Source organism: Mus musculus, chromosome 1 (assembly GCF_000001635.26).
Source record: "Mus musculus strain C57BL/6J chromosome 1, GRCm38.p6 C57BL/6J".
NCBI classification, from domain to species: Eukaryota; Metazoa; Chordata; class Mammalia; order Rodentia; family Muridae; genus Mus; species Mus musculus.
In genome coordinates this window covers 185,064,077-185,136,165 of record NC_000067.6, presented here as the reverse complement: position 1 = coordinate 185,136,165, position 72,089 = coordinate 185,064,077, and the positions used below count along the sequence as shown (strand labels likewise).

The following is a 72,089-nucleotide window of genomic DNA, read 5'->3' as shown; positions in this document are numbered from 1 at the left end:
AAAGAGAAGAAACAGAAGTGGCAGGAATCTTAGAGAAGTGATTTTGTAACCAGAGGGAAATATGTGACGGGCCCTTGGCACAGAGAGCCAGGTCAGTGACTGGGTTTTGTTTTTGTTTGTTTTTGTTGTTAAATGTCAATGATTTCAACTCAACTAGCTCTCTTGTATCCATTACATCTCTTTAACAATACTACACATTTATGCTTTTTTTCTTTCAGGGTCTCGCTGTGCCACACATGCTATCCTGGAATTCTCTGCGTAACCCATACGCACCTTGAATGAGTAATTCTCCTGCCTCAGCCTTCTGAGTCCTTCCATTCTGGGCATGCACCACTATTCCTGGCTACAGGTATATGCCTTTAAAACAACCTAGCTTATAACATGTAAATATCAGGGCTGGGGAAATGGTGTGAGAGCCTGAGTTCAGATCCCTGGCTCCCCTATAAAAGCCAAAGTGTTGGTGTGTGTATGTAAGTCTAGTACTGGAGGGGAGGCAGGCCTAGAAACAGGTGATGAACCCTTGCAACTCACTGACCAGCCTAATCTGATGTATTGGTAACTCATCTCTCCTGATGCCAACCCCTGACCTTCAAACACATGTGCACACATGAACATGTGCACATCCCACACATGGACATATACATTTAAATATTATGAAGAAGTTAAATAAATTGCTGTATAGAAAAATAAACATAGAAATATCATATTTCTTTATTATTACTACTAATTCACCATCTTATCTAGAAGCTTAGTAGAGTTAGTTAAGGGTGGGTCCCAGACTAGAAGGACCTACAACAGACTGAACACCTCACTATGATTAACAAGTGGCCATGTGACCTAAGCTGTCCATCAAAGAGTGGTGTCATCCAATGGATGGCTTAGCTGGAGCAGTGCTGGGGGGCTTCCCCTGGTGCAGATAAGGGGGAGCTGGTGACTGACTAGCTCGGCTATCATGCAGGCCCAGACCCAGGAGTCTGAATTGACTCACCCCAAATCTATATCATCTTTGAATGGCTGAGATGTGTGAAAGGGCCAGTCCTGCTGTTCCAAAGCTGTAGGATCTCCATGAAACAGGGCAACAACAGATAACTGAGGATCCAATACTGATGGTGTCACAGAAGCCAGAGACCAGCTCAAACCAGACCAATGTCTCATTGCAATGAACATTTGCAAGAGAGCTGTGTGGACAGACATATATACTATGGGACACACTGTGACATACTACCACTTCCATGATGAGATGTTTTCTATGCTTTCGTTTTGGGGTTTTTGTTGTTGTTATTCATGTGGGGTGTGTGTGTGCGTGTGTGTGTGTGTGTGTGTGTGTGTGTGTGTGTGTGTGTGTGTGTGATGGTCCAGAGGAAGACTAATCTTATAGAGACTTGATGTCCCAGGGAAGGGGGATGCTGCTGGGAGGTGAAGTGGGGTGGGAGGGTGAGAGCACCTTCTCAGAGGCAAAGCAAAGGAGATTTGGGGTGAAGAACTCTGGGAGGGGGACTGGGAAGAGGGACAACATTTGGAATATAAATCAATAAAATAATTTAAAAGGTCACCCAAAAGAGAAAATAAACATGATGATGATGATGATCAATGAAAGGTTAAAAAAGGGAGGTGCCATCTGATTCACCAAACCATGTGTGTTGCAGTACAAATAATGATGCCTTCTCCCCGAGTGTTAGTGATCAAGTTGGAACCTGTGTGGAAGGCATGAGCAAGTTCCGTGATTAAACAGCCAGATCCTCCTAACTCCTCCTACAGACGGGGCTGCTCCGTGATGATCCAGCTTGAGTGGACTCTCACAGCATAGCTGCTCACTTCATGGCATCCCTGAGTGACAGCGAGGAAGGACACCTTCCCAGGAGGAAGGGATCTTGTGCTCAACAACATGTGTGTAACAAGGTTGACTCAGGTCCCTGTCACCACTAAGTGTCTAAGCGTTCAGTAGATAGCGATCCTGAGTCTGAACGTGATCACACTGTTAGGGGACATAGGGAGATTGCCAGCCCGTCATCGAACTCACCTGTGTCTACCTCCCCTAATACTCGTATTTTAAAGTCATATCCCTGTCAGAAAGTGACTGGTTTGGGAGGTGTGTCCTTAAGAGGTCTTTAGAGTTAAAGATCCACATTAGAGCAGATCTGAATCCTACATCACTGACGCCCTTGTGTCCATCAGAGAAGACCACACTTGGCAAGGAGCTCAAAGCAATGTCAACCCTGGGTGTTCGAGACCCCACTGCAGTCCAGAGCCTTTCTCAGGCTGAAATTTTAAGCACCAAAACCTACATCCTAGGTAAGCATGGTTCTAGAACAGTTGCCCAGAATTGAAACTACAGAATCCCAAATACAAGATTAGTGTATTTATGGACTTTCCCAGATTGTGGATGCCAATAGGTTTGGTCTTTGCTTTTGTCTTGGCAGGTGGTGCTATTTATGTGCTGGGTTCTGAAGCCCGAATGGTGCTTCCATCATAGCAACAGTTATGCTAAAGCCTAGAGGCCTATTACACTATTTTTAGATTACTTTAAATGTCCTGAATGGCTTTGTCCTCCTGTTCGACCTTGACCGACACAGGTCCTTTCAAGGCTGTGATAACCTGCATCCTGTTCACCTGCTCAGAATCACACCACAGCCTGGATCACTGTGCTCTACTTGCTTTTCACGTTTCTTTGTCTTCCATTTTCTTGGATGCATTAGTGTCCCTGCCAGCTCAGGACCTTTGCGAATGCTGTTAGTTAGGAAGTGTGAAAGTCCTCTCTTCTCCCCGTCAGCTGATTCCACTCAATCTTAAGATCTGTCTTCTGTAACAGTAACTTTTATTACCCTGATGTAATTGTTGTCTCTGTGGCTTACTGCCTCCATCTGCTAACCTAGGCCTCCACCTGGAAGCTTCCAGCCTTTGTACAATCTAATCTAGGCCTAGAATGTTTTCAGCCTCTGAGACTTACTGTTGAATAAGCTCACCCTTTCTAGCTCTCTCTGAGCTCTGGCTGGTTCAACTCAGCTGTTCTGGCTCAAAACTTCTCTGCATGATAACTGATTCAAACTGGCTTATTACAACTTCTCCTGAATTGCTCTGCTTGGCCTCAAACTAACTCTGGCAATCTGTTCTAATCTTCTGGCTTCTTATTCTCTGGCTCATTCTGTTTTCACCTGTGTCTAGCTTGTTCTCTCTTCAACCTGTTTCTGTAAGTAAAACTGTCTCCTCCCTCTCTCTATGCACTATCCCACTACCCCTGAAGTAGCTTCCCTTTCCTCTCTGTTCTCATGAGAGTTGGTCATATCCTATTCTGTCAAATCTTTCTCTGATTCGTCACTTTGTCTGCCACTCAACTAGACATCACTTTCAAACATGGTGCTTCTTTTTACAAATTAACTTTACCTTCATTGTTTGAGGTTAAAGGTACTAAGGGTATGTCTGTATTCCAGAGGAATTAATGGTATGTGCCAAGGGTTGAGCCACACCTCAACTAGAAACAGATTTTTCAGTAAATAACACAATCTTGGGGTTTGCAATGTGATCAAATATCCTGCAACAGTTTGCAAATGCCACTCTCTCCAGAAGATGTGCCTGACCTCTTCCCAAATGCCTTGCTGTATCTACTCACAGAACTATAGTCTGAGGCAAAACACTCGGCACGGTCACTGTGTAATGAATTGATTTCCTCGTGTTGAGTTGAACAGTTATGAAATCCAAGATCACATTTATTTTTTAGTGACCGTTTTATTTTCAGCATACACAGTGGATGCCTGATACATAGGAAAAGCTATACATTTGTTGAACGAATAAGGGAATCGTTGAATAAATGCTCCCGGTTCCCTCTCTTCCCCTGGAGCATAAGTTCTCAACCTTGGTTACACAGTCTAAGCAGTGAGGAATTTTAAAAAGAGCTGACAGTTGAGTCACAACCCAAAGCTTTTTAACTGGAGTGTGAACTGACTTTTGAAAGCTCTTGTGATAATTCTAACAAGGAGCAGGCTTGTAGACTAAATATCAGAGGAACCCAGCCCACGAAGTGTCTATGTGTGACATTTGTGTATCTACACACTGGGCTAGTATATGCTCAGCAAGTGGTTTTATTCCTCTAGCATTTAGAAGGCTTATTTTTTCAACCTCTTTTATTCAAATTCAGTCACTCTGAGAGATGTAAAAGGCTGCCTCTTGCTTGCTTAGGTGAAATCACTTCTGAGGTACTTTACAAGTTTGGTAGCTTAATTTTTTAATTAAATTTTTTTTCCTGTTGCAGCCACACTAACGGCACGAGGGTGCTAAGGTTTTATGCGTTAGGTGAGAGTAATATATTTAGTGTTGGAACCAATGGCCTGACTCTGATCCAACAACTCTCAACATTCCACCGTCCTTGTAGAGAAATCTCAGTGTCATAGAACTCTAAGCCCATGACCCTGCAGGCTCCCTCTCCATCAGGATGCTACCTCACGGGAGCTTCCCCAAGCCCCTCCAATGGCGTCTTCCCGATGGTTCCAGGCAGTGCATTGCCTGCCCCCAGCAATGACTCATTCGGTGCCTGAGGTAGATCTTTTGCTCTTATTATAAGTCTCCCAGAGAGCTCAGGCTTCAGTCAGTGAATCGCATTTAAGCAGTTGGGGCAAATGCCACCCGGCTGGTTAATGCAAACTGACCTTTCCTCCTGTGGGTCCAGTTGCTAGGATGTCAGCTTGATTATTATTATTATTATTATTATTATTATTATTATTATTTATTTATTTATTTCTAAACACTGAGGTACAAGACTGAGGACCTTGAAGCACCCCTGGCTTGCTCTGTCTGTCTCTAATGCCCCTGGCAAGGCCAAGCACAGGTCCTCAAGGGCCAGACCCAGACACAGGTTTTCAGGGACTTTTTTTAAGGCCCCAGTACCTCTGAGCAAAGTGTCTTGCTCACTGCATGGTCTGCAAGCACATACCAATAGGAGCATTCATTTTTGCTAATACGCAAGGGCACATTGATTATGCTTTTAAATGCCACAGTTCCTTTTGGAAGATTTTATTACAACCGTGTCCTTTGAAACCATCATTGGTTTATTGCAGTGCATGGGTGTGTGGGTGTGTGTGTGTATGTGTGTGTGTATGTGTGTGTGTCTGTGTGTGTCTGTGTGTGCACATACACACATGCATATATATGCATGTGACATTTTGTAGAGTGTATGTATGCGTGTACATAGTGTTTATGTGTGTGTATGTGCAAATGTGGGTGTGTAACACCCTATTATATGTTTATGCATGTGGATATGTGTATATACATGCAAATACATGTATCTATGTATATGTGTGTTTGTATATGTGACACCCATACTATGTATGTGAGTATATTTTGTGCATGCATATATGTTTATGTATGTGTGTGTATACATGTATGTGCATGTGGTACTCCTTAGGGTATGTAAGTGCACACACAAGTGTGTATGAGTGAATTCGACATCCTACAATATGTGCATTTGTGTGTGAAGGGTGATAAGTGACACCATGCCATTCAGGAATAGGCCCAGTGATTCTAGACCACTGTAGAAACAAATGATTCCAGTGGCCCTGCAAGGTCCTGCACTGTGGGCCCTGAATGAGTCAGACCCACACTTGTGGCTCCCACCCCTGATGGTCCAGGATGGGGTGAAGGAGACAGTTAAGAAGCATAAGTGCTTGCTCTGTGGTCCTTTACATCTTAAAGTCCATGTGGGGTTAGGAAGCCCTCTTCTGCTGATCTCTGCATGGCCACTGGCTCCCTTACATAAGTTAGCTTTCTTTGAAGGGCACTGAAACACCATTTTCCTGTCTAGAGTGACCCACCAGCACAGCCCTCTCTAATGGAGTGTGGTTTTAAATGCACTGCTGCAAAGAAGTTAACTTAGAGCATGGAACGGTCTTTCCTGCTTCCTCTATTGATTGGAGAGTCATAACTCGGCCTTTGGAGTTTAGCTCCTTTTACTTCTCTCTGTTTCTGAGACATTCATTTTCACTCAGCTGACTTCTCATGATCAACCGCTTCCTCTGCCTTTCTCAAAAGAGTGTTGAGACGGGCATTTGACTCTATCTCTATGCTCCTCTATACTCTTGTCTGGTTCTCTAAAGTTATGCAGTTACTTTGTGTAGGCTGAGGAAGAACCCAGGACCACTTGCACATGAGCCTGGAGAAGAGTTACACTGCGAACCAGCGTGAGCCGTTGTGGAGGAGAGTCGTCAGAACAGACACAGCGGGCTCAAAGTCACAGGCTGACAGCAAGTTTGGAGGTCAGGACAGAGGGAGAGGGGAACAGTCTGGAAGAAGGGGTTTGTGATTGTCTCCACAGGTAGCTTCACAGGATTTGGATGGGAGACGAATCCCAGCCCAGGTATTCATAAGTGTCAAGTCAGAACAGTACTTCTCCCTGTTTTCTGGCCTTGAAGGACCCCAGGTACTGATGGTCTTTTAATGAATTGGCTGACACTGGCCAGGGCACAATGACCTCTTTGCCAGTCTTGTGAGGTTGTATGTTCTCTGGGCATCTGCCCCGTGTGCAGAAGGCTGCAACCAATGCCTGTCTACCAGGGACATCTCACAGAGAAGCCCCCTAGCCACGTTGGCACCTGGCAGCAAGCCTGGATGGATATAAGTCTAGTTCTCACATTCTATGTCCCAGAATTGTCACATCTCTGGAGGAGGAGAAGGAGGAGGAGCAGGAGGAGGAGGAGCAGAAGGAGCAGGAGGAGCAGGAGGAGGAGGAGGAGGAAGAGGAAGAGGCTTGAGCCAAGCCACAGCTGGCCAGGTTTGCAGAAGTCTCTTGAATAGCTCCTAGAAGTTGAAAAATGGTATTGTCATTTGGAATTGCAGGTGGGCTCTGGGGATACTCAGCCAGAACACGGGTCTAGGGATCTGAGCTCTAGCCCTCATGCTTGCGGGCAAGCACTGTAACCTGAGCAATCTCCACAGTCATTGTCATGGTTCTTTCTAAAGCTTATAACCACCAGGGATATTTAATTCCGACCAGGGATACCTGTTGCTGGCTCAACCCACCTCTGTATCCTAGAATCATTTTGACACTATATAGCAGCGATTCTCAATTGGTCACAGTCATCAGAACACATATATTTCAGATGGTCTTAGAAGCTGAGATATCAGTAGCAAAATTACAGTTATGAAGCATCAATGAAAATAACTTCTTGGTTGGGTTGTCACTACAATGTGAGGTACTGTATTAAAGGGTCACAGTATTAAGAAGGTTGAGGACCACAGCTATATAGCATGATGCTGGTATACATTAAGAGCTCAATAAACAGGTTTTTTAAAAGCACATACAAGTGACTTAAACCATCACTGGAATTGAGGTCATGCTGTTAGCATGATCTCCACGTTACTCTGGGAACTCTCACCTTCAGTGCCTGACTTGTGTTTTCCATGCCTTGTTCTTTCCAGCATCTCCCCCTCCCCCACCCCCACCCCCTGCCCAGGCTCAAAGACTCTAAGATGCCGGAGTCTCTAGGCCCCCAAGGTATCATCCTGCATGTCAGCAACCTATTAACTGTGTTCGACTCCCATAGCCTGCTCAGGCAATCAACCTAAAGGAGATCTCTCTGATTCCCCAGACCGATGCCCATGTAATACAAACTGCCGGTTACTCTCAGGCCCAAAGACTCTGGCCCACACATCGAATGGGAACAAGGCTTGAGGCACTTTTTTTTTTTTTTTTTTTTTTTTTTCTGGAGCAAAGGAGCCAAATGTTGCACATGGAGTCAGTTTAGAAGGAGTGGGTGGCCAATGCTGGGAACTGCACTCTGCAGCACTGGCTGACTCCCTCTGTGGAGGTTATTTGTAGAGGTCTGCACACTTCCAATCGAAGGTCACATCACATGCACTCACTGAGAGCAGATGAGGGGGATCACATCCCCTGGAGGAGGCTGCAGAAGGCCATAGTCAGCAGTTGTGAAAAAGCCAAAAAGCTTTGAGCATACTTAACTACAGTTAGTGATGCCTGGTTCTCTCTCTCTCTCTCTCTCTCTCTCTCTCTCTCTTTCTGTCTCTCTCTCTCTCTCTCTCTCTCTCACACACACACACAAATTGTTCTCATCTTCAATTCTAATAATGTTAGGATAAAAACAATTTTAAGCGTTTATTTATTTATTGTGTGTGTGTGTGTGTGTGTGTGTGTGCACACGCATATGAGTGGAGGTGCTTGTAGAGACCAGAAGCATCAGATGTCCCTCAAGCTAGAGTCACAGGCAGTTGTGAGCTACCCCATGTGGATGCTGAGAACTGGCTTGGGTCTCCCGCAAAGGCAGTATGAGTTTTTAACCTCTAGCCATCTCTCCTGACCCAGGATGAAAATCATTAAACAAAGAACACTTGATTTTCAAGGTTCCTGGTCATTCTGCCAAGAGTGTCGAGGAGGCACACACTGGCACTGCCACCAGTAGCCTGAGGAGTCTCCCCTAGGGTCTTCTACTCAAGTAAAGCCAGACCTTTGTCAATGGTGCCACTAAAGAACAGATAATAAGCCCAAGTCCTGAATGAACTCTGAATTTAGAAAAACATTTAGCTTTATGTCTTGTATACACTAAGAATTCAAAACATTAAGGGACCTAAGGAGATGGCTCAGTAGGTAAAGCACTCGCCTCACAAGCACAAAGACATGAGTTCAAATCCCAGAGCCCACACATTGTATGCACCTGTAATCCCAATGATTCCACACTGAGATGAGAGATAGACCGGAGAGAAGACTGGGGAAGTTCAAGAGCCAGCTAGCCTTTGTGTATGCATAGAAAACAACAATGAGACCCTGACTCAAACAAAATGGAAGTCAAGGCTGACACAGGAAGTTGTCTCTGGTCTTTATAGGTGTACCCTGCCATGTCCCAGCAGTCCCACACAGACATGCATGCAAGAAGATTAAAAAAATAAAAAGAATTCAGTAAACATCATTCCCATATTAACAGTGACATCATCATTGGAATTGTTTGAGACTACATAATTAGGACTGGAGAGATGGCTCAGACATTAAAGGCTAGGCTCAAAACCAAAAAGACGTAAGACTGTATTATTAGCATGAAGTTTATTTACTTATTTGTTTTTAATATGCTTTTAATTGTAATAGAATTACATCACTTCCCCTCCCTTTACCTCCTCCAGCCCCTCCCAGAAACTCTTCCTCCCACCCCTCCCATGTTCTCCCACTCTCAACTTGATAGCTTCTTCTTCTTTGATTATTCTTGTTACATACATAATGTGTGTGTGTGTGCGTGTGTGTGTATATATGTATGTGTGTATATGCACAAATGACACACACACACACATATATATATATACACACACACACACACATATGCAGACACACACATATACACACAAACATATACACACATACATACACACATGCACATACACACACATGCACACACACACACACACACACACACAACCTTTTGAGTTCACTTTTGTTGGTGGTGTGTATATGGTTTCAAGGCTGACCACTCTGCATTGGACAATCAAGAAGGGGTTTCACCCCCAGGAGAAATCTTCTCCTTCTCCCAGCAGGTCATTAGTCACCTGTAGCCCTTGATCTAAGGGTGGGGCCCCGAGAAACTTCCTTTCCATGTTAACATGCTGGTTAATTTGCCATTGTTCCAGTCCTGTTTAGTTAGCACAATATTTAAATAGAAATAAGCTTAATGGAAATGTAAGCAGGGACATTACAGGAGAGGGATGCTTAGTCTTTAAAGACTCCCGTGTCTTTAAAAATGAGTTGTGTGTATGAGTGTGTGTATGTGTGTGAGTGAGTGTGTGTGTGTGTGTAAGTGTGAGTGTGTGCATGTGTGCGAGAGAGTCTGTGCTTTTCTAAGTTACACTGTTTAAAGAGTATAATTTTCAACAAGGTTTAAAGATTAATCAAAGTTTTAAACTTAAGCAAAGTTTATAAACAGAGTAAAAAGTCTATCAGTTGTTTGACTTATTTTTCTTCGAGGCTTTTCCTTCGCTCGCGAGGCCGTGATGCTAGCTTTGTGAGAAGTGTGGTTTAGATTTAGAGCACTAACAAGTTAAACTCAAGGCCATGGAAATGCTGGCCCTGAGTCAGCACCCTCTGCTTTTTAACATCCTTGCTGGAGATACTGGTAGAAAAGCGAGCACTCTCTCTGCAGGCGATCTTGGTTTTATCAGTTGTGTTGAAATTTCTTGACTCTAAGCCAGCCGAAAATACAAACGAAACGTCGTTGGGGTGAGGATGTTTTTGCTTTCCCATGCCCCCTTAATTCTCGCTGCCTCTCAGCCTTGCCTCAATTCCAAGTCCTAAGATGGAGAGTGGCTGACTTTCCCAGAACGATGTGGTGTAGGCAGAGATGGTACACAGACTACAGTGCCCCAGGAGTCAGAAACAGTACCCACACATGGAAATCGCTTCATGGAAACAAGATAAAACTTTGTCCCTTCTGTGGGGACAAGAGGGAGAAAGAGCCAGGCTGAATATATATATGGCTATACCACCTTGGCTAATGAGTGTGGCTGGCTGTGTGGCTGTGGTTTGTAGCACCCACAGGGAGTGTATTAGATACTCGTTGCTGTGGCAAGATTCCCAATGAAAACAGCACAGAGAGAAAAGATTTGCGCTCGCTCCTGTTCCAAGGGTCTTCAGTCTATCGCAGCAGGGAAATGCTGGTGGATCAGATCCACTCGTGGCAGTGGGCATGAATGAGGAGGCTGTTCTCTTAGAGTCTTGCACGCTAGGCAAGAGCTCTACCACTATGTGTGTCTCCAGCGCTAATTGTTCACCTTTTACACTCCTGTCCAGCACATCGGTGCCCTTCTGCCTTTGAGTGAACTGTTGAAAGATGCCTTAGGGTTCATCTGCTTCGGAAGAATAGAGACAAAGTTACCAGAGCAACCAGGAGTGTCTTCCATAGTTAATGTGACAAAAGAAGGAAGTTCCCAGGTCATAGTGGAATTTCTTTGTCCTAGGAATTACCACAGGACAGCAGTCTGGTCACCTGAGACTGAGGCTTTGTTTATATTTTTAAGAAGTTGGTGGGCAGGTTGGGGATGCAGTCAGCTGGTAGAGTGCTTGCCTAGCATGCATGAAGCCTGGGTTCAATCCCCAGTACTGACTAAAAACTGGGCAGGGTGGTGTCTGCCTGCAATCCCGGCACTTGGGAAGTGGAAGAAGGAATATTAGAAGTCCCAGGTCACCCTTGGCTGTGTAGTAAGCCTGGGTTGCGTGAGACCCACTCTCGAGAAAAAAACAAAACAAAGCCGAACAGGTTTGTAGAGGGTCACAGACTGAAAACTATGTAGTTTTGTGTTTGCTATTTGGCAAGTGGGATCCCCAGTGTGTGGGGAAACTAATAAAAGCCTGTGAAGCTTTGAATTCATAGTGTGTGTGTGTGTATGTGTACAAATGTCTGTGTGTATCTGTGCATGTGCATGTGTGAGTGCACATGCCTGTGTGTCTATGCATGTGTATATGTGTGTGTGCATATGTGTGTGTGTGTGCCTGTGTGTGTACATGTGTGTGTGTGCATACATATGCCAGCATCACGTTATTAGTGCCTTGAGATCCCCAGATAAAAGGCTTCTGTCAAGTCAAACCCCAGAGGAATGATAATGAGGATGGCTTTTTTTGGAGAGACTTTAGCTCTCCAAATGTTGCTGACTGAGGGTTTGCCATCTTTCCACTCCTTCAGCCGATAATGAACCAAACTACTCCAGTGAGAAATCATAGCAAGTGTTACAGAAAGCAAGGTGAATGTGAAATTCTATAACTTAAAAATTTCTATAATGTTCCCTTCCGGTACGTTAGTGTTCTTAGCTGATGTTATTGCCTGGCTTTTTATACATGAGTACCAGAATTAAGAGGAATTGAGAAGCGTCTGGGGGAAGGGACTAGAAAGCATGTCTAACTCACCTTTCTTCCTTAGGTTTAGCACTGCACAAATTTCCCCGAGGGAAAATTAATACTATTTTTGGTATTTTTAAAAAATTGTATATGTATGCCTCTGTGTGTGTGTGTGTGTGTGTGTGTGTGTGTGTGTGTGTGTGTATGTGTGTGTGTGTGTGTGCATGTGTGTACACTCACAGGCACAGAGACTAGAGAACAACCTTGGGTGTCATTTCTCAGCTACCACCATCCACCTTTTAAGACAAAAACAAATAAACACCACCACCAGCAAACCCAGGGCCTCTTATCAGCTTGGATTTCATTGATTGGTCTAGGCTGGCTGGCCCCTGGTTTTAGTTATTAGACAGAGTTTATTATCATTGTGAATCACCAAGAGTGCAATACTGATGAACGACAGGTCCCACACAGCTTCTGCTTTTAGGCCAAGCCTTCCTCTTGAGCAGGCTTCCCATTTCTCACCAACCGTGTTTGTAGAGTTCCCGAATCTAGGGACCACGGCCTTGTACATGGGACTGTTCTGCTAAAAGTCCAGGGTTATGATACCCTAGTATTTAAACTTAGTTTTAACAACCACCTCTTGGGTTTGAGAAGTGACTAAGGTAGGGTCATTGTCCTCGGGGAGCCTATGACCTGGCCACTGTTGATATCATCTTTGGCTCAGGACACAAGTATACATCTTCTGGTTCAGTCTCTGATCTATATGGGATCACAGCAGCCTTTGCTGGCTCACCTGGGTTTAGAGATGTCTGTCGACACACCCTCATTAGTGAGGGCCTTGCAGGTCCTAGACAGACTTCCCTATCTTCTAAAGTTAAAGCCTTCCCACATTTGGCCAAGGACTCAGCTTCCGAGTGGCCCACGTGGGAAGTTCCCACTTGTGTCAGCTGAGAGGTCCCTTCACTTGGGGAGGATCTTGGCAGAGGACGTGTTTAAAAGTCAAGAAGGAATCTCCCTCATGCCACTGTCTGTGTCCATGGCCTTGAAACTTGAACCCAGCGTGTTATGCAGAAGCCCTGGGTAGCGACTCTGAACCCGGCTTAAACCTCAATAAAGTACTGAGGGGGCCCCAGGGACCCCAGGTAGATTGAAAGCAGTGTCACAACTGTTGGTCTCCTGACTAGCAGGCACCCCCTGCTGTTCCTGTTCATCTATCTAATTTCTGCTTTGATCTCAGTTGGATCAGTTGGGAGGGGGGCAGTTCCTGGGACATTCCCATTTCCCCCTCCTCTGGCACGGGGATGATAGGACAGCCATAATCAGTTATTGATCATGGATATGCCTTAAAACCATAGCACTGTTTCTATTAGCAAAGACTGAGAAGCACTTAACTACCTATCTGGTTAAGATTGAAAGTCTTTAAAGTAAAACATATGCATCCATTTAAAGGAATTAAGTCAGTGTGTAGACATGATAGGGGAAGTGCATGGTAAGATCCCTCCCACTTTGAGATATTTATTCATAAATATACACTGAGCTGTGTCTGTGCTCTCTCTCTCTCTCTCTCTCTCTCTCTCTCTCTCTCTCTCTGTAAGAGAAAAGGATTTACAAGAGGCACGGTTAATCTGTGTGGCACACCGCTGCATTGATCTAATTTGTAATAGGGCCATAACTGCCTTTCTGATTAAAATACCCTGCACATCTTAAGTTATATGCAGCTCTGGAGTGGGTGCGCCTTGTTGGAAATACAGGATACACTACATCACACCTTGCATCCAAAGAGGAAGTTGAGAACCTGTGCAAAATATGAATCACCCATTCTAGTTACACTTCTGTTGCTATGATAAAATACCATGACCAAAAAAAAAATAATTTTAAGGAAGAAAGGAAGTTTATCTCAGCTTTAAATTCCAGGGTATAGTCTGTCATTGTAGGGAAGTCAAGGCAGGAACTTAAGCTACTTATGTCACTTATCCACAGTGAAGAGCAGAGAGAAATGAATGACTAATGCATACAAGGCCTCTTTGCTTCTTTGCACTCAGCTCCATTTCTCCACTCTTGTATAGCTCTAGACCTCCTGCTAGGGAATGGGACTGCCTACAGTGGGCTGGATCTTCCTATACCAATGAACTTAATTAAAATGGCCGCCTACAGACATGTCCACAAGCCAACTCAGTGAAGACAATTCCTCACTAAGACTGTCTTCCTAGGGGCTTCTAGGTTGTGTCAAGTTGACAATAAAAGCTATCCGTCACAACCACCTACAAGTTCTTTGGGGACCCAGGTCCCTGGTTTAGTGTTTTGCTATTTGAATAACTCAAATGTTTCCAGTCAAAGTCATATGAAAGGAACAGAGGGCCTCGCCAAAGGTGGCTATTTATGGGCTTGAGATTAAAATGTTCTGGAAGAAACAGAGTTACTACCACCTATGAAGAACCCATTTATGCATTGTTGTTTGATAAGCGTGGATCAACTTAGTGGAGAAAACCCAGCCTTAGTCTGAGGTCTAAGTGTTGACCTGACCCCTCTGCTCTAGGTCACTGTTCTGTTCATCACTTAGATGTCATGACTAGACCTATTGGCTGTGTGGGTTTCATCAGTCAGAAGTTCCTGGGCGGGACAACTTGCCCTGAGCCAGTCCTTACCACTCTCCCTTTGACTGATGCTCTCACCATGACTCACCCTGCATTCAAATTACAGAATCAATCTCTCACCTTCAGCACAACTGAAGACTGATTGGAGACTGATCCAATGAGACAGGACCCTTCCCTGCTTCTCACTCCCTACAGTACAAGTTCTAGAAACATTCCCACATTGCTTTCTCCACTTCTGTGCTGAGGTCTCTGCTACCTGCTCCTATGCAGGGCCCTCTGAGAACACCACAGCCAGCAGAGTATCTGAGCAACAATCCAAGGGAGGCAGGAAGACAAAAAAAAGTCAGCTCAACATGACTCAGTAACTGACATAGAACTGAGTCTGACCCTGAGTAGGTAATTTAGGTATATTTAAGAACAGCACAATTTGGTGAAAGTTTTCCTGTTGATAATTAGCTCAATCCTGTGTGCACAATAAAGCTTCAGACATGACTACATCAAAACACTTTGTAAAATACATATGACATCTTCCATAAAGATGGAGTCTGTAGATTGACAGGTTCATGATAAGTGTCTGGGAATGGTCTGGAGTATCTGGTGTGCTCTCAGTCACACAGATAGTGTGTAGCCACACAGGCGACAAGCAAAGGTCAACAGGTTATTAACGATGTACCCTCCCAGCCTTCTGGGCAGAAAACAGGTTAGACATCTTTCCTTTTGAAGGAATAGACCTATGTGTTTAACATTCCTGGTTCCTGTAGTGTTTATCTGTGAGCACAGGATCTCTGTACCTCCCACACTCCTAGACTACTCGGTGGTGACCTATGCCTATCCAGATATCTCAACCCCTCTTGCTAGTCTTGGAGTTTGGATTTCCTGAATGTGAGCTATCTTTCTGCCATCTTAATCAAGATACCATCTTCCTCTGCTGGTCAGCTCTTTGCTGGGTTTGCGGGGGTGGGGGTGTGGGTGGGGGGGCTGACTAAGAAAAAGAAAGATGTGGGAATAGAAAGGAGGGAGGGAGGGAAGGAGGGATGGAGGGAGGGAGAATTTAGTTTGTAAATAGAGCTTTTCTCACTTGCATCAGACGGGTAACAGGAAATGGACCAGCTGAGACAAGTGTGAGAACAGATGTGGTGTCATGATGACCTCAGAGACACTGGTCCACTTTTCTTGCATAAGATCATATACATCTGTGCTCTGAGATAAGAGCCACTCTGGAAACTGGCTTTCTGAGGAAATCTCAGTATCTTCAGTGTGGGCACAAGAGCTATGCATCCAACCCTTAGTCTATTAAGAAAGCTGTTGTGTTTAACATTATCTGTTTGTTTGTTTGTTTGTTTGTTTGTTTTTTAGATGGAGCCTTGTGTAGTCCAAGATGTCCTAGAACTTGCTATGTAACCAAAGATGTCCTTGAATTTTTAATCCTTCAGCTTTCTGCTAGGGTTACAGGTGTGTGCTACCATGCCTCGTTGTTTGTGGTTCTGGGGATGGAACCCATGGCTTCTACCAGCTGAGCTGCATCCCTAGCACCTGGTTAAAATTATCTCAAGGTGGAAAGTGAAAGTGTTTTCTTCAGTGACAGGAGTCAAACTTCTGCCATGTGAGTCCTCATTAATCTTCTAAGTCTATTCATGGGTAAGAAAGGCTTGGTTGTGAGCAACTTTCTCTCCTTCCCCCTCCTCTTCCTCCTCCTCCTCTTTCTTCTTCTCCTCCTTCTCTTTCTCTTCTTTCTTCTCCTCCTCTTCCTCCTCCTCCTCTTTCTTCTTCTCCTCCTTCTCTTCCTCTTCTTTCTTCTCCTCCTCTTCCTCCTTCTCTTCCTCCTCCTCTTCCTCTCCCTCCACCTCCTTCTCCTCCCCCTCTTCCTCCTCCTCCTTTCCTCCTCTTTTTCCTCTTCCTTCTTTAAGATGGGTGTTTCAATATGCATTCCTAGCTGACCTGGAACTCACAAAGATCTACATGCTTCTGTCTACCAAATGCTGGGACAAAAAGCATATGCCACCATACTTGGCCTACTGTCTGCTTTTAAAAGGTCTACGTTGACCAGACAGAAACTTTCTTCAGATTTTACATGTGATCATTGGAAGTATTAGTGAAGTCGCCATTCTAAATCTGTTTACATTTGCTTTGCTGTCTGTGGTTAATGCTGAGCTGAGTGTTTTAGAAACGCAATGGATGTCATCAGTTCTACATGATGATGTCTGCTGACCAAGGAGAGCATGATGTGAGATATCACAGGATGTGCCCAATCAGCAGCCCCAGAGAGACTAAAAAGAAAACTCTGATCTATACTGATTCATAAATGCTCTCCCTATGGTCACACTACAGAAGTACTGACCATTAAAATTAAAGGAGAGAGAGAGAGAGAGAGAGAGAGAGAGAGAGAGAGAGAGAGAGAGAGAGATGCTAAAACCTTCCCTCTCATCTGTCTCAGCACACTGTAGATACTTTACAGATATCTCTTTCATTTCCTACTGCATCCCACCATGGTATTGCTTGACATGTCCTGGTGAATAAACATCTGTTCACTGCAGATTGGACACCAACAACAGACCAAAGAAGCAGTTCTTTTGAGTGTAGCTGGGTAAACTGTGATCCTACTGGGGTTACTTACAACAGCACTGTGGGCAGCTGTATCAGGACAAAACCCTGTGCCATCGAAGTTCCCTGTACAACTTGTAGGCAGCTCCACTCAAGATCCCCTCTGCCCTGCAACTGGTTAGCACTTCTACACTTCAGGGAGGGGCCTTGTGAGTCTTATAACTTGAGAAGTTCTTATAACTCTCTGGTGAGCTCTGAGAATCTCTCTGTCCTCCCTCTACAGAGAAGGTTTCAATTCAGGAGAAAATCTACATAACCAGTTGGTACCATTCTGAGCTACAGATTACAGATCAGAAAACAGAGGTTCAGAGAAAGTGCATTTTCTGAAAGCCTCACCTGCCTACCAAAGGAATATCAGTTCCTATCAGAACTGAAGCTCCTGCATTTCAAATGCATTCTCACCAAGGGTGGGAAACATTTACGGATCTATGCATTTCTTTATTTGGAAACTCAAAAAGGTCCTGAACCTATAACTTCTCATTTCTCAGAATTCAAAATATTCACACACAACAAATTCTGCCTTCCTATAACCTGGTGAGAGTCTAACATAGAACGATACCTCCCATCTTCAAAAACAAACAAACAAACAAACTGAGACCAAAACAACAATAATTATCATAGTGATCAGACCTCGTGTATGCAGAAGGTGTTTCTGTTAGAATGTAAAGTTGTAACCCCTGGTTCATGGTGTGAAGAGGAAACTGCCATCTCTGAGTTGTGTCTTCCTATCAACGTCAAATTTGTTATGTACAAATGGCCTGAAACAGACACATGTATTTGGCAGATGAATCCATGAAAGGATAAAAAGACAAGCGGACCTCCTCAGACTCGTGGTTCCAGATGTGCCGAGCACAGGGCACATGCAGCCTGGTGCATCCTGCATTGCAGTTCAGAGGGCATCTGAACAACCCTGGTATGTTCTGGAAAACACTGCCACAGAAGAGTGATTCCTAAGAAGTTTACTCCAAAGTTTGACTCCAAAAGGAAAGTCAAAGCTCTCTCCTCTTATCTGGACTTCTGTCTGTCATCCACCGTGACTTCTGCTTGTGAATTCTCTGAGCTGGTGGTAAAGGAGTCGCTTAGGTGCTGAAGAAGAGTGAGGGTTTGTGGATGTATCTTTAATTCCCTAAGACCTCACTTTACCCTGATGCTCTTCTGGACTGCAACCCGAGCTGATGCTCACAACAGTTCATCCATTTCACCCTGTTGCCCTAGTCTTCCGCACTTGCTTCTGACGACCAGTTTCCATGGCAACCAGAGCATCTCCAGTCTGCCACCTCCTAACTGAAGAGATGGAAAGGAGGAAGTGAATATAAGGTAAGAGATGCTCACCTCAACGCACAAGTTTAAAAGGAATTTCCAGTTAAAGACCAGTAATCATTTAGGAAAAGCATCCAGAGTGAGTGATCAATGCTTACCTCATTTCTGATGGTGAGTAATAGTCTCTTCTTTGGTGTCTGTCCGAGAATCTCTCTCCTTTTTTCCTTAATTGATTTGAACTTCTAGAAGCCAACGGTCTAAATGTAAAATCATTTTTCAGCCTGGAAGTTAGTGTTATACAAAAGGCCACGGGCCCTTCTGATGGGAGAGACATAGACTCAAACACTGTAGATTCTCACACACAGTGGATTGCATTCTGTCAGCTAACCAGCCTTCCAAATTTGTTTTCTCTTTCCTGACATCTCCACACGTCAAGATGACATTGATGTCTGACAGCCAGATGAGCAAGGTAACAAATTACATGGAGGAGAAGGTGTGGTTAGGGAGACAGTTTTAGACCACGATTTATTCTGCTTTTCTGAACACACCTAGTTACTGAAAGACCTAGACCGAGCCTTCCAGCAGCTCTGAGCCCAGAGCACCATGACCTCATCACTGTCTGATTTCTATTCCTTCATTCGACCAATATCTGTTTGCATTCTATGTGTTAACTATGCAGCAAGGAGTAACACACAATCTTGGAGAGATTGTGTAAGCATTTTAATCCTCCGCACACACTTTTGGTTGCTTAGGGGACTAACACAGTCTCTACTAAACCAAACACAAAAGTAATCAAGCTTGCCAGAATAGACCAAGGCTGGGCGTCTATCTGAAAATTAGGGTATGATAGAGTTGATTCAGAAAAGTATGCTGTCCTGAACAAAGAAGTTTTCTGAGAAAAGTGAAGCAGGCACATCCCACAAGGTCAGAGAGGACATGGTGGTTAAACAGTGGCATAGATAATCTTGGGTTCCATAGATGAGGCTCTCTGTCCTTCTTGTTCCTGATTCTGAGTGACCTTAACTGTAGAGAACCACTCTAGGAAGGACACCCAGACTAACCTGATCTCCACAGGGATTAGGAAAGCATCTTAGTGTTATTTCCTGTTGTGATTTAAAACTCTGACAAAAGCAATGCAAGAGAGAAAGCGTTTGGCTCACAATTCCACTTTACAATCCATCACTTGGGGGAAATCAAGGTGACAGGAACTAAACAGCCAGTCACATCATGTCTATAGTCAAGAGCAGAGAGAGCCATGAAGCACTCAATGCATGCACCCTAGTGCCAGCTCACTTGCTCCACGCCTACATAGTTCAGAATCCCTTTCCTAGGGAATGTTGCCACCCTCAGTGGACAGGTCTTCCCATTTCATTAACCCAATCAAGATAATCCCCCACAGAAAAACCTAACGCAGATAACTCCATCTGAGAACCCCTTCTCAGAGGATTCTAGATTTGGTCAAGTTTCACAATTAAAACTAAGTACCACAGAAGAAGGATCTCTTCAACCCTCTTCTTGGGTTGTTATGGAAACAGGGTCTTGCATATCCAAGACTGGCCTCAAACTTGCTAGATTGCCGAGAATGATCTCAAACCTCTGATCTTTCTGCATCTATTTCCAACGTGCTAGGATTACAGGCATGTATTGATATATTTGGTGCTGGGTATCAAGCTTAGGGCTTTGGGGATGCTAAGAACTGAGCTACACTTCCAGGCCCTCTTTTTTATTAATTTTTTTTTTCAGTTGTGTTTGAAAGTATTAGGAGGAGAGTGAAAAGTCTTCTCTCTTCTGACAAAGTAACTGAAACTTCTTCTTTTATCCCTGAATGTGACTTCTGGGCACCATCTGAGGCCATGTGCTTCCAACCTTTGTATTTCTTACACTCTGGTCTTCTGATCTTCCTTTGACTGTATTTTTCTCCGTATGACATATTTCCCCACGGGTGTGCATTTCTAGTCGTTTGAAACAACAGCAACACAAACAACTGCACATTTAAGGTACTATATGTGCCAAATCTAAGTCTCCATCCTCACATGGGGTTGTTATTTTTACTGTTTGGTTTATGTGTTTGTTTCTGTTTGTACTTCTCTGCTCAGTTAAAAATCTTTCAATTATTATTTTGTTTTCAAAGCAGGCTTCCTTCTGGTTATTCCTGGTTCTCTGTAGCTAGGTGGTTAAAGACAAGACAGAAATTTACCTTAAATGTTGTGAGCCAACAAAAGTTCTGCTATTGCAAGTGATTTATGTGTGAATTAGTGTTCACATTTGGAGCTTAGACAATGTTGTTTTGAGATAGATTTTTTTTTTATTTTTTTTTATTTAGACCAAGTTAGGCTCAAACACATGATCTTCCTGCTTCAGCCTCTTGGATGCTAGAATTATAGGCATTTCCTTCCATGTGTAGCACCAGACAAGTTTTAAATCTGTGTAGTTACTTTTAAACATTCATTTAGTATACAGACTGATCAGTTTCATAAGCACATTTCTGTATATCTCCTGAAGGATATAATAAAGTACTTTAGTCAGTTTCATTTCTGATACTGTCTCTTGTTCCCAACCAGCTGATTCCCCTTCTGAAGGGACTCTGGCCAGCTCAACTCTGGGAAGCACAGCTCAGGCAAACCTTTCCCTTCTCTCCCATTCCCTTTACTTTGCTGAAAACCGTTAGATCACATTCCTAAATCTAGCTCCCAGGTCTATCCCCTTATTTGGCCATTTCTTCCACCTGAGGTTGACCACCAAGAGCACCAGGTATTATAGTATCGTGAAGTCCAGTAATCAAAAGCTCTCTTTGGCACATCTAATTAACATGCCCAATTAAAATTAAACACCTCATCCTAACATAGGGTTTCCTCTTGTGCCTTTATAAACTGTCATTTGCATAGGGGTCACATCTGCTTTCTCCTCTCTTTTCAGAGGTAGTCCTTTGTCTCCACTGTAGGACAAACAACCTTTCTCTCAATCCTTTCCCCCTTTGCCCCGCTCCCTTGTTTCTTCCCCCTTCTCCCTCATTCTCTATCTCCTGTCTTTGTCCTTTATCCCTGTTCTCTCCTTCTGGGCACATAAATCTCCTTTGTGTTAAGAACTTGGCCTTGGGTGTCTTGAGTTGACTCTTGGTTCCCTGTACCTTCTCTTCTCAGTCATCACTTCCACTTTTCTGCCTTGTTGCTTTTCAAGTCTAGACCCCACCTATAAGAGAAGACATGTATTATTTAATCCAGAAAACTTTACGTTTTGGCCTCAGCTTTCATTTTCAGCTAGCACAGGGCCTTGTGGTCACTTAGATCCGGGATTTGTGTGGAAGGCATATTACTTGCTCACCATTCTGCCAATCCCCACTGTCCCTTAATAACCAACTTGGTCTCATCTTCTTTGACACATCCACCCATCAAAGCCTCGTGATGCTCAGTGGACAGCTGCATACACATATACACATATACACATATACACATATACACATATACACATATGCACATATGCACATATGCACATATGCACATATGCACATATACACATATACACATATACACATATATACATATACACATATATACATATACACATATACACATATAGCCTGGCTCAGTTGACCTGAAACAAGAGCAGTTATTGATACAGACTATGTCTTGGTCCTTCTTCGTTAAATATTCATGTATACCATCAGTCATGTTATCACATGCTAAGCAAGGCAATTTTTCTAGGTACCATGTTAGGTTATGGACTCCTTTAAAATGTGTCTATGTATCTGTTGATAACTAACAATTTGCAACTGTTAGGTAAAATTCCATGGTCACTTATACAGCTATGTAGGGGATTACCAAGGAGGTCAGTGCAGACTGAGGAGCCTTGTGGGGTTTTGCTTGCTTCTGATAGACTGACATTTCCCACATCCCTGGCAAATTAACACAAACATGATATTGGGTTGGTAAAGCCAGAGCCCCTGGCCAGTGGATTTCCCATGTTGAGTGAACAGAAACATCTGCCAAGACTCCTCAAATGTGCCATCTCACACAGCGGTTGGTGGTGAGTATCAGGTTTAAGTGGGAGTTCCCTCTGGGGACATTCCCGGGAGTCTCGTTCAAGGGCTTCACAGCGTGGTGAGTGGCAGGAAGAAGCCGTTCCAGAGTTTGCTGGAGTTGCAGGCTTTACTGAGTAAGCAGCGCTGATATCCTAGAGTACTGGTCTTGCATCTCAACCTTTGCCTTTCTTTACCCAGCCCCACCACTTCCATCAGCGACCATGCCTATAGCAGATGTAATCATTGCTCAGAAAAGCTGGCTGATCAAAGAAGAGGGAAGCATAGGAAATACACTGTCCTGTTCTTGTCTGCTCGCACCCTGAGTCCATCCTTCATGTGGCATGAGGCAGCCTGTGAGGGAGGAGTGAGTCGTCTCTGTCCATCTACACTGCTGTAACAAAATACCATGCCAGCGACTTTTTATGACCAATAGAAACTTAGCTTTACAGCTCTGAAGGCTGGGAAGTTCAAAATCAAGGTTCTGATCCTTGACCATTGGCAGAGGAGACCCTAGGCACAGAAGGAGCAAACTCCTGTGTCCTCACATATCAAAAGGCAGGTGGCTAAAGGGGCAAGTACTACATATTAACAGACAGAAGGTAATAACTGCTCAAGTCATTATACAAGGGCCATAGCCCGTCACGGAGACAATGTCCTGTGCCAGCCTCCTGAAATCTCTACCTCTTGATGCTATCATGGTGTGTTTGTGTGTCTATAGTGAAACTCATTCAGACCTTAGTAAGTAGAGGTTGTGGCTGGTGATACACTATGGATTGAATGCCTGTGTGAGTCTTCAAATAGATGTGTTGAAGCCTTAGTCTCTGATGTATCTGTAGGCAGAGCCTTTGGAAAGTGCTTAGGTTTAGACGAGAGTGTGAGAGTAGAGTCTCCTCAATGACATCAATATCACTTCAGAAAGAGGAAAAGACAGGACCTCCTCCCCTTCCCTCTCTTCCCCACTCCCTTCCTGTACCCCACCCACTACCCTCCTCTACTTTCCTTCTCCTTCTTTCCCCAGTCCTTTGCATCTACTCTCAGGAAAAGTTCATGTGAGGACATACGCAGGGAATAGCACTCCCTAAGAGCCTATCCATGCTAGCGCCCTACTCTCAACCTCTAGCTTCCAGAATCAGGAGAGACAAAAGCCCGTTTACTGTCCAGTCTGTGATACATGTCTAGAGCAGCCTAAACTGATGAAGACATAATCTATTTTGAGATTTAGGAAATAGTTCAAGGGTTTGATTGACAAGTAGATGATTTATTTTTTTCAAGATAAGATTTCTCTGTGTAGCCCTGGCTGACTTGGAACTCACTCTGTAGACCAGGCTGACCTTGAACTCCACCTGCCTCCGCCTCCAGAGTTCTGGGATTAAAGGCATGTGTCGTCATCACCGTCACCACCACCACCACCACCACCATATAAGTCAGACAAATGGTTAGGCATTTTATAAATCTTGATCGCTTATGAAATCATGGAGGAGAATTTTAGAAATTAGAGCCAGAAGTCTGGAGGAAGAATAGGTTGGAAGGACTGGAGGAAGCAGGTCTGAACTCCACAGCCCCTGGCCAGGAGTGCAAACCTTTGGAGTTGGGGATTTCAGTCCAGAACACTGCAAAAGGCTGCTCTGGCACTGCTCGATCACAGAGATCCCCTTACAGCTCCGCCTTTCATGTTCCCTCCTGTGTCAATCTCAGATAGACAGTCCAACAGAAAAAGAGAGCCCTAACCCCCAAGAGTGTGGGCTGAAAACAATAAAACTGTTTGGGCTGGAAGATTTCCTCCTTTCTCAGTTGTCTCCAAACACGCCAGCTCCTCCTGTGTACCCTGGAATCAGCCAGCCTCACTACCTCTCCTCACGTCACCCTGGCGTGGGACTTCATGACTGGGAAAACATTGTTTTTGGTGTGCGTGCATGCCTCTGTCCCCCACTTTCAGGGTTCAGTGAAGAGCTCTCTTCCTCCCCACATCCCAGAACACTTTGGCTGTATGTAAGCAATCCTGTCTAGAGCAAAGAGCAGGCTGCCCGGTGGTGATGAACACTGGAGCCTCTTCCTCGAGTTTTCTTTGAAACCCCGTTTCTGGTGGGGAGCCAAGCCCACTTCATAGGGATGGCAGAGATGCAGATGGAATGTGGAAATAAACGATTGCCCTGGGCCAACTCTGCAGACAAACAATGAACTAATCTATGCTCAGTAAGAGTGTTAAGTATTTTTTGCTGGTCAGGATCTGCCAAAAAGTTCGAGTCCACGGGCTTCAAGCTGTAGCTTCCCTTATGTCTAGCTGGCTCTGTTTTGATGTTTAAATAGCTCATTTCTTTGAGCCTTAGGCTGAACAGTGTGGGGCCAGAGATTCTTAGAGGAGATGGTATCCAAGCTAATGAAGGATGGAAGACAGAGGCACGAGAGTCAGCTACATGTAGGGATAGAGCGCTGTGAGGTGTGAGGTTGCAGTGGGCATGTGTTTGATGGTTGGTTCTGTTCTTCTCTGGAGATCACTAGACCCACAATTTAACTTCAGATGGCTTTCCATTAGAATGTGTAACTGTAAGTTTTTTCAAACCTTATCTTTAATGATGGTTCTTAAACACTTTAACCTTCCTTGTAACCCATCACCCACCAGAGGTAGTGAAAAAGGACACAGGGGAAGTGAACCTGTTTAGAAAGGTTCTTTGGAGCAACTCCTGTCTGTGTTGTCTGGAAATCAGCAGTTCACTTCACAGGTTAGCAGGCATCACAGCTTGGTCCACTCGAAAATGCTTCACGGATACACCAGCAGTCCACTTTAGTAGAGTCGAGTTATCAGTAGCAGCGACACGACCTAGCAGAGACAGCCAGGCCTCAGCCTCCATCAGTCTCGGCTCCAGTCAGCAGGAGGGACCCAGAGGGACATCAGGAGAAGTTCTCAGCTGTGCCTCTCTCAGGGAATCGAAGATTAGTGAAGACTGAGACCCACAAGCATTGCACAGCTAGCTGTACAGCAAGCCAAGCTGTCTCTGTCACTCCGCCGTGGAGTCCTATTTAAACCCTCCAAACATCAAGTGTCCTCCATGTGCCTTGCCTCAACATGTGCATCCAATCAGCCTGAATCCCCGTGGCATCCCAACAAATGCAGCTCACTGTGCAATGCAAGGTGGACCAATACATGTGTGTCATTAGCAAAGAGTCCTTCATCACGTGTCCTTTCACATGTTTGCATGAACAGAACATCCTCTCTCCTGTGTCTGCTTCAGTGAAATGTTCCTTCACCGGTCTGCCTTAGCCTTTCATCTGTGTCCACTTTAGAAAAACACTCCTTCATGTGTTTGCCCCAGCAAAACACCATCCAACACAACTGACTCTCCAAAGAACCCTTAAGTTTCCACTTCAAGAGTGTTTCGTGTTCTTTCCCTGTTGTGTCTGTTTTTGTGGACCCAACAGAAGTGCATTTATATTGCCAGCAAAGCATAACCCAGTAAGAAGGCACACAAAAGCACTGTAGTGACTTCTAGACCGCGTGCGAGCGCCTTGGTGTGCTCACCCAGTGTGCTGGAACAATGGGAACCTCGATCATTCCCAGACCAAGCCAACCAGGCATCTAAGGCAAAGTGTCCAGCCAGCTCCACGTTAGTCTGAGGGAGACAGAATTGTATCTCTCCGTTTGCAGGATGCGTCAAGACAGTGGTTCTTAACCTTCCTAATGTGTGACTCTTTAAAACAGTTCCTCCTGTTGCGGTCACCCCTGCCCCCAACCATAAGATTATTTTTGTTGCTACTTCATAATTGCAATTTTGCTATTGTGGTGAATTATAATGTAAATATTTGTGTTTTCTGGTGGTCTTAGGCCATCAGATAACCCTCATAAGGGTTATTTGACTCCCAAAGGAGTCATGACCCACGGGTTGAGAAATGCTGCTTTTAGGCAACTTTATTGATTTACAATTTATGCAACATATGACTTGCTCATTTAAGTGAATAATTCATATATTTTATTAAATTTGCTGAGATGGATACTTGTCTTTACACTCAGGACATTTTCTTAATTTTTGAAGGAAATGCCGGACCTTTTAACTATTGTTTCTTTAGCCCCCAACTCTAAATAACCACCAAATAGTCCCTCACCCCCAGTCTCAAATAAGAAGGGATCTGTTTTCTGTTCTGTGAATGGTTTTCTTGTGGAGCTTTTGTGTGGGTGGACTCATATGATATATGGTATCTGACCTTTTATGACTGGTATTTTTCACTTGACATGCCTTCAAGGTGCTCTCTCTATATCTATCTATCTATCTATCTATCTATATATATATATATATTTCTTTTATGGTTAAATAATATTTCATTGAAAAGACATACCACAATTTGTGTGCATGTGCATTATATTTGTTATATATTGGCATATGTATATATGTACATATATAATATGTATTTGTTAGTTGATGTTCTTTCATATTTTGTTGTTCCTACTCTTGAGCTATTATGAATAATTCTGCTATGAACATTTTCATGCCAGTTTTTGTGGGCACAAATGCTCGTTGTTATCGTCTATTGTCAACTGTAATAGAGCATCCACACACACATCATTCATCAGTCTTTGTGTGTCAGATATAAGTTCGTATTGTTGCTATCTTTCTTAATCCATATTAATATAAATAAGTTATTGAACAAACAAATAAGTGTGAATAGGGGACAAACAACTTGATTTGAAGATACTATTCCATTCTTCAGGAGGTACAACTAATGACTTTGTCCAAAGAATACAGTATAGAAAAGGAAAAGAGAAACATCATTTTCAGTGTAATCATCTGGTGAGCACTTGGTGTTAAAGAAGCCTAATGTCGATGGTGACAATGTCTATGGTGACAATGCCCATGGTGACAATGTCCATGGTGATAATGCCAATGGTGACAATGTCCATGGTGATAATGCCCATGGTGACAATGCCCGTGGTGATAATGCCAATGGTGACAATGACCATGGTGACAATGTCCATGGTGACAATGTTCATGGTGACAATATCCCTGATGACAATGCCCATGGTGATAATGCCAATGGTGACAATGCCCATGGTGACAATATCCCTGATGACAATGCCCATGGTGATAATGCCAATGGTGACAATGCCCATGGTGACAATGTCCATGGTGACAATGTTCATGGTGACAATATCCCTGATGACAACACCCATGGTGATAATGCCCATGATGACAATGCCCATGGTGACAATGTCCATGATGACAATATTCATGGTACTTTCTGAGTAATGTGCTCCTATGACATCAGAGAGCAGCAGCATATATGCATGACCCATAAGCCAACCACGAGATCAACATCACACGTGTTCTGGCCAAAGGACACTTGACTGAACCTCTCAAAACCTCTGAGATGAGAAACAGCCTGAAGATTTATGTCCCCCAAGCCCGGTGTGACATGACCTTCTAGATGGCTTCTTGCAGTAAGAAAGTGACATTTAAGAAAAAAAATAAAACGTCAACTTTAGTTGACAAAAGTGTAGGGTTCCCGACTGTCAGAGAGATATCATGGCAGGTGTGCAAGTGCAGGCTTCAGTATTTTTCAATGAATCTAAACAATAGGTGAGGATTTCATTCTACAAAATCAAACGCCTCACTTCCCTAATTCTCTCTCCTTTTTAGGCGCATGCTTCTCTTCAGCCAGCACTTCGGTAAGTATGACCCATGACACCCCCGAAGCACTGGAATCAAGTCTGTGGAGAAAAAGAAGGCAGAGAGCGGAGGACCTGGCTTGGGGAGCCTCCCTCTGGGCTCTATTCTCCTGTGACTTATCCAGAGGACCTCAGTTTTCTCACAGAACAGAGAATGGGAGGTTGGGGTGAATGAACAGTAAGAATTCACTTTGCTTGAAGTCCAGGCTATCCCTTGATCAGTTATCTCACAAGAGATAACTCAAGTCTGATAGTCTATGGTGTCTGGGGAGTCGTTCCCTCATTATGGGGGAGCTCCATTTAAACACCTTTTATATATGTATACGCATGTATTTGAAGAAGCTTCTAGGGTTCCATGTGCACTTCCAGGGGTAGGTCATGTTAATCCATGTGCACTTCCAGGGGTAGGTAGGTCATGTTAATTATCCTCCCTCTGCTCATCCTTCTACCCTGCCCTTCCACCCACCCAACCCTGTTTTACCCTTCCTGTCCGTTATTCCCTTTCTGCTTCTATACTGCCACATTCTATTCCCCTTCCTTTGATGTTTTCCCACCCAATGGCCCTCCCATAGGCACTCCAATTTAAACACACATATTTAAAGATTCACATGTATGATCTATTTATGGAAGAGCTCAACATGATGCTGAATGAAGAAAAACTCAAAACACTAAAATCAGGAATAGGACAAGGATATCCCTACTCTCCTGGTCAACATAGCACTTGAAGTCTTAGCTAGAGAATTAGACAGAAGAAGATAAAGGCTCTACAAATAAGAAAGGGAAAGCCAAAGTATTCTTATTTACAAAGGATATGACTTCATACAGTAAAGAATCTAATGGCTATACAGGCAAGATGAAGTTTTCCTATTAGGACATTCCAACTAGATACAAACATGACTGAAAAGACCCAGCCATGACCAATATCTTCTTTATAAGAAGAGACATAGAAAGACAGCTCTCTAGGGATGTGAGACCATCCAGTAATTTGTTAAAGCCTGGCACAGTTTACTTGTTTCCCTATCTCCTGATTACCTGATTGACAAATACATTGCCTTCAAGTCACACAGTGAGGAGCCGAGCTGAGTGAGATTCAAACCCAGGAAGGCAACCCAGGTCCCAGAGGTCACTACTGCAGACTCATGTCACACTGAACACTGTGTTGTAAAGGATTCAAGTATCAAATTTTACAGCCAGGGCAAGACTTCAGAAGGCACGGCATCAGCAATGCAGAATATTCAGACACTTGCCATAGGTGCCACGGGCTTGTCTGAAAGGACAGAGGAAGAGTACACAGCAAGGATGGGTACAAAGGAGAGTCCCCAAGCTACAGTCATTATCACCACTAGAAGCCATTTTGAAGGCTACTTTGAGCCATTGTCTCTGTGACCAGCATGTAACCTGTAGGGCCTCCCATCTGAAAAGCAAGTCTTTATAAATGCCCTGAGCTTGCCAAGGGTGGGTGGGTGGTGAATGCCTTTAGTCCCAGCACTCTGGAAGGAGCGAGGAGGGGGGAGGGGGAGGGGGAGGGAGAGGGGTGAGGGGGAGGGGGAGGGAGAGGGAGAGGGAGAGGGAGAGGGAGAGGGAGAGGGAGAGAGAGGGGGGGTATGGATGAGTTTGAGGCCAACCTGGTCTAGAGAGTGAGTTCCAGGACAGCCAGGGCTACACAGAGAAACAGTGTCTGGAAAACACCAAGACAAAACCAAATGCCCTGAGCTGTGTCAGGTGAGGAAGGAAGAGAGACTGGAAGTGAAGAGAAAAGAAACCTGGAAAGATCAAGGAGCTGGGACAGAGTTCACCACACATTCCAGTTGGGTCCCACTTCCTGCTGTCATGAAACCACGAGACATTAGAATAGTCTGAGCTACTGTGACTTCTGAGAGACCCTTCCTCTAGGCCCTATGACTGGGCCTCACACCTGACTCTATTACAGGGGAGGGGCAAGGACACAGAGCGCTAAGACAATGTGCTTTCAGGCCAAGCTAACTGGGGATCGAATTTCTTTTCTGCCTTGCTCTAAGCTCCATGATATTGGGGAATCAGGACAATACCAGCTACATTGGAGTGTGTGTGTGTGTGTGTGTGTGTGTGTGTGTGTGTGTCTGTGTGTGCTCATGCATGTGAAAAATAAACACCAAGAACAACTGTAATATTGTAATAATATTTGGACACTAGTATTTGATAATTATAATTATTTTCTTTGTCTTGAGGCTGGTTTTTCTTTGTATACTTTATCAATGTACCTTTAGAAGGAGTGTCTAAATAATGCTTTGATACTGTGTCAATTATGGATACACACCACACACACACACTTATATCCACACTCAAATAGACACATCACACACTCTCATACACATTCATGAACACCATACACACACAGATACATCACACACTCACACACTCACACACACACACACACACACACACACACACACTCACACAGCACAGTGCTTCATATTTCACACGCTTCTGAAGAGGCATGACATACTAAATAAAGCTAGGAGTCCCTGTAAGCTTAAGTTCACAAGTGGTTAGGATGTGGGTCAGGTGCCTGGGCCCTAGTGTTGGCAGCTGTTGGGCAGAACTGTGGAGGTGAGATGCTTTCTGGGGCAGTCCAAAGGGGTAAGGGGGAGGCAAGGTGACAGAAAGCATGGAAGGCAAACCTAGACAGAGCAGGTTGCATTTGAAATCTAGGAGCCACGTGTAAGACTCCGCCCCAAACTGCATTGGCCTTAAAGGGTAACAGACAAGCTGATCTTGTGGATGGGAGGGAGGGAGACAGAATTTCTGGGCTAATTTTAAGAATGCAAGTGAATTTCCTGTGCCTCTATAGGCTAGTGGATGTGTGAATGAGTGGGTGTGAATTAAAGACCTTGCAGTGAGAGTGGCATTAATGGTGGCTTCCATACACTAGATCTCCTTCCTCATTCTGCAGGGCCTGTGTGAAGTTATACCTAAAACTGGCAAGGCCTAAGAGAGGATCCAGCTGTGGGAAGTCTAAGGCCCTGAGCTCCCCAAGGGCTCTGTACTTGTGTTGTGGATAGCCCTGGGGTCCCTTGTATTTTGATGCTAATTCCGCTCTCTTGGGAGGGGCTGCAAATGAGGAATGAGTTACATACTCAGGTGACTTCTGTGAACCATCCCCTAATGAAAGAAGGAGCCAATCACTGGGCGAGTAGGCGGGACTTCCAGGACTTCCTTTCAGAACAGAGGAAGAGATGAAGCCGGAGAGAGTTAGGCCCTTTTGGACAGGGATAGGGTGAGGACAAGATGTAGCTACAAGTGTCTTCTGGTTTCAATGGCAGATCCATCTGGATTCGCTACCCGACGAGGATTTAGATTTAATAAGGCTTATGAGATTAGGATTTTAGTTGTTGCACCCAGTGATTGAGTTACTGTCGTTTCTGAACTAAGTTTGTGTGTTTTCCTTCTGGGTTCAAGAGAGAAAGGTACGGCGGCAAAGGCTGTGAGGGCTTTGAAACATTGGCCTGGCATGATAACAGCCCACCAGTGGGAACTTAGCAAGCTAGGTGGAGAGATTTTGGAATTCTGAGTCAGTCTCCATGAGATAATAACAGGTCGGCTATTGCCCACCAGTGCAATGGTGCTGAGAGCTGCAACGGCCAGGCTGCTGGGGCAGAAAGTTGCAGGCATAAGCACCACGCGAATGTGCCCGTTCAGTTTTAATACTCCCCGCAACATATGTGATGGCTACAGAGCTTCTGTGGCTATGGGCTGAGATGACTGTGTGCTGGCTCCTGGGCAGTACATCTCTGTGTTCTCATTCCCTTCCAGGGCAGAGCCTTGCCAAGGGTGGACAGACTTCTCCTACTGCCCGTCTGAGAAGATGCCTCTAGTTATGCAGGTCTAGAAACTGGGTGTCAAGGATACCTGCATTCAGTCTTGGTGGTTTCTTCTCTTTGTTTGCTTCTTCTCCTTTGAGGCCATGCCACTCACACCACATCCATTTCCCCTCAGTACTGAGTAACATAAAAACCAGGTCTAGGACACGGAACTTAAGAGCTTAGATAGTTCATTCTAGTGAATGCTTAACCCAGATACATTCAACTAGAACTTTGTTAGTAAATCCAGGCTCGTTACTCTAAGTGGGGTATTTGTTTTACTATTCAATCTGCGTTTGCAGGTCACTTCTCCATGATTGCCCTAGTTAGCATTAACTGTCAACTTGACACAGTCCAGAGTCACCTGAGAAGGATGTCGCAATTGAGAGATTGCCGAGATCTGCTCAGCCTGTAGGTGTAACTCAGTGGAATTGTCTTGATGGCTGTAGAGGATACAGAATACTATGTGTAGCACAGTTCCTTGGACAGGTAGTCCTGTGCTGGATAAGAAATTTATGTGGGGGGCCAGGGGTGCTGAAGAGATGTCTCTGCAGTTAAGAGCACTTGCTGCTCTGGCAGAGAACCCAGACTCAAGTGGCTCACAACTGCCTGTAACTCTAGTATCAGGGGCTCCAATGCCCTCTGGCTTCTGCAGGCACTTGTAAACATGTGGTGTGTATAAACTAACGCATACACATACACACACACACACACACACACACACGAGAGAGAGAGAGAGAGAGAGAGAGAGAGAGAGAGAGAGAGAGAGAGAGGGGCTAACCACGAGATGGAATTAGCAAGCAGTGTTTCTTCAGTTCTGGCTTGAGCTCTGCCCTGATTTCCCTCAATGATGGGCTGAGACCTGAAAGCTGAGAGAAATCTTTTTCTCCCCTCAGTTGATTTTACCCTGAGTGTTTTCTCACAGTGGCAGGATGAAACTAGGACAGTTATCAAACACAAACTGATGAGAGGCGTATTTGCACTTTTCCCCATCTTGTTTCCATAAGGATACAAATTATGCTTCTCTCTAAAATAAAAGAAACTTGCCATGATTTTATGCACTGACAAAGGAGATATATATATATATATATATATATATATATGGATTTCCACACATACATGCATACATACATTACAGATTTCAAATACATTCTGTATGAGAACTTAGAAATACTGACATCTGGAGGAACCTGCCCTCACTTTTATCACAAAAATACAATGATAAGAATACTAATCATTCATAACCAAGGAAAGACAGGAAGTGATAAGTCTAAGTAGATGTTGAAACAGAGTGAAGGTTTAGCTGGTTCCAACTCTTTCCTGTTGTCCATGTAGTCTCATCCTGTAGAGGCACAGCATACATACATATACTCAGCCTGGATAGGAACTGACGACCCATCACAGGAAAGATTTGGCCAAAGTAGCCAAAGCAACTTGGTGAACTAGTTGGCCCCTGGAGTTACAGGAGCAGGGACAACTCAAAGGCAGCTACATCACTGACAAGCTAACTCCAGCCTAGGTGACACCCCATGAAGCTGCATCCTGAAGTTCTTGGCATGACTTACAGACAGTTCCACAAGTCAGAGAATCTCCTCACAGCAGCTTGGCCTTCTGGCTTCCTCATGGTGGTTGCTTACTGCTTCCATACCTTATAAGTTTCTGAAACTTCCTGAGACTTGTGAGTTGTATTATGTATTATGAACCACCTAAGTGGTCATGAACCTAAGTTGATATGTATTATGTACCACCTCTCCTAAGTATTATGTATTATAAACCACTTCTCTCCCTCATTAAGGGAAGATCACAACCTGGAGGAAACTGTGACACACTACCAATGAATCAATGAGAACTTTTCTAAATACAAACTGTTTGGATTTATTTACATATTGAGTAAAAAAAAAAAAGGGATCCCACTACAGTAGAGTAGCATAGGCTTTGGTGCTCTCATGGTAAGAATTAAAATAAATAAATGAATATATTTTATATTTTTAAATAAAGATATAAACTCATACACATGTATATGAATTTGTATTTTAAATAAGTATCTATTTTAGAACTGTCTTTAAGATTGAGAAGAGGAGCAAGAAAGATGAGCTAAGTATTTCTAGTGTTTTTCTACCATATTGAATTCATAGCCCTGGATTATATAGGCAGCATAAACATAGAATAAACAAGTGAAGAGAAGGCAGGCTGGATGAGTAGGAGACTGGAGAAATGACACAGTTATGCTTTCTATATCTCAGACTTGGAGCTTGCCACCAGGTACAAACAAAACTGAATAAATAGATAAAGGCCCCAACAAAGACCTAGACTCTTCCTGAAAGACCAGGAAGGTTGGTTTAGTAAGACAAAGACTTTCTGATAAAAATTGCTCTCTCCAGCCAAGACTACTGAAAACTAGGACTTCTACCCACTTCCACCCAGCAGAAGGCTACATTCTCACAAGACAAGCTGTACTGAGGTGCTGTGTCCCTCACCCACAAGGGAGCGTGGTTATTGTAACTCCTTTCTGGGTGGCACTTAGGCACCCTCTGACTCCAGTGTGGCCTCAGAAGAAACTTAGTGGAGATTAGGATCTTGTTTCAACCCAATGGAGACCACGTAGGAAGCAGTTAGGAGACATTCCAGGCCTTCCCTCCTGGGGAGTACAGGGGCTACTAAGGGAACCCTGGGAGACCTGGGACTCAAGTTTCTACCAATAGCTAGGAGTACCACCAGTTTGGCCAAAAGTAGATCTTGTACTCTACTTCCATTTGGAAGTAACAGAGTGATTTCCCAGAGTCCCCCTTGAAGTGGGGTCAGAAGAAGCCAGTGGATAATGAGACTGAGTTTAGAAGCCAACACCTGAAATATCCAGTTTCAACTGTAAATTACTTACTGCACCAGGAGCTAAGAGGTTCTCTGGTGAAAAAGGCCATCGATAGATCCTGACAGAAGATGACAGAGAGGCTGGGATTGCCTAGCAAAATCCTAACTGCGGTAACAGCGAAAACTCTCCAGTGAACAATTACGAACACTCTCGAAGCTGAAAAGCTCTGAAAGATTGAGGGGGAAAAAATCTTTACAAGTACTAAAAAATTACTGTCAATTTCTACTGAAATGAAAACAAAGTCAAAGTTTTAACAGACTTAGAAGTAGTCCGGACTGACAAGCAGGTAGAGAAGAAAGACAGATAGCTGTATACAGGAAGCAGGGGGTAGAAGTTGTTTCTGCTGAGAAACACGGGCCCCTCACTTTGTCCCCCACGTCACCCCTGGGAGGTAACATGCCGTCTCTGTCTCCATTGTGTCTGTCTCCTTCATTTTGTCTGAAGCACCTAGGCAAGACGTTGTCTACAACCTCCTGAGTCACCTTGGGGTCCTGGAACAGCAGAACCTGGCAAAGTAGAGCAATGTCAGGACGGGGAGTTATCCACAGGGCTCAGGCTGCGACCCCGAGCAGAGGCGCTCCTCCTGCAGGAATCAGGTTGGGCTCTAGTGATGACAGGTCACACCAATAAGGATTTCTTCTGACCACCTTGTAGAGCCAGAACTGGCACAGTGATGAGCCAGACCACACTAAGACCAGGACCTCTTTACCTATGTGTTCCTGTTGCCCCTTCTTCCCAGCCTGAAGCTCATGCCAGTGCTCTGGAGGCTGACCTGAGGCAGGGAGTCACTGGCCACTTGTTCTTCTTTGGGATGTAGTCACATTGGGTGAGTCTCCCATCTCAGCCTTGTATTATCAGCTCTCCCTAGCTTGTTGGGGCTGCTGGAGTTCTGAACCTAAGAACTGTGGTTACTTCCAGTCTTGGCTTCTAGAAGGATGGGTGGCCAAGAGGAATGAGACTTTATTCTGCAGGCCTAGCACCCAGACAGAGAGGGCTTGCTAAGTCAAGAGTGGGTTAGAAGGTGTGTTGGTATCAGGATCTGCTCTGAACCCAATGACATCACACCTAGGTGACAGCCACCAGCACACCTGTTGCCAAGGCAACAACCACCATATTCCCAGAATCCACTTGGCTCACCTCCCACCTTTACCTGCTGCTATATCACTATCCATATATAAAAGTGAGACTCCTCTGATCGCTCTCTCTCTCTCTCTTCCCCCCTTCTCTTTTCGCCACCACCTTTGTCCCTCTCTCCCTCAGTAACCCTCACATGGAACTGTTTGACCTGATGTGTGTGTGGTCTTTCTGGAGCCGAGCGAAGAACACTTCAAGGTGTAAGCACCGAAGTCCAGGGGAAGTCAAAAGTAGGACCACAGAGTTCTGTGTGAGCAAGAGAACACAAGCATGCGCTCAGAGATACAAAATTCCTTTTTAAACTTAGAAGTAGATATATGGGAGAAAGATAAACCAGAGAGACTCCACAAGTATGCATCGTGATTACTTCTGAGTGGTGGAATTTAGGGAGACCCTCTCCCTTATTCAGCCTGTCTGTCATATACATTTTTTTCAATTAGCATACATTCTGTGGGAAAATGTTTAAATGGTCTTTTAAAAAGTTGGCAGCCAGCAAGAGCAGATAAAATAGGCTGCCCCTTTGTAGGCCTGTCACCCCTTCACAAAGCAGGGATGTTGTTTTGCTGACAGCCCTGAAGTCCTCTCAATCTCCTGTGGCAAATCTGTCCACTGCCGCCAGGAGCTAAGCAGGCAAAGGCAGGGAACTTGAAAGCAAAACCAGGGCCCTCTTTTCTGAGCTCAGGGGACAATGTACAAGTGGCTTCAGGGCCAAAGGGAGTAAAATGCCCATTAGCACAAATGCGATAGCTTTGGGGTGGGGGGGATCCATGGATTTACAAGAGGAGGATCCAGCCCTGGAAAGACACCCCCTTGGTTTTTGGTTTTTTGTTTTTGTTTTTTCTTTAGCACAGTGAGTTTCTTAGGGAACTGCAGGCTCGGGTGCGGGGGTGCAGGGTGAGGGGTGCGGGGTGCAGAGTGAGGGGTGCCGGGTGCAGGGCACAGTTCCCTTCGGATGGTTTCCTCTTGAGTAGCGTGGAGAGCGAAGAAAATCCATAACTGACCGACCCCTTCAGAAGGGGAAATGCTATCAAGAGTTTTTCCTTTTATGCTTTTTTTCAGTTGTTTTCTTCTTCTAAAGTGCAGCGGTGAGTGATATGACGCTCTCCTGTTGCAGGGCAGTATTGGTGTTCTAGCCAAGTCTAGAGAGAATAGCAACCAGATTTGCTCAGAGGGACCAACTTCAAATTTGCATCTGAAAGTGCCCAAGGCAAACAGCGGAGGCAGCGTTTACGCCCGGAGAGAGGCCTTGAATGCATCCTTGAGGGCGGTCTGTCTGAGGTCTCTGCCTTCCTGCAAGAGAATTCTGGATTTAGAACTAACTCTCACCCCTTCCAGAGTATCCCCATCATAGATGAAATATCCTATTCATTTGGGAATCACAATACATTTTTCATTTCCGTAATCTCTCCATTTACTTTGTCTTTACTTTTGTCCTCCTTCCTGCTGGATCTTTCTGTCAGTCTCCTGAGAGGGGATGTAGTCTCCTATTCCTTTATTCCATCGTTCGAAAACTCGTGAGGGGCTCACTCAGTCCATGAAGTAAGTACTACAGATTGCATCTGGGCCCTGGGAATCCGAACGACGTTTCCCTCCCAGATACCCTCATTCTGTGAGTTCTCTGAATTATTCGTCTCGGGGAACTCTTTCTTATGGGGTGGGAGTGGAGGTGGGGCTGAGCAAAGAATAGAATGGAATCCTACTTCCTTCTCGGGAAAGGAAAAAGGTTGAAATTGTAAAGTTTCCCAGGCTTCTCATGGGACTTCAAGGAAGACCAAATTGCATAATCTCACAAAAATGCGAGCAGCAGCCCCCGCCTCTGTCAGCCCTGATAATATACAGTCGGGGGATTAGAGAGACTCAAAAACACTTGTGCTGCTTCCTGACCTGAGTACAATTAAAGATCTTCCTTGCAAGGCTTAAGAGCCTCAAGCCCGGAGAACTGCAGACAAGGGAACTGCGTCTTCCCCACAGCGGGATCCTCCTGCCTCAGAGCTTAGGTTTGTAAGAGCTATCGGGGAACTTGGAGGCTCCTGCACTGCAAACTCAGCAAGCTCACACTACAAACCATACCCATGGCGCCAACAGAGACTGCCCTGAATGGCAAAGGCAGCTTCTAAGCCATTGCTAGGCAATAGATTTCCTTGTACTTAGACCTAAGGCTAATTTTTTGATAGTCAATTCTTTGCATTTGTTTGTGCTTTAAAAAACCATATTGATCAGTTGCTGGTGGTCAATAAGGCCAGACTAAGAGTAAAACTGTCAGCCTTGGGATTCTCAGCCACTGCTCCCAAGCCCTTGGCTCTACTGTTCCAGTGGAGACCCAGCCTGACCAATATGAAGGATGGAGCCTGGCCTGGCCGCCCAGGAAGGAAGGGTCTGTGGGAGCAGGGCACTATTAAATTGAGTGATTATGGGAGCCACACACGGGACATACAAAGATAAATGAGATAATCCTTGACCTTGAGACTGTCACGGCTCAGTGCCAGGTGTAGTGGCATGTCTTCAATCCAAGCACTCTGGAGACACAGGCAGTGTATCAACTCACAGCATTGTGACCAAAACCATAGCAGAAACAGCTTAAGGACGGCAAGACTGCTTCTGGTTCATAGTTTAACCAGTCTCAGCCCATCGTCATGGGGAAATGGTTCTGTCTGCAATGGCAGGAACATGTTAAGGGATCTACCTATTCAGGTCATGTATACCAGGAAAGAGACAGTGCAGGGGCTAGGACCAGGGGCAGATATAACCTTCAAAGACCCACTGTTGTGTTAGAAGCCCTGCTCCAGACAGACCATGCCTGGCCAAACAGTTCCACATGAAGTTTATCATAGGAGAGAAGGGCAAAGGTGGCAGTGAAAAGAGAAGGAGGTCGGGGAGAGGGGGAGAGAAAGAGAGAGAGACAGACAGACAGAGAGAGAGAAAGACAGAGAGAGAGAGATCAGAGGGGTCTTCCTTTTATTTAGTTAGTGACATAGCGGCAGGTAAAGGTGGGAGGTGAGCCAAGTGGATTCTGGGAACATGGTGGTTATTGCCTTGGCAACAGGTGTGCTGGTGGCTGTCACCTAGGTGTGATGTCACTGGGTTCAGAGCTGATCCTGATACCAACACCCACCTCTAGTAGCATCTTTCCTCCTGCCAGGAAGATTCCACACTCTAAGGTTCTCCATCTTCAAGGCTCTATAGCCTTTCAGTATTCAAAACCTGAGTCTGTTGGGGACATTTCAGGTTCAAACACAGAAGGAAGGGACGCAAAGACCCCATAGTGAGTTCAAGGCTGGTATGAACTAACAGCAAGACCTTGTCCCTCTTTCTCAAGAAAGTCATCATCCAGATAATCATAGTTGGTATCAAAAGGCCAGATCTGTTCCAAAGTCAGGAATGTCACACATAGGTGACGCCTGTTGCCATGACAACCACATACCTCCCCAGAATCCACTTCCCACACTTTACCTGGGAACAGGTTACATCAGAGCCTAAAGACAGATCTTTCCCCACTTTCCCCCCTTTGTCTTTCTCTCTTTCCCCTCTTTGTCCCCAGTAAACCTCTTCTACTTGGAACTGCTTTGGCCTGGGTGTGGTATATCCAGACTCGAGATGCTATTTCTAACACATCAATCGCTGCTTAGGACTTTGAGCAGTTTAGCTGTCTACACAAGTTAAAGCTCCCTGGACCATCTCATTCATCACCCAAGCTCAAAAAAGCATGACCTGTCCGCAAATGGCATCCCATCTCTGTATCACTAGGATGTTTTTCTGCACTTACACCACAGGTGCAGGAGGCAGCAGACACCTAGACAGATGTCTTGCCCTATATCAGAGGGAGTGTATATTTGTATACTGATGTGCTATCAGAAACAAGCAGCAAAAAGCAGGTGGGCAGTTGTAACTCACCAGGGAAGCGTCTGCTACCACCGTCAAGGTCTTAGTTTCCTTCCCTAGCTTCCCAAACAAAGAAAACCCATCCTAATTAGTGGCTATGCTGTACTGGTGAGAAACTAGCCAAAACCCTCAGCAACAAAGCAAAACCAATGCAAAATCTATTCCTGCAGGATAACAAAAGCCCCAAAATTAATGCAGAGAGGTAAATGAGTCAGCATTGATGACTCATGGTCACTGGTGAGATTTTAAAACCTGAGTTAAAGTCTTACCTTTTCCCCTTTGAGTCTAAGCCACAACTGAACCTATATGAGCAGCAAGGAGTACAGACTAGCTCTTGAGAACACACACTGTACCCAGGGGGGGCTATTGTTATCAGGGTTGATCAAAGAACAAAAAGAAGAGCTTAAAGCCCGGCCCACTCCAAAGATCCTGGCAGGGATGCTGAGTATCCTGTGTCTTTAGGACACTTAGCTCAGACAATCCTATTTTGGACAGTGTTTGAGTTCTGGGCTGCTATGTCCACTCAAAATGCAAGTTCTCAGAATAGAGTTTCTGAGCGGCCTGTCTAGGAGGTGTGCTCTACCTGTGCACCGTGATTGGACAGAGCTGAGGTAAAAGCCCTGGTGACTTACAGACTAGGAGAAAGTTGGTCTTCCAAGGAAGGAAAGCAGAGCCAACAAAAGCAAACCACATCTACTACATTATCCTTCAGTTACCTCACCAGGAAAATGGACATAAAAATACAGGTCTGGTAGGATCGTTTGGAAGGGTAACTGAGCAAGGTGATGATTGTCAAAGTGCATACTGCAAGGCCCAGCCCTTTGTAAGTGTTAATGGCAGCCATTGCTAAGAGTTGTATGGGATATGTGTCATCTGACACCTTTAAAATATCAGACTCTTAATCTTATGTAGGCACGGATTTAAGTGTGAAGCTCTCCTTGTAAGACCTATTTGCTTAAATATTGATTTAAGTATTGATAGTGGAATAAATAAACATTTGGATGGAGATGTGACTAATTGCTTTAACAAGAAACTTGTTACATCTATTTTTAAATTCTTTGTGTATTCTTTGCGTATTAGATCCTGTCTCATTGTTCTTTATATTCTTCACATGCTCTGTGTGTGTGTGTGTGTGTGTGTGTGTGTGTGTGTGTGTGTGTGTGTGTGTGTATGTGTGTGTGCAGGCGTGCATGCACACATGTTCAAGAACGTATGGAAGCCGGAGGACAAGGACAACCTACTGTAGCATTCATTCTTCGGGAACTGCCCTTGACGCTCACCAAGTAGATCAGGCTGGCCAGCCACTCTCCGGGTTCTTCTTCTTTCCACTTCCCCAGGGCTTGGATTACAAGGATATGTTGGCAGAACTGGCTTTTTCTTCTTGTGTGGGTCTCAGATACCCACGAGGCAAACAGAGAGCTTGGTTCCCCGGGACCCTATTTGGTTTTGATTATTCACATCTTCTTCTTCTAATGATACCTTTGGCAACTTAGTTCTTTTGCTTGCATGTGCTATGCGCACACGGTGTTCCTGTCCAATCATTGCACCTTGAAGCCCCAGACTTCCCTAGAACCTGCTTCAGGATACATATACTCTTATCTCAGAATAGTAATATAGGGGCTGGCAAGATGGCTTAGCGGGTAAGAGCACTGACTGCTCTTCCGAAGGTCCCGAGTTCAAATCCCAGGAACCACATGGTGGCTCACAACCACCCTTAATGAGATCTGACGCCCTCTTCTGGTGTGTCTGAAGACAGCTACAGTTTATAGTAATAAATAAATTCTTGGGCCTGAGTGAGCAGGGTTGACCAGAGCTAGCAGAGTTCCTAAAAATTCAATTCCCAACAACCACATGAAGGCTCACAACCATCTGTACAGCTATGTTATACTCACATACATTAAATCAATCAATCAATCAATCTTTTTAAAAAAGAATAGTAATATAGATTATCCATCCTTAATAACAATCACACTCAGTGTCTATTCAGTGTATTCTCAGTGTAGCTAGGTATGAAGAGTAGAAGGGTCCATCTAGCCTAAACTGGTTTTGGGTGCGTGTAGGATAAACTCGATCCTTAAAGTGAACTTCTGGAGATCTCCTGTATTTAACCATATCTGTTACCATCTATGCATAGTTGGGCATGCAGTTGATTAAGATCAAATGCACTATGAGAGGGTCATGTGTAATAGGAAGGATAAATACCTGACCTGAGATATCAACCGAGATTGAGAACCACTTGAGTAATAACCCTTGGCACTAGCCTCTACTTCCTTCAGACCCAAGTGGTAACCTGGGGCCTTTGGGTTATCTTTATTCAGCTTCCTGCTATCAATCTTGAGTGTATCCCTCTATAATCCTATTGCTTCGCACCCCATGAAGTTTCTTTTTCTTCTTCTATAAATCTATAAACCATTATTTTTGACTCCTTAGATAAAAGGCAGAAAACCTGGAAATATCTGGCCCATCAGTGAGCCACAGGGACACTGGTGCAAGTATTCACTCTCTGAACCGCCTCCCCAGTTCCTTCCTCTCCATAGGCGTATGTGCCTTGTTTTCAAATAAAGCTTCACAAAACATATTAGAAACTAGAAACACGACCTCTCACAAGTCGCCCCCTCTTCAGTTGCTCTTCCCATAGTCTCTGGATTCTTCTCGTGGGCTCTCCGGTTAGGGAGAGAGGCCATCCTGCCTTTGAGGATAAGCTACTCAAAAGAAGCCTCAGCGAGCTTCCTAACATCCAGGCAATGCTGCCGAGTCAAAGCCACAGAGAGAAGTTCACTCTTCATGCTGATTAAATGCATATTTGTGTCTCGTGTTTATGTAGCCTCAAACTTGGCATTAGCTTGTTCCTGGATTGATTAAATAGTCTCCAGTTATACAACTATTCTTACGAGAAAAATTGGGGAGTCTTGCCGGAGTTACCTCATGTTACTTAGGAAATGGGGGCCCCTTTTGGGGTTCTTGGTCTCATCAGTAAAAGAATTTAAGAAGAGGCTTGTAAAGAAACTCCAAGACTGTTTTTTTTTTTAAAAAAAAGACTATTTATTTTATGTATATGAGTACACTGTAGTTGTACAGATAGTAGTGAGCCATCATGTGGTTGCTGGGAATTGAACTCAGGACCTCTCCTTGCTCTGGCCCTGCTCGCTCTGTCTCCAAGGTTTATTTATTATTATATGTAAGTAAATTGTAGCTGTCTTTAGACACACCAGAAGAGAGTGTTAGATCTCATTACAGATGGTTGTGAGTCACCATGTGGTTGCTGGGATTTGAACTCAGGACTTTGGAAGACCAGTCAGTGCTCTTAACTGCTGAGCCATCTCTCCAGCCCCTCCAAGACAAGTTTTTATTTTATTTTATTTATTTATTTATTTTTTTATTTTTTAGCATTTAAAAGTAAAACCCCAACGCAGACAAGCTGTAAATCCTGGTGGCTGCTTGGAGGAGGAAGACGGAGATAAGGAAGAGTAAAGGCCTGGTGGTTTTTGTAAAGCCACCAGGAGGAAGGTCAGACACATGGTAGACAGGCAGCCACATGACGGAGAGAGCTTTTCTGAGTCATTTAGAGAAGTGGACTGGACTTAGAAAGCTGCATTGCTGAAGCCTCAGGTGGCTGCTCTAGAGAAGGGAAACTCTGGTAAGAAAAAGAACATTATCTCACAAAAGGGCTCGCTATTCCTCCTGTCTGTGTGGCATGGCTTAAGGTGGCTCTGCCTTCCAGAGGCATTCCTGAAGCAGGGTGGACCCTCGGCCTAGGCTCACCTGGAATGTTAGGTCTCCATACCAGCTAGAGATTCCACTTGAATAGAAGATGATAGTTTTTCCTATATGGTACTGCTGCAGCACTATAACCATCTAAACATCCCGTGCATCCTTGCACACTCATGCAGGCAAAGGTGGTGTGCCTGAGTCAGGTGTGTGAACACACAGTGGGATGCTCAGGGCACCATCTCTGTTGAGGCAGAATTTTTATCTCCCTGGAAGGGTGCTAGTTAGTCAGTGACCCAGGAAACTAAGTGCCCCCACCATCAAGTACCTTCAGGCAGTTGAGGGACGAGTTAAGTTCAAGATGACCAGAAACTCTTCAGATGAGGTTGGTCCCGACCAACCTGCTCCAGATGCTAAGTAAGCAGATGGCTCTTGTGTGCAAATTGGGGTGGTGCCTCCACACACGTGGGTGAGATTCCTGCTGATCAAGCAAAATGGGAATGTGGCCTGATAAGGTGGGTGGGTAACTAAAGCAACGGGCTCTTCTTTGTCTGGTTTAACTGAGTACTTCGGAAAGGTCTGGAAAAGTCAACTTCAGCAAAGCAGTTCTTTGATCTTCGAGGCTTCTCCCCGCTAAGTCTAGCACGGTCCCCCCTCCCCCAGTCTCCCGCTAAGTCTAGCACGGTCCCCCCTACCCCAGTCTCCCGTTGCCTTGAACAGTCTGCCGCCCCTCCCTACTTTACCCACTGACTGAGTCCTTCAAAAACGACCAACAGTATCCCACACGGAGGACATCCGGGGAGAGGCCAGAGGGGTCCCTCCCCTCCTCCCTCACACTGTTAAAAATAAACCACGTTTGCCAGACGTCGTCGTACGCGTCAGAGAGCTTACTGACAGTAGCTCATTGTATATGTGGGGTGGCTGACAAGGAACTGGTGTCTTCTTGTCTGAGAATCAAGCAGATATTTAGGACAGTGGCTTTTAGCCATTATGTCTTTGGGGAGAAAAGAGGAATTTTAGTAGCAAGCAAGAAGCCACAGTTGCATCCAGTTTTAAGTCAAGATAAATGCATTGTACACACACGATGTTTGCATACTTATGTGTGTTTGACAGATAAAGTGTTTAAGGAGAAGTTCTCTAAGTAGCAAGCCCCCCGAGGACACATAAGATATTATTTGATTTACGGCATGTGACTTGAACACATGATGAATGCACTCTTTGCCTGAATGGTGGCAAACATACAAGCGCCATGCTTAACGGGTATCTAAGTCAGTGACTGAAGAGTATCCGGTGCCATACATCTTTAGTTTACAGGAAGCTAAACATCCAGATGGCTTCCAAAACGTGTTTGTAAAAGAAATAAACATTTCCCCAAACCTCACTCTGGCCTCTCACCGTGGGCATCCATAATGTGGCCTGGCCTTTATCTGGTAAATCTTCTTTCTTGCTTCTTCGTGAGTCTTCTATTTTTGTGTTTTACAGAACAAAGGAATGAACACTTAAATGTGTACAAGACATTTTTGAGGGCTATGCGGTCAGGAGCTGCACCTAAAGATCTTCTAGCCTTCCCAAGACCCTGAAGTGTTAGAACCCGTACAGACTGGGAGGCCCAGTGAGAGGCCATCATTTTCCCCTTAACTAAATACCCTCTCAAACATCGTCCCCCTCCTCCCCACAGAGCTGAGAACTGTTCTGTGTACTGACACCACTGGGTACTACCAACATAGGCAAGAACCCAGCCACATGCCCAGGAGCCAGACAGAGTGTCGTGAGCAGGTATCATTTTAAATGCCGTTTCAAACAAGCAGATTCAAAGAGTTAGTGGTTTGAGTCTTGAGGTGAGTTGAGGCACTAACAACCCAAGTTTCCATCTTCCTCACTGGTTGACACCTGGATTATGCTGCTGACCATGGCACAAACTGGCACAGTCAGGCCGCCTCTCTCAGAAGGCAGAAGGTACCTGCATGGGATCAACTCTGACCTACTGACCTGCTGACCCACCTCCCATGCTCCTACTCAGAAAGGAAGTTAGCTGTACCCTTTCTCAAAATGCCTAACACGGCCCCCTGCATTGAAAGGAGTCATAGGGGACTGCAGTGAACGAAGGTGCAATAAATGAAGTCAATTACACGAGGAAAACCCAACACAAATGTTTGTTTATGTTGAGAGAGAATCTCACTGTGTAACTCAGGCTAACCCAGAACCAATGACTCCCGAGTGCTGAAATTATTGGTGTTCACGCACAACCTTGAGGATTTGTGTGTGTTGGTTTTTAAAATTTATTTATTTAGTGCATATGGGTGTTTTATACACATGAACATCTATATACTTGTGCCTGGTGCTGAAGAAGGCCAGAAAAGGTGTCAGATTTCCTGTGACTAGAGTTACACATGGTCCTGGGTCCTCTAGAAGAGCAGGAAAGGCTCTTAACCACTGAGCCATTGCTTCAGCTCCCAGGTTGGAGTTTTGTTTTGAGTGTGTTAGAAACACATATTAATTGGTCTGGTGATATATGTTTGTAACCTCAGAATTTGGGAGGCTAAGGCAGAAAGATTATAAATTTGAGGTCAGACTGAACAATATATTGAGATACTGTCTCAGAAAACTAAATCCCAAAACTAATCCCACAGAGACCAGTAATGTGAGCTCTACCCATCTGAGTCAGGTCTTCTAGAAGCAGTTCCAGGAGATGTGTGACCTACTGTTTCCCAGGAAACTTGGTGATGCCTCTGTGGACTCCTTCCTCTGTCTCCCTGCAAAGCAAATGGATTGGAGTCAGAGTGTGGGCTGGGTGTGGGCCTACTGCTCAAAGAACTTCGTGACCTATATCAGGTTAAATTCTGCATACTTCCCTGTCTGCATTTGTTCAAGATAAGAGGGTCTGGAAGAGAAAATGAAATCATGTGGATGTTGTCACCATTTGTGTGGCGTTTTTGAGGGCGCTGCACAAAGAGCTTCTTCATGCATGAAGACTGAGAGGGTCGATGGTAAAGCCTCTCTTGTCAGGCAAGACTACAATCTGAACGGCTTCAATGGTCTTTGTATCTAAAAGGTTTCCAGAGAAGGGGAGTTTGCAAAGTTCCAAGACGTTTTGTTTTTGGATCCCTGGAAGGCTCTGCATTTTACACTGTTTATGCTGCCCTTCAGTTCTTCCGTGTCTGTCAAAACATTACCAAGCAACTCCTGAAGGAAATGAGCCTCTCTATTTTCTGGCATGAGATGTGTTGCTATCTGTCTGTCTGTCTTTCTTATGGAGTTAGGGTAACCCTGTGGGAGTAAGAACAGGCAGTGCGGGACAACAGCCTATAGATGGACGCTGTACATGGTCTCTTCTTTATGTCAGAGTTCACAGTGTAGGTTGTCCCCATGGAACAGTGACAGGAAACATTGTGTTTCCCAACATTCCCTGGAATTACTCCATATTCAACCTCAGTGAAGACATTGAGGCATTCTAAAAATAACATTCTTGAGACATGGTTTCATGTATCTTGGGCTGTCTTCAAACTGGATATGTAGAAAAGGTTGACTATGAACTTCTCAACTTTCTGTCTCCATCTCTGAGATGCTGGGGTTACAAAACATGCCTGCTCTATGTGTTTCTGGGCATTGAACCCAGGGTTTCATGCATGCTAGGTAACCATGTTACCAACTGAGCTACAGCCCCAGGCTGACATGAAGCAGTTTTGCTTTGCTTTGTTTTGCTTTGTTTTGTTTTGTTTTGTTTTGTTTCGTTTCGTTTCGTTTCGTTTCGTTTCGTTTCGTTTTGTTTTGTTTTGTTTTGTTTTGTTTTGTTTTTGAAACAGGGTTTCATTGTAACTTTGGCTGGCCTGAACTTGGCTGGCCTCAAGCTTACAGAGATCTGTCTGCCTCTGCCCTGCCTCTGCCTCTGCTAGTGCTAGAATTAAAGGCATGTGCCAAGACCCAACGAGGGACATTTAAATAGAGGTCTTCAGGATGTCTTTCCTGAATGTCACAGGATAGAGAACATCAGCATCTTCCTCTGTTACTGTCTTGGATCCTCTGGGTCATACAAGGGTTAAGCAAGACTTTACTGTATGAGTCTTCAAGAAGAGGCTTAGCCTGGTGCCTCCCAGGCAAGGGGATTTTGCACACATTTCTTCCTCTCCACCACCAGACTCTTCCAAAAGCTCTTTGCCTGCCAGTTCTCACATCCAGTGTCCCTCCCTGTCCTCAGGACTCCCTCACACAGAACCTACCTTGTCCCCTTTCAAGTCTGGCAAAACACAGTCTGTCGTAATGAGTGCCATTGTGAAGGGTTGAAGATTCATCCCATCTATGTGCCCTACCCCCAGGATCATAAAAGGAGGTGGAAAGGCAAAAACTTCATCTCAGGGTTGTGAGTAGTTGCCTCAAATGTGCTAAAACTCAGTCAGCTAAGATTAACCTCTTTCCAAATTTCACTCTTTTTCTGTTGGAATAATTGTTACTCATACTCCCAACACAATGTCATGTGGACTCCCTTTCTTGTGGAATACTTCCATCATTTTGTGATGCTGAGGGTGAGAATATGGCTGCCACTGCCCAGAGTTAGTTAGTTACAAACAAACAAACAAACAAACAAACAAAAACAACTTCTTTAAACTTGTCCCAGAGGAGGGTGGCATCCAATTGTCCTTTATCTTTAGAAATGGCGGTAGGTTGTAAGAGTAATCTCGATTGTCTTCCTGATAGACATTCTCATCATACTGAGATTTCGTAATCATAACTCTAAAATCTAGCCCTTTCATTGTTCTCTATGCCCCAGGCAATGACTTAGGGGCCTATATAGGCCACTCCACTTTGTCTACTCATACCCTCTGCCTGAGTTAATTTCCTATAGCTGTGAGGAAAACCACCATGACCAAGGCAACCTACAGAAGAAAGGATTCATTTGGCTTATGGTTCTGGGGGGATAAGAGTCTGTGATGTTGGAGCAGAGGTAGCAGGTAGTGGCAGAGGATGCTGGGGCAGCAGCTGAGAACTCTCTTTGTCAGTGGCAAATTGGAAACAGAAAGAGCTAACTGGAAATTGTCTGACTTTTGAAACCTCCAAGTCCCTTCCAAGTGGCATATTTCCTCCAGTAAAGCCACACCTAATCTTCCTCAAAGAACATCAACAACTAGGGACAAAATATATTAATGTCCAAGACCATGGTGAAGATATCTCATTCAAACCCTCATCTTCGATGATAGTTCCTTTTACCATCACAAAATAGGAACAAGCCCAGAGGTTAATAGCTTGTGACCATAGGCATAGCCAGCAAGAATCAGAACCTATGTTTGAACTCATGTCCAGCTAACGCTAGAGAATGGTGTGTCATTTTAACTATAATCGGCAAGCGTGATAAACTGTCTGATTCTCAAAGAACCTTTAGATGTTGAATATGCAAGGTGCCCTGATACTCTATTTCCAGTAGGATGGCAACCACATTGTTTCCAATAAAAAAGATATGTGCATTGTCTACTGATGTTTACTGTAACTAAAATGATGTTAGGAAAAAAATGAAAAAGTTTCTGACCTGCTAAATTAATTTAGTTCTCTGAATGGGTGCCAAACTGGCAGGCTACAGAGTAAATTCCATGATTTATGCAAGAAATGGACACAGTGGTCATGTGCTTTCACCTTAACCTTGAAGGACCTCCTTTGTGTAGGACACCAGGTTAACATACCCTTCACACTTAGGTCCATCTTTGGACTCCATCAGCCTTGCTGGTAAGAATGCTGGCTCAATGGTTATAGTTGTGCTAGAACCTTTACCCAAGCCCTGAACTTTCAGAATCTAGATCTGAGCAGGAGTGTATATTTTCTAAATGTTCCCAGGCTTGGCTATCACTGCATTGTGGGAAACTCCTAGACTCTTCTGACTGGAACCTGGTGTTTATTTTTGTTTGGTTTTTGTCTTCCTCCACAGTGTGCAGAGTCCTCTTTTTGGGGGGCACTCTCCTGTCCTCAAACATACACAACAAAATGAGTGTCGGACTGGCATCAGGAAGGCTGGAAGAAATGTCAGGCTTGGTCAACTAGAGTCAACATTTGCTTAAGATGCCTTTGGGCACATCTGTGTAACCAGCAAATGTCTGTCCAAAACCTTAATCAGTGCTCTATATTTAAACACAGCTTTGATTTCTAAGATCTACTCATTTTTCACATATTTTCCCCATTATTTCTTTTCCATGTGTTCCTCTGTTTGCTTATTTATTTCTCAACAATCGTTTCCAGAGACCATAGGGCAAACAGAATGAAGCATGCTTAGAAATAGATAAGAAAGAAAACAAAAATTCCAGTCCCTTTGACAAAGACGAAAATAGCAAGCATATTAACTGCTGTTTAAGGGAAATGTTATCATAGTGTGGTAACCTGGCAATGATTCGTGTAGAGCTGGTAACACGCCAAGTCCCTGAAGATTACAGCAAGAAGGAAGAGGTGAGGGAAGTGGATCAAATTATTTTGCAGATGTTTCAGTGTGAAGGAAAGTAAGTAGATAGAGAAAAAAAATATACATGATCATCTAATCAATGTTCTATTGCTGTGAAGAGACACCACGATCAGGTCAACTCTTATCAAAGCATTTGGTTGGGGACTTACTTAGAGTTTCAGAGGTTGAGTCCATTTTAACATGATGGAGGACATGGCAGCAGGTAGGCAGGTGTTAGAGCTGTAGCTCTGAGAGCTAGATCATGATCCACAGGCCAAAAGTAAGAGCCTAGGCCTGACATGGGCTTTTGAAATCCCACACACCACCCCCAGTGACACAATAATGCCACACCTATTCTAACAATGCCACACCTCTTCATCCTTCTAATCCTTTCAAAGAGTTCCACTCCCTGGTGACTAAGCACTCAGATATACGAGGCTCTGGGAATCATTCTTATCCAAAGCACCACAATGATCTTTGGTCATTGTGGAGTCTCCCAGCTACAATAAGCAGGTTTCCATACTATCTGGAGTCACAAATCCGGAATATACACTCTATAGAACAATGAGGTGGGTTTTTTTTACTTCATTAATTTATTTATCTACTTCATTTTCTTTATACGGTCTTACTGCCACCTCCTCCTGTCCTCCCAGTTCCACATTTACAAATCTCTTCCCGCATTATTCCCTACCTTTCTCCTCAGTGAAGGGGAAGCACCCCTTGCTTACCCCCCCCCCCCATCCCTGGACATCTAGTCCCAACATAACTATTTCCTCTCTCACTGAAGCCCAACCAGGCAGTCCAGTTAGGGGAAGGGGATTCAATGGCAAGCAACAGAGTCAGAGACACCTCTCCACTCCAATTATTAGGGGAGCCACATGAAAACCAAGCTGTACATCTACTATAAATGTGTAGGGGCCCTAGGTCCAGCCCCTGCATGCTTTTTGGTTGGTTGTTCAGTCTCTGTGAGTTCCCTTGGGTCAAGGGTAGTTGGCTTTGTAGGTCTTCTTATAGTGTCCTTGAGCCCTCTGCTAGCTCAATTCTATCCCCAACTCTTCCACAAAACTCCCTGAGCTTCACCTGATGTTTGGCTATGGGTCTCTGCATCTGCCTCTATCTCCTGCTGGATGAAGCCTCTCATCCTAGGTTCCTGTCTACAAGCATAGCAGAGTATCCTTATTAGTGTATGGGGCTGGCTTTCTCTCCTGGGATGGGTCTAAAGTTGGGGTGGACATTGGTTGGCTATCCCTTAGTCTTAGCTCCATCTTTATCCCTGTGCATCTAGTAGGCAGGACAGATTTGGGTTGAAGGTTTTGTGGATGGGTTGATGTCCCCTTCCCTCCACTGGGAATCCCCCCTGGCTACAGGAGGTGGCCACTTCAGTCTCCATATTCCTCACTGATAGGAGTCTCAGCTAGGGTCACTTCCCATAGCCTCCCTTATCCCAGGTCTCCAGCTTGTCCCAGAGATGCCTCACATGGATTTCCATTCTCACTCCCAGAACCTTTCCTGTCCTCCCTCTCCCCACAGCAAGAACTCTTAGTGGTAGAGAAAGAGGCTTCATGCATAGAAATTTGCATCCACGTATCTGGGCTCTAGATGTCTGTGTGTCACAAAGTCCCTGACATCATTGATCTGGGGGTTTCTTTTAAAGAAGCACAACATATATTATTCACAGCCACAGTATACAAGCCAGATCAAGGCTGTGCTATTTGGGTAGAGAATCTTTGGCAGAGCACCTGCTGAGACTCTCCCACTTTAGGCCTGTCTTAGTTACCTTTGCTGTTGTTGTAATAAAATACCCCAATGAGTGCAACCTAAAGGAGAAAGGGTTTATTTTAGTTCATACTTTGAAGTTATAATCCCTCATGTTGGGGAAGTCCTGGTGACAGGAGCTTGAGGTAGCATTGCATCCATAGTTAGGAAGCAGACATAGAAGATTGTCTTACTCAGCTAACTTTCTCTTCTTATGCAGTACAAGGCCCCAGCATAGGGAATGGTGATGCCCATATTTAATTGGGTCTTTCTACCTCCATTAATCTAATCAAGGTAATCCCTCATAGTTGTTGATGTGTTTTCAATGTGATTCTACATGCTATCAAGTTGATATTGATTCTTAGCTGTCCTGGGCACACTCAGCACACTAGGAGCACACTCAACACAATGACTTTGAGTCATTGGACTAACGAGTGTGGTGGCTTCCTTCTCCCAGGTGAATCCACAGGCTTTCTCCCTGCTCACTCAGCCGAGTTCATACACTCTGGTTCCAATTCCTATCATGCAAGGCAAAGATCTCCTTTCCAAGGGGCACCCCCTTTTCTCCTTAATGCCCAACACTATACCTAAGAATGGGTACAAGCTGTGCATAATGGCACATTTCTATAATGCCGGCACTTGGGAGGTAGAGAACTTTTTTGTTTCCAGAAATCATGTCTGACAGAGACTTCTCCCCTTCTGCCTTCTGGAGAATCTTAACCTGTGTGCCCAGTGTCTTGGGGAAAAGACAAAGAACTCAAGATGTACAAATGATACAGGAGAATAGGACAGAGTGAGGCCAGGATAGATTAATAAAGGCTGCCAAATTACCATGCACACATACACAGAGAGGGGGGAGGGGGAGGGAGAGGGAGAGGGAGAGGGAGAGGGAGAGGGAGAGGGAGAGGGAGAGAGGGAGAGGGAGAGGGAGAGGGAGGAGTTCTAAGTCCTGAAGTGAACAGGGAGATCATGGCCTGAGGTACTGAACATGTCTGGTACTCCCAAAAACCCTAGGCATTCACACTTTTGTGTCTCTCACACTGCACCAATATCAGTGTGAGCAACAGGGCTGAGCAGAAATGGACGTTGGGGTATGAAAGAAAAGGATTCTATCTCCTATTTTATTTTCTTCCTCTCTTCCCTCTCTTCATCATCAGTCGTTTTGAAAAAGGCTACCTGTCTCATTCTGGTAACCCTATGGAGTGTCGCTAATGGCAAGGAACCAAGACCTCTTGCCAACAGACAGTGAGGAATGATGACTACCTAATAAAAAACACATGGGTGAGCTCGGCTATGGACTCTCTGGGCTTTCTTAAGTCCAAAAATTTGACTAACACTTTCAGTCAGAATCCGTAGCTATGCCTCACATTGATGGCTTGTCTGGCTGTACTAGATAATACATTCTATTTGAAACTGGTAATTTGGGGTCCTTTACTAGGCAGGAATAATAACTAATACAGGAAAACAACTTGGAACCTATAACATTGGGTACGACCCCAGGTGACAGTCCACAGGTGACAGCCCAGAGCCTGAAGTCCCCTTCCGCTTCTTTTGAGTTTTTACATATTGAATAAACTAGGACTTTCTTCCATAAAGGTGACCTCGCACCTGACCAGCAGCTGTGAACTGCAGCCCCCAGAGCCTTCAGAAGAATATGACTTCCATATCACCTCTCCCTCCAAAGAGCAAGCAGAAGATTTCTTGCGGCTTCTTCTGACCTAGAACTATTCATTCTAGATCCTGTTCAGTTGACTATCATGGAATGCTCGCAGCAATACAAAGAGGCATTGTTCATCCCTTTCCTAAAGCATTAATCAAGATTACTTGGTTAGTGGTTATTTTTTAAAGCCACTTCTCTGTTTCTCCACAGGCATACAGTTTGATTATATAATTTATGATGTCTTGTAGGTTTCTGTCTTAGTGAGTGTTCCTTTTGTTTTTGTGAGGAGACACCATGACCACTGCAACACTTATAAAGGAAAGCATTTAACTGGGCCTCGTGTACAATTTCAGAGATTTAGTCCACTGTTATTATGACAGGAAGCATGTCGGCACACAAGCAGTCATGGTGCTGGAGAAGTAGCTGAGAGTTCCATATTCTGATCTACATGAGACTCTAACCCTTGACATAGTTCCTCCAATAAGGTCACATCTCCTAGTCCTTTTACAGTACCACTCTCTGGTGATTACGTAATCAAATCTATGAGCCTATAGAGTTTATTCTCATTTGAACCACCACAGTTGGTAAGGCTAGGGGATTGTGGGCATACATGGTATACAGTATAGTCCATAAAACCTCTTACTTGGGCCCCCAACCCATCTCTCAAAAAATGTAGCAAGAAACTCCAAGGCATGAAGGCATTTGTTAAAAATCACTCCACAGAAGAAGGGTAAATCCCTTAAAGAGAACATGGCAGAGAACACACACTGCAGTGTAAACAAGAAATAAAACTTTATTCTGGCCATTCTCTTATATTCAATACCTGCTTATCCCAGAGCCTTGAAAACAAGGGGTCAATCAGAACCACAGAGCTTCCAAGCCTGTGATATTGATTTGCCAGGCAGGATGCGGGCAGCAAGGAAACTGACTTCAGAGGCCAGAAAGGGGGTGACCCACACGATGTAACAGTGAAATGCAGAAAATATTCAGAGTGTCTGAGTAATCCACCCAGAGTCACACAGCCACCAGAAGTACAGCAGAAACACAAATGACAACTCTGCTTTCCCAACTGGGGTCTGTGGAAAACCCTGATCAGAATCACATGGGACACTCTCCAAACACAGACTCTTCAGCCTGAAGCTAAAAGTACTGTTGGGATAGTTTGGAAGGATATGGAGGACAGCACGAGGGGCTTTGATTTATTTCTAACAAACTCCCTGAGTAATTCTACTTTCTGGCCAGTGTTGAGAAACACCCAATGCCACATTATTCTGAAACACATAAGCAGAGCTCCTAGGGAAAGATGTCAAATGACTAGGATGGTCACCTAATTTACCATCTACTTGGAGATACTTCTGGGATCAAAGGGGGCAGCTATTAATAATTGCACTGGGAAACTAAGTAGGAAGCAGGACTTTCCCAGGCAGAGAGCTCCCAGAGACAAGAGCAAAAGGACAGCCCGGCTCCTCACACATAAGGATGGCTATTGAGATCATTTAGTTTTATTACTTCTTGATAATTTTATTCTTGTTTATTCTCTCTCTCCCTCTTCCTCTCCCCCTACAGTGTGTGTATGTGTGTGCGTGTGCGTGTGTGTGTGTATAAAAGTGTGCGTACACATGACACATGTATCATGCTGTGTGAGTGTGGAGGTCTCTCCTTCCACACAGTTCCTCTTTCAGTCTCTTCCAGATTGGGCATCCTAGGCCAGCAGGCCTCATGAGCTTCCAGGTGGATCTCCTGTCTCCACCTCCAGTCTCCCTGAAGAATGGGGTGTACTGGTGTCTTCTGCTGAGCCCAATGCCTGGGTTTAGCAGATCTCCTAGGCATTCTTATTTACCTCAATCTAAAATGAACTGCTTCCCATTGGGCTCTAAGAAGCAGCTTCCTGCGACTGGAGGCTGATCATTTAGCAAATACTGATTTGCAATTTGATCCAAAGGACAAACTAATCAAGTTGAGTTATCAATCCCTTGCTGAGTCCTGCATGGCTGCTTCGGAAGGGATGGCGAGACATAATTCCCACCCCTGGAGCAGATCCAGTCGGACATGGGCCTGCACAAATGTTGGTGGTTGCTATAATAATGTACATAATTTACTTTTTGTTCCTCCTTTGGGAAATGGTCTCCCCACCAAAGTTATCAGAGAATGTTCTCCCTGCCAAGGAAGAAGCATGAGTGTGTGTGTGTGTGTGTGTGTGTGTGTGTGTGTGTGTGTTGGGGGGGGGGGTGTCCAAGGGTATGTCCCAGCAAAATGGTAAATGCTGTGACCTTCAGGACAGCCCTTACAGCTGTGGGGAAGAACTCTGAAAACCAGAGTTCAAGAATATATAATTTTTTAATATGCAAAATATAAGGATGCAATATGAATTATATGAGTTGCCTCATAGAGCTAGAAGGACAGAGGTGGTAGCTTTGTGAGCCAGCTTGTCAGAACGATATTAGGGAAGGAGATAAGGAGATTTAGTGAGTGGTCGTCACAGGACAAGATCCCACCTAGCTAAATTGATGTTTTTGTGCTTAAAAGGCAGGTAGATTTCTGAGTCCTAGGATTTCAGCCTAAGACAGAGCTAATTTTGGCCCAGGCCTGGTGGGAATGGTGATCTCAGAGCCAGATCTCACTCAGCTAGCTTATTGTCTGTGTACAAAGGCAGGCAGATCTCTGAATTTATTTGCTATGCTAAAAAAAATGTACTTGCTGTCTTTTCTAAGATTCCAGGGGCTAAGGTCATAAAATGCTGATTCATGAGATAATGAAAAGGGAAGCCGAGGTGGACGATTGAATTGATATGCAAATAAAAGAAACTGGGCTTTGGTCTGCAAGAGCTGAGCTGCCTGGAGCTCTCTAGAGGGCAGAACACAGAGCGAGCTCTCAGCTTGTAGCCATGACTGACTTCAAGTTCTTTTCTTTTTCTTTGCTGCTCCCAAACACCCTTTCCCCAGGACCCCCTCTCCAAGCCAAAGCTGGTCCTTGGCATTACCTCTTGTAGGCTACCTGAGGTCACCAACAGAAGAACCAGATCCCCATCATACATGATGTGATGTGTTTAAGTATGTTCTACAAATTGCCATGTAAAACCCAATTGTTGGTTATGGCATGGAACTACACTGGGATGAATAACGGCCAGTTTTTGCTATGAGTCTGATGGGATTTACAACTCTAACAAGGGGATTCAATGAAGCTCTGCTCCAGGAACTGCACTCTGAGAATGGCTGTCTTGATTAAAGAGACTGCAGACAAGCCTGTGTGGCTGGTGAGGAAACGAACGGTTGCTCATACAGGCTCTCCTTGATCTGCCCTGGCAATTACTGTCTGCACAGTACAGCTGGCAATTAATCACACCTTGTCTTCTGACAGCTCTCTTCTTTGCTTGAATGATATTTACATCTTTTTGTTGTTGCCTTCGTGCTTCAGAAGCAGACAGGAGAGAGACCAACCAGTGGGAAGTGGGAGGTTTCAGGCCCTGAGGTGGGAGCAGGAAAAGGTTATAAAGCCCACTGAGACTTTCTGTGAGAAAGTGGATCTGAAGGTAGACGGGCTTCATCACAAGAGGAGGAAGAAAACAAAGAGGAAGGGAACTCATGAGCTTCTGAGATGCACAGGACAGCAAAAAACAGGCTTAGAAAATACAGTATGACACGCAAGCAAGGGCTGCAAGGGAGATGAAGAGGGAGGTGCTAAGGCTCAGAAAAGGAACCCAAACATCATTTAGCATCCTATTTATCATTGGCTGTAAAAAAGGTAGACTATGGTGCTGTGTGTGTGTATGTATGTGTGTGTGCGTGCATGTTTGAGTGAGTATAGGCATGTGGATACATATATAAGTACATGTGAGTATGTGTGTTTAAATATGTGTGCAGGTGAGTGTATATGGGTGATTGCATTGTGTGAATGTATGTATGAGAATATATGTATATGTTTGAGTATGTGTGTATGTAAGTCTATGTGTGAGAGTTTGTGAGTATATATGTGTATGTGTGAATGTATATGTGTATGAGTGTCTATATATATACATATTATGTAACTGTATTGTGAATGTATGTATGAGAATATGTGTATGTGAGTGTATATGTGCATGTGAGTATATGTGTATGAATGTGTATGAATATATGTGACTATATGTGTGTGATTATATGTGTGTATGTATGTGTATGTATATATGTATATATGTGTGTGAGTATATGTGTATGTGTGAATGTATGTATGTGAGTATACGTGTATGAGTGTGTGTGTGTGAGTATATATGTGTGTGAGTGTATGTGTGTTAGCATGTATGTGTGAGTATATGTGTATGTGTGAATGTATGCATGTGAGTATACGTGTGTGAGTATACATGTGTGAGTGTGTGTGTGTGAGTGTGAGTATATGAGTATATCTGTGTGAATGTATGTGTGTGAGTATATGTGTATGAGTGTGAGTATGTGTGAAAGTATGTATGAGTGTATGTGTGTGAGTTTATATGTGAATGTGTGTGTGAATGTATGTGAGTATACGTGTGTGGGTGTGTATGTTGAAGACAAGGTGTCTTGAGTGGGATTACTCACCATCAGGAGATCCAGTTCATGGACTGATACAGTGTGGATGAATACACTCCTAGGAAATGGGTCAGGGTCAAACACTGGGGGGAAAACAACAACTTTAAAGACAACAGGTGAAGTCAGAAGAGGTTCTTAAAGAATCTGAAGCGGCTTTTTTGAGATGGGTAGTCCATGCCTTGTTTAGATTCTATGCCCTTCCCTTCTGTGGGCTAGTCCACACCCATGTGCAAGTGGCAGCCCCTCTGTTCTGACTCTGACAGCTGAATTAGTTTGCAGTGCTAAGGACCTTGGGGAATTCCTGAGCCACAGTGAGGGCCATGACTCTTTAAAGAAGAGCAGCATCCCTGGGGACCACAACCTTCCACATCTGATAAATGAAAAAAATCTCATGGGGAAAGGTAAACTGTGGTGTTCTTCTGTTTCCTCTCCAGCCACCACCCCACCTCTGAGAAACTAGCTTTTTCAAGTGTTAATGCTGCTAATGTCTGTGGTACATTGCAAGATCTAAGCAACGTGAGCCTGTACATTGCTTGGTGACATTATGGCGGCCAACAGTGAAGAGGAGCCAGAGAGATGGTTCAATGGCAACTCTTGGAAAAGAAAACACTTAATTGGGGGCTTGCTTACAGTTTTAGAGGGCTAGTCCATAGTTATCATGGTTGGAATCACACAGGCACGGATGGCACTGGAGCAGTAACTGAGAGCTTTATATTCTGATCCTTTGGAAGTAGGCAGAGCAATACACACTGTACTTCATGTGGGCTTTTGAAACCCCAAAGTCTACCTCCAGTGACACACTTCCTTCAACAAGGACACACCTCCTAACCCTTCTAATCCTTCTCAAACAGTTCCATTTACTGGGGACCAATCATTCAAACATATGAGCCTATGGGACCATGCTCATTCAAACTGCCACAGTGGGTAAATGTATTTCTGTATAAACCTGGAAACATTAGTTTAATCCCCCAAACCTACGTAAAAGTAGAAAGAGAACTGACTCTACAAAAAGTGTCTGACCTTCACATGCACCATGGCTTGTCCCATTCCACCCAACAAACTAAAAATATATACAATTTTATAAGCCATGATAAGGAGCTGAAAGAAGTCTACTTATGTCGTAGGTTTCATGACATCGGTAGTACCACGGTGGACCTATGTCTGTGGTGAGGCTGGTGTAAACTATATGTGATGCTTTGTATATTCTTAGGCCAGGGAGTGGCACCATTTGGAGGTGTGACCTGGTTGGAGTAGGTGTGTCACTGTGGGTGTGGGCTTAAGATCCTCACCCTAGTTGCCTGGAAGTCAGTCTTCCACTAACAGCCTTTGGATGAAGATGTAGAACTCTCAGCTCTGCCTGTGCCATGCCTACCTGGATGCTACCATGTTCCCACCTTGATGATAATGGACTGAACCTCTTAAAAGGAAATAAAACTTGAGACCTGTGATTCATGTAATTTATGTCAAATAGCCCAAAGAGTAGTTTGTGAGCTTTGAAACCTGGGGCTGAGAACATAGCAGAACAGGCCAGGACATGCCCGGGCAGGCCCATCGTTGCATGTCCTGACTGTCCTAGTGCCTTCCTATCTCCCGCCCTTCTGACAGTCTGTTGATGATTAAATGGACCAATCATGTGAAACTGCGCCAATTCCTCCCCTAGCCCCACCCCTTTTCTATAAAAACCCCTAGCTTCCAAGCCTCAGGGTCGAAACCACTGTCTCCTGCGTGAGATACGTTTCGAACCGGGGCTCTGCCATTATGGGTCCACCATGTGGTCGACACCTCTGTCTCTTGCGGGAGATACGTGTAGGCCTGGAGCTCCGTCATTAAACTACCTCATGCTTTTACATCAAGGTAGTCGTCTGTTCGTGATTCTTGGGTGCGCGTCAAACAGAAATTGAGTGGGGGTTTCCCCACTAGGTTCTTTCACTCTGAGCATGTAAGCCAGCCCCAATCAGTGTATGGTCCATTTGTTTACATGCTGTATACAGGGCTTGACAATGACAGTAAAGTTCTGTAGCGCTGGCTTTTGTTTTTGTGATATTTTTACTATGGCTTCAGGGTGTACTTCTACTTATAGATTTCAAAAGTTACTGTAAATCAGGATGGGCCACGAGCAGCCCCGTACATTTTATAGTCATCCCTCAATTGATCATTTTCCCTTATTCTCTCCCCCACTCCCATTCCCCTTATTCTTACCATGACCTATTATTTTGCCTATTGTGTCCCTGTAAGCAACAGACTAAAAAGTGTCTGCGTGTGATGCACATATGACAGGTAATCAGTCAACTTGATGGGACTTAGAATCACCATGGGAACACATCTCTGGGTGCTTCTATGAGAGAGGTTTCAGAAACATTTAACTGAGGAGGAAAGACCACCCTTGATGTTAGAAACACCATCCCATGGGTTGGGGGTTTTAACCGAATTAAACACAGGAAACCGAGCTGAGCACCAGTATCCATCTCTCTCCACTTCCTGATTGCAGATGCAGTGTGACCAGAGCCAAGTCTTCCCTGCTGTGACAGCTGATAGGTATTTTGTTACAGGAATGAGAAAAGTAACTAAAATGCATTTGCACAAGCACACATTCTCATAGTCACACACATGCACACACGCATGCACACATGCACCATATAAACTTGGTGTGAGTAGGCAATATCACATAGGTTTGAGTACACAATGTGATGTTTGCACAATGACAAAATAATCCAGTAGTGGATTTCTTAGAACAAATCCCTGTTGAAGTCTACAAGATAGCGCGGTGGTGGCGGCAGAGGCAACCTGAGTTTGATCCCTGGTACCCACAAAAAAAAAAGTGGGATATGGTGGTATGTATCTACAATTCCAGCATTCTTAGGGTAAATTGGAAGGTGGAGACAGGAAAATCGTCCGAAAGCTTGAGGACCAGCTAGTCTGAAGTGTGTAGCATCAGAGTGGCAGAAGTACAAGACCCCATCTCGAAACAGGTTGGAAACAGAAGGGACTCTTGAAGAGCTATCCTATGACCGTTACGCATGTTCCTTGACACAGGCACACCCACACACATGTATACAGATAATAAATAAAAGAAAAGAAAGCAAAAATAAGATTCTGCCACTAAGTGACGTTAATCAAACCTTTAAACATACCTGTTGACTCCTTGATAAACCCTGAGCACGTAACTTCCATCCCACTATTTTACACCATCTTCTTCTAAGTCTGCAATGTTTAGTTCTGTAAATTATGTTGGAACTTTAATCTTTGATACCCCAGCATCTCAAGTTCTTGGTGTGTCTACTTGGCACAGAATCATTTAATGAAAACATCTTATGTTTTCTATTATTTCCTTTCTATTTCATAATTTCATCATCTCTTATTCACGGAATATCTTTCTTCTTTCACATCATGTTGTAATGAATGTTCCCACTTTCCCAGCAGTGAAGTGTTCTGTATTGGGTTTATTGTTGACTCAAAATTTAACAATGACAAAAAACTAAAGCAAAAGGAAACTTGTGGTTTTTCATATTCTGATTGCTTCATGTTATTCTCAAGACTGGCACGACTTTCCTTTTCTGGGACACAGTGGAAAGATCCATAGACTAACCAAAATAAAATGTTCCTAGTTTCAAGGTCAAATGGATATTCTTTTCTTTAAGTTGCCCAAGTTAATTAAAACCACAAGATGGTTTTGTTTGCTTGATATTTGATCTAAGTATTTCTTGGATATCTTTCTGTTTTTTCTAGAGTCAACGATTTTCTGTTCTATATTCTTATAAAGTATCATATCTTCACATTGTTCTGATCTTGTCTCGTTTTTACACTTAGTTATCTTTGCAGAGCCCAGCTGCCTTCCTGAACCCTGCTTCAGCTTAACTTCACAGCTCACATCTAAGCATCCTCCTCTGCCTCCTCAGCCTCGTCCTCTGGAATCAGGTCTTTCTTCTTCCTCCCTTTTGCTCTGTCTACATCTTGTGGTTTCTGCTGAGTAAAATGTAACAGCTTTAGACTAGTCTCCTGCTCTGTCCCAACTGATGGGACCAATACAGAGTTTAATGGTAGTATGGGGGTTTCTGTTGGTTGAAGGACACCTCAGAGCCAATTAACTAAACTGTAGCAAATTGGTTTTATGGACTGCACTGTAGCCAATCAGGCTGCTCTCAGACTGCGCTGCAGCCAATCAGGCTGTTCTCAGATTGTACTGTAGCCAATCAGGTTACTCTCAGATGCACTGCAGCCAATCAGGCTGTTCTCTGGCTGCACTTTAGCCAATCACGTTGCTCTCTGTGCTTTAGCTCTGATTTTTTTTTTTTTTTTTTGACAGGGTCTGATCACACTGTTGGCGGGAGTCCTCGGAACCTGTTCTGCGGTTGGGAGCCTTGCTATTAAGCAAATTGTGTTTTGTGCTCTCTTGTTTGTTTTTCACTTCTCTCAAACTTTACTAATTTTAATTGATCTAAAGAATTCCCCCTTTTTGTTATTTCTTAAGAATAGACAAAGTTTTATTTTTCTCAAAATACTTTATTCTGCCCAATTGACAGTGTGTGTCCTGCGTAGAACTCATAAGTTACAAACTGTTCTGTGGGACAGGGAGGTGGCCCACTGAGTAGAAGCACTTTCAGTTTTGATCCTTGAAATCAACATAAAGCATACATCTATAATCCAGCACAGCTCCTGTGAGTTGGGAGGCTAAGACAGGAGAACACTGAGAAGTCTGGTGTCTAGCTAGCCTGGAATACACATGGCGGCAGAACTGAGAGTTTCATCCTCAAAGCAAGGAACAAGGAAAGAAGCAACTCCTGAAAGTTATCCTTCAACATCACCCCCCGCCCCCCGCCACTCACACACACAGGTGTGCCCTACAGTGACACATACCTATAGACACAGTTGAATTAAAAAGAGAGAGAAAAGAAAATTGTTTTTGTAGACAATTATTTGAACTTCCAGTGTACTGAAAAATATGACAGCTTAATTTGTCTTCACATCTGGATTGTTTAATTTTTCTCGAAGAGTTTTAAAAACTTTTATTCTTGCAGTCACTAAATTTCTTGAAGTATAAGGATTTTTGCCATTTCTCTTAGTTAAGGGTGATGCTGACAGGGCCCCACCCCCTGTGAAGAATCTTGCCTGTCTTCACTCTCCAAGTTTTTAACTTATTGCTCCTTTAAACACACCCTTCCTTTCACTGTGGTCTTTGTCTGTCATAGTCTAAGACTCAAACATAATGGCCCGGGATCATTAGACAGTCCTACTTGTTCTGAGATTTCCTTGATTTTATTGTTAGTTTTTTTACTTAAAAAAGGGGGGGGGGGAAGAAAAAAAGAAACGAAAAAAAGAAAAAAGAAACGAAAAAAGTAAAAAATGAAAAGAGAAAAACAAAAGAAAAAAAAAGAAATTCTCTTTCTGTTCTGCAAGGAGAGGAGGAAGCTGGGAGTGAATGGATATGGCTGCTGTGTGCACAACTGTGGCAGAGACACCAGTGCCCGAAACCATGGGAATGGCAACGCCTTCCCCAGGGTCACACTCAGTATTTTGAGGACATCTTTCTCTGGTCGATCTGCAGCCGTTTGTTGACAATGTGGCAAAAAGTAACAATTGCAGCTTCCTCTACTTACTTGCTATAACCTGAGACTGCTCCCCTATGGAGACCTCCTGCCACCTGCTAACCCTGGTAACTGGCCTTTGGCTACTTTGTGGGTTCTTCTTACTTCCACTCTTCTCCACCCTTTTAACCCTCTAACTCTAGATAAAACAAAAAAAGGATAGAGAGGAAAGGAAAGAGAACCCTGAATAAGTCAGAAAGATGGCAACATTACTGTTAGGCTACTTCCTTCTGGTTAGGGGCGGTGAGTTCCTGGGGCAAGTTTGATCTCCACTGTTTCTTCTCATATTTATTTTCATAACTATGATATCAACAACAACCAACTAGCAATTCACTCCGCCTCTTGCGGCATATATCCCCTCTGAAAAGTTCCAGAATTCCCAGGATCACACAATCACAGAAACTATCACAATCACAGAAACTATCTGCCACTGACAAAGTCACACTTCTGCCAGAGCACAAGCTGTGGACAGTCTGCAACATTCCCATATCGCACACCTGGGATTAAAATGAGAACACATTCCCATAGTATTTCTGTGTTTTTCAAAGAAACCAAAACTCCAAAAATTGTCCCTACAAATTCCTTCTTCTGTGCCATATTAATGAGTGTGCTAAGGCACTGGGTTATTACGGAGTAGCTAGTGCATTTCTATCAGGGTGCACACAGCGCACCCAATCCCAGCTTTTCTGTACACGTGTCTGTATGTCTGTCATTTATTCATTCGCTCATCACTCCAGTTAGGTCAATCCCTGAGCTGTGAAGGATATATAGCATTATTCCATAATGCTCCATGCCATTGTTATAATGTCTTTTCAAGTCTGGCTTGTTGCCAGTTCTTTTCTGTTCTGTGAAATGTCTGGGTCATCACTAGCACCCAGTTGTGTTTCTTTTGTATGAATACATCGTGTGGTGTCTTCACAGCACACATCGGAAACTTCACTGGTTGTCTTCACTGTCCCTTCCTCCTTAGGAAAGACTTTGAGCTGTCACGGAGTCAGCACAAGCTCTAGATGCTTCTCAGGAGAGTAAGGAGAGTTCCGAGGTGGCAGAGCAGGGAGGGCCCTTCTTGCAGGTTGCCCAGGCAACGAGGAGGTTCAGTGTCATGTGATTGATGATAACCCATAGTACGCACTTGTGGTCAGGCTATCTTTGAATTAGCTGTAAAGGTGGGGAGGGCAAGATTCTAGAAAAACAAGTTACCTCAGTTCTGATAACCAAATTACTGTAGTTTGGGGCACAGCCACAGTTCAACCAAAATAGAGGCGCTATACAAATAGGTGTTTCCCTGGCTAACACTCATTTTCTGCCTTTTGGTATATTCCTCACATTGTCGTAAATATATATATAACACGAGATTTACCAGTTTAGCCATCTCAGTGCATAATTCATTTCCAGCAAAGACATTCACGTTGCTGGGCAGCTACCATTTCTAGAACATTCTCATCCCGTCTAGTAAGGACACCGCAGCTGTTATATAGGGATTCTTCACTCTTCTCTACTACCCAGTGACCGCTGTGGTGCTCCAGTGATCTTACCTGTTTCTCACACCTCACAGAAATGACACCAAGCACTATTTGTCTGATTTGCTTCACTTACCATAATTCTTTTAAGGTTGGTCCACTTATATGAGAACTCATATACATACAATAAATAAAACCTTTAAAAAGAGAGAGAGAAGTATGTTAAGACAACTGTATAGGAAAATAAATGGCATAGCACATAAATAGTGTAGGAAAAATAGATATCTACAAATAAAAGAATTTGGGGGATCTTTATATAAACATGAAAACTTTGTAAGGCAGAATAATGTTCCATTGTACGCCTATGCTGCATTTTGCTTACCCATTCATTTGTTGATAGACCATTAAGCTATTTCCTCATCGTGGTCATGGTCGTAGTGACTGCTGTGGTGAACTCCAGCATACTTTCTGGGTTCCTGATTTTGATACTTTGGAAATATACCTAGAAGTGGAATTGCTGAATCATGTAGAAATTCTGCATTCAACTTTAGGAAGAACTGCCAAACTGTGTTCCATACAATGCAATTTTACACTCTGGCAATGTACTGAGGTTTTATTTCTTTATAGCCTCATAAATGCTTATCATCCCCGCCCCCTTTTATGACAGTAGTCGTTCCAAGAGGTACAAAAATAGTGGTGTCATGGTGTGGGGTTTTTGGTTTTTTTGAGACACTATTTCTATGTAGCAGATACTATCCTAGAGCCATGTTGACCAGGCTTCTTGCCTCTGCATCCTGGGTGCTAAGATTCCAAGTGTGTACTGCCATACCGGGGTTTCACTGTGTTCTCGTTTGCTTTCCCTGGGGGCCAGAGTGTTGAGCTCTCGTGTGCTTGGTACCCATCTGTGCTGTCTCTTGAGGGAACCATCTGTTCAAGTTTATTGTATACTGTCATGACAATTTTGGATTCTTTAAAAAACACAGAAATATTATAAGTGATTTTGTTTTAATCCCAGGTGTGAAAATATGGGGCTGTGTCGAAATGACCACGGCAGCAATGATTTGCCTTGTGCTCTAGCGGAGGCGTGGTTTTGTCAGTGGCTGATAGTTTCTGGGATTGTGCAATTTAGAATTCTGGGAACTTTTCCAAGGGTATATAAATGGTAGGGTTCCAAGAGGAGTCTTTGGTCACTTAGAGGGGGTTGGTTGTAGCTTGTTAGTAGTCCTGCTCAAAGAAGAAACGAGAGGAAAGGAATTAGACTCAGGGATCTCTCCCTCTCTCTTTCTCTTCCCTATCCTTCTTTCTCTCCTACCTAGGGATAGGGGGTGAAGCTGGAGAGATAAAGGGTGGGAAAAAGAAGAATCTACAAAGTGGCAAAAAACAGCTACAGTCTACCTTTTAATCAGGTTGGCTTTTTTTACTGCTGAGATAAAAAATTTGTTTACATGTTTTGGATATTAATCTCATATGTGATTTGCAGACATTTTCTCCTCCGAGTTGTCTTTCAACTCTAGAAGGTAGCAGTTGATACAAAAAAGGGCTTTATTTAATGAAAACAGTTTTCATGTTTATATAAAGATCCCCAAAATTCTTTTATTTGTAGATATCTATTTTTCCTACACTATTTATGTGCTACGCCATTTATTTCCCTATACAGTTGTCTTAACATACTTCTCTCTCTCTTTTTAAAGATTTTATTTATTGTATGTATATGAGTACACTAGTGTGTCAGGCGCCAGAAGATGGTATCAGATCCCATTACAGATGGTTGTAAGCCACCATGTGGTTGCTGGGAATTGAACTCAGGACCTCTAGAAGAGAAGTCAGTGCTCTTAACCTCTGAGCCATCTCTCCTGCCCCTCAACACACTTCTCAAAAGTAAGTTGGTCACATCTGCCCCACTCTCTTGCTTGTTGATTTGTCTAACGGTGCGGGGATGGAATCCAGCATCTGTGTGTGCCACAGACCTGCTCTCCTGCTGGGTTATTGCACTGGTAACTTTCCTACTGCTTTGACAATGTACTGTGACCAGCACAAATTATAAAATAAACCATCGGATTGGGCTCATGGTTTCACAGGATTATGAAAGAATTATTTATATTGTAAATGGGTGGCATATCATATATGCATATTAGTTCAACTTTTAAAAGTTATATTCATGACTTTTCAAAGAACCTGTGCTGTTAGAATTTTTCCTTTTCATGACATGACATTCTTAGGAAAGCTGTCTATTTTCTTTTTAATTATTTTAAGTTTTGTTTTGTCCTCTGTTCTTATCAGAGTTGCTGGATATTTACTTTAACTCTATCTTTTATTTATTTAAAATAGATTTATTAAATTTAAAATTTATTTATTTATTTTTGTATGTGTTTTGGAATATTCTCTTAAATGTATGTTGGTCCTTGGTGTTTTCAAATTAAGGTATTAAACTATTGCCTGAAAGCCCATGTGAGACAGGGCTTGTCCCTTGTGTCCTTTGTAGGATAAGTGATGAGCTGGCTTTTCTCTTTTGTTGTTGTTTTAAAATTCAAGCAACAGTATGAGATCATTTCCATTTGCCCCGTCATTTAGATGACAATCTCCTAGAGTCTAGAAACCCCATTTTATAAATCTTCCATTCTCTTTGAAGTCTCTCATCATGCTTCTATAATGGCTAATTAATGTTTATTGGTTTGATGCTGCTCCGATACCAAAACAAGAAGTAGAAACTTCAAACAATTGCTTTTCTCTATTGAAACAAGAAGGTTGGAAATTCCCCTCCCATCTGAACCAACGGGTCCCTTTTAAGATATGGATCTGGCTTCACAATACATTTATTTGCTTTAGAGATCAACCCACACACCATATCCCCGAGCCCCATCTTCAGAAGTGTGGGCAGCAGTGGACAGGCACAACAGGCCCGGGAAGGGACTGACAATTGGTGGTCAGTCTCACACAGGGGCCTGTTCTGAGAAAGGAAGTCCTGGGATTCTCCGGAGGTGGTGGGGAAGACAAGGGGCCCAGGAGAGAAGGGCAAGAGAGAGCTGGTTAGAGATTTAGGCTGAGTGTGTGAGGTAGAACCACGGCATATCGGGCACACTCTAAGAAAGGGCCCTGGATAAGCCAAAGTTCCACTGTGCACACCCTTCCTTCCTCCTTCTCGAAAGTCCTTTACCTCTAGGTAGAGATAAGTAGGAACGGTGGATGTATCAGCTACCCAGACCAGAGCCTGAATGTCTACATGACAAGTCCTGTTCTCACATACAATGGGCCACTCTGCTAAGGACCACACTCCCTTGCTTCTCTTGAAGATGACAGAGCATGTGGTTGGATTCTGACAAATAGCATATCAAGAAGTCATTGCATAGACACACGTATAATCTCATCCCTAAGAGGATGTGAGCCTCTGCCCCTCTAATTTACATTGTATCTGCAAACGGTCTTGTGCTGGTTGAGTTTATTCAAAGTGGGAGCAAGGCGGCCCATGCTTATCTCAGGTTTATGTCAAGTGTCCTCTAAAGCCCCCTGTCCTGGGTCAGGCTGGCCTGGCTCTGTGATGGGAAGAGAGAAAAGCAGCAACCAGATAAGGGCATTAAAAACATTGTGTCCTTGAGAACAGCTCAGAGGTGAACCCTCGGCAAGGGAGGTTAACTTTGTTTATCCAGTGGTATAAAAATGCTTGCAGCAGAAACAAGACCCTTCTCCACGGGGCCCAGAGACTCCAGTGTGGCTGCTGTTTCCCTGGTCATTTCTGCTGGGTACTGTAAGCTCCTGATTTGAGGGCGTTACCTTAGTTTGCTCTCTCAGGCTACTCCAGTAGTCTCTGCTAGGATCCTGTGAGCAGCTGATTGGAGGATAATAAACTCACTCATTTGAAACCCAGAAGCACCCCTATTGTAGATCATCCTCTGCACCGTACAGAGCAGGCAGTTCCCTCGTGCCATTCCTCCCATCCGCCTTCAGGTGAGCTAATGCAGGAAACTGCGGCAGAAGCTGGCCATCGAGAACGAAGACCAACACAGATGGCACTCGCTTCCATACCCACCCATCCTAAACCTTTCCCTAAAACACACAGAGACATAAAGCTCTTTATCCATGATGATGATTTTTGTCTCTCATTCCAGCCGCTGAGCCGGCATTCTGTCTGGTACATTGGTGTCTTGGGACTTGGATTCTCATAAGTGGCACCAAGAGGAAAGTAGCCCAAGTTTTTCCACTCCTACCCCCATCTGTGTGGACATCCAGGCATGGATGCAATGTCCAGGACATCCCACAGCCTTTGCAGATGGGAATAGAAAAGGTTCAGAGCACTCAGGAGGATTAGCCAGCTGGACAGAAATGGCTGTTATGGTGGCCCTCCTTCTAGATACACATTAAGCACCACAGAAGAGGGTGGGGGTAACTATCACACAGTGAGAGTGCTAAGGTTCAGTTCCCAGCATTTCTTTTGTCCAGACTGCTGCTCCTTGCTTTCTCTTACCTTGTAGAGCACCTTTCTGAGTCTCTGATTTTAGCTGACCTCTAAAGTGGTTTGGCCAATTCATCTTAGTTTTCTTCTCTCGCCCCAGCTCTTCCAAGGGAAGGAAAGTGCAGGTTGGCAGAAATGGATACTTAGTCTTTTAATCAGAGGCTGATCCAGGGTGCGATGTATACTCTGGTTCCTGTCTTAAAAAAAGATGAAAGAACAGTAAATCGTTAAGGAAGAAGAGAACTTCTCAGAAAACACCGTTGCTGTTAGCTAAGACGAGAAGGAAGTCTTACTTTGCATCTAGACGTAGAATTAAATGCACGCTAAGAAATGCAATAATATATCTTCTTTATTTATAAGGAGTCAATAGATTATTGGTTTGTAAAATAGGATAGATCATCTGGAAAGCCAGGAGGCTGATCTCTGTTGGGCATCTGAGAGTGTGGGGACATCTACAGAGACACAGGAAGTAAAGGTCCTGGTTCTCAGAGACACGGAACTGAATGTAGAGAGCTTTTCAAGCCTAGGAAGATGTATTTCTATCAGACCTGAGCAAGCACAGCCTCTAGTGGTTCTCAACCTGTGGACCATGACCCCTTTGGGAGACAAATGACATTTTCACAAGGATCACCTAAGACCATTGGAAATATCAGATATGTACATTATGATTCATAACAGTAGCATTATTACAGCTATGAAATAGCAACAGAAATAATTTCATGGTTGGAGGGTGTGTCACCATAACATCTTAAAGGGACACAGCACTAGGAAGGTTGAGAACCAGTACTCTACAAGAACATTGCAGGGTAGTATTCCCTAGAACAGTAAAAACCTCCACACTCAGGTGCACAGGGAATTTATGTGGTAGGGGAGACTTGGTCAAGAAGATGGATCTTGAGCTATCTTGCCAGCCCCTTTGAGAAAAGTGCCTACAGAGCTTCAGCTCGTAGTCTTTTTCCAGGATCTGCCTCCTACATATGCTTTGTTGTTGCTGTTGTTGTTGTTGTTTTACATAAGCTTGTTGGTGACTCTAGACACTGTATTCGTGTCTGTCCCTGTAAAACCTTGTCGACAGACAGACTGGCCAGGTTTGATGGTGACTTCTAGGACTGTCTCTGGCACTCTCTTGGCCCTTTTTTTCTGTAGCTTCTAGACAAACTCAGGTTAGTTGGAACATAATTGTCCAAGACCCAGAGTCCAGCTCGAGTGTATGATGTCATCTCCTTCCTCTGTGCTGTGACGCAACATGGGAAGAGAATGGGCAGGGAGACATGGATGGTAGGGTGGGTTAGGGACTGTGACCATCACCTTGGGTGTCTTATTACAGAGAGCTGAGAGTTTGCCTATACTGTCAGAGAGCACAGGGGGTCATGATTTTCTGATGAGAAGAGATTGGTAGCCTCAGGCTTTGTCTCTGACAGAGGCTCAAGTATTAGGCCAACAGACCTTTGCAACAATCCAAAGGACTCCAGTTTTTTTTTTTCTGCCTTTGATGGGAGCTGCTATTGTGTTGCTGTTTTTGAGGGCTGAGGATCAAACCCAGGGCCTTGTGTGTGACATCCAAGCACTAACCACTGAGCTCCAGCTCCAGCCCAGCTGCTCCTGGACACAGCCAGGGTCTGGGCTTTTCTGCAATCCCAGAATGGTCATTGCCAGCCTCTTCGCTCTTAGCCCATCTTTTTGTAAACATGATATAAAGCAATCAGTTAGCTGTCACATTCCAGAAGTCCCTTCCCGAGGTCACATAACTTTGAGAGTGCTCATTCTAATTAGAGCCCATCTGCAGGAAAGCTGAGGCCTTCACTTGTTTTTCCTGCCTGTCCTAACCTTTCTCTCTCTGACTCCCTGCAAACGCCATGCCTTCCAGTTGGGCTAAGCTAATAGCTGCTCCTGAACACAGCTAGGGTCTGGGCTTTTCTGCAACCAGAATGTCCTTCCTTCCATCTCTGCTTGATGAAAACCTATCAGCCCTCGAGGGCTTAGCTCATGGTCACATCTTGTCTGAACTCAGTTCTCCATGCCTGCCCTGGTGAGGTCTCTTTCCATATTGGGCTCATGGTCCTTACCACCATCCCTGCCCTGTGCTGTTGCTATGTCTATGGATTGCATCAGGCAGGGACATAAAGTTATAGCACCTTGGTCTCATTATCAGGGTCTGAGCCTAGCAGGCCCTCTTCTCTGGGAATCATGGATCTATATAAAATGAGACTATTCTTCTTAGGTTGAGAAAAGTTGCACCCAGAAAAAGAGGAAGGGACAAAGGAAGAAAGGAAGGAAGGAAGGAAGGAAGGAAGGAAGGAAGGAAGGAAGGAAGGGAGGGAGGGGGGAGGGAGGGGGGAGGGAGGGAAGGAGGGAGGGAGGAAGGAAAATCTATTGAAAGTAAATTGGCAACAGGGGCTGGAGAGGCGGCCAGGAGTGCTTGCTTATCTTGCAGAAGGCTCAGGTTCGGTTCCCAGCAGCCAAGTCAGATGGCTCACAACCACCTCTAACTCCAATTTCAGGGGCTCAAGTGCCCTCTGGCTTCCACAGTAGAAGCATGTGATGCACACGAAGGTGAAAAGGCACACACCTGTGTAAATAATAAATAAATCTAAAAAGGAAGAAAGCTGAAAATGAGCCAACTTACTAACCACTTAGAATAAAACATCCCCAAACCAAATTTATAGGGAACCAAGACCCATTGGCTGAATGGCTGGGGACGGAAACTGAAGCTGAATCTATGGCCATCCTGTATTGTCACCATGGACTTCCCACTGTCGTGTGATCAAGAATCCCCTGACCTTGAGAAGGCTGGAAGTAGCCATGATGTTTATGGACAAGAGAAGCAAAGTAGCAACTAAATTAACTATCAGGCTTTTTCCCCTGAGC

At 44.2% G+C, this 72,089-nt stretch overlaps 3 long non-coding RNA genes across 9 annotated transcripts; 2 read left to right on the top strand and 1 right to left on the bottom strand.

Moving 5' to 3' along the window:
- The first annotated feature begins 18,062 nt into the window (after positions 1 to 18,062).
- On the top strand, positions 18,063 to 37,299 carry Gm34797. Of its 5 annotated transcripts, none has more exons than XR_865823.2 (5): positions 18,063 to 18,321; positions 27,910 to 27,938; positions 35,386 to 35,472; positions 35,907 to 35,980; positions 36,895 to 36,950. It is a non-coding gene; the product is annotated as a predicted gene, 34797 (long non-coding RNA). The 5 variants fall into 5 exon arrangements; XR_373793.3 differs by having other exon boundaries at positions 35,301 to 35,472; XR_865824.2 differs by lacking the exons at positions 35,907 to 35,980; positions 36,895 to 36,950 and adding an exon at positions 37,241 to 37,299.
- Positions 36,619 to 46,114, bottom strand: Gm37662. Its single transcript, XR_865825.2, has 3 exons — positions 46,020 to 46,114; positions 43,696 to 43,848; positions 36,619 to 37,070 (listed from the first exon to the last, which is right to left on the bottom strand). It is a non-coding gene; the product is annotated as a predicted gene, 37662 (long non-coding RNA).
- A 4,078-nt stretch (positions 46,115 to 50,192) lies between these two features.
- On the top strand, positions 50,193 to 62,565 carry Gm34732. 3 transcript variants are annotated; one of them, XR_373791.3, is made up of 3 exons: positions 50,193 to 50,351; positions 53,134 to 53,364; positions 62,036 to 62,565. It is a non-coding gene; the product is annotated as a predicted gene, 34732 (long non-coding RNA). The 3 variants fall into 3 exon arrangements; XR_001779897.1 differs by lacking the exon at positions 62,036 to 62,565 and having other exon boundaries at positions 53,134 to 53,444; XR_001779898.1 differs by lacking the exons at positions 53,134 to 53,364; positions 62,036 to 62,565 and adding an exon at positions 52,695 to 52,888.
- The last annotated feature ends 9,524 nt before the right edge of the window (positions 62,566 to 72,089 follow it).